This window comes from Triticum urartu, chromosome 3 (assembly GCF_003073215.2).
Source record: "Triticum urartu cultivar G1812 chromosome 3, Tu2.1, whole genome shotgun sequence".
In the NCBI taxonomy this organism is placed as follows: domain Eukaryota; kingdom Viridiplantae; phylum Streptophyta; class Magnoliopsida; order Poales; family Poaceae; genus Triticum; species Triticum urartu.
This window is the reverse complement of record NC_053024.1, coordinates 87,178,894-87,250,982: the sequence shown is the minus strand read 5'-3', so window position 1 is coordinate 87,250,982 and position 72,089 is coordinate 87,178,894. Positions and strand designations below refer to the sequence as shown.

The 72,089-nt window shown below is 43.9% G+C and overlaps 2 protein-coding genes, 2 non-coding genes and 2 pseudogenes across 4 annotated transcripts; 5 read left to right on the top strand and 1 right to left on the bottom strand.

The window, feature by feature from the left end:
• The first annotated feature begins 12,888 nt into the window (after positions 1-12,888).
• Positions 12,889-14,068, top strand: LOC125548033 (annotated as a pseudogene).
• A 17,636-nt stretch (positions 14,069-31,704) lies between these two features.
• LOC125543020 lies at positions 31,705-33,212 on the top strand (annotated as a pseudogene).
• A 712-nt stretch (positions 33,213-33,924) lies between these two features.
• Positions 33,925-33,998, top strand: TRNAP-UGG. Its single transcript has one exon. It is a non-coding gene; the product is annotated as a tRNA-Pro (tRNA).
• Positions 33,999-34,137: 139 nt separating this feature from the next.
• On the top strand, positions 34,138-34,211 carry TRNAW-CCA. The gene has a single exon. It is a non-coding gene; the product is annotated as a tRNA-Trp (tRNA).
• Positions 34,212-42,446: 8,235 nt separating this feature from the next.
• Positions 42,447-44,012, bottom strand: LOC125543018 (ribulose bisphosphate carboxylase large chain). Its single transcript, XM_048706261.1, has one exon. It carries the CDS (start codon positions 43,919-43,921, stop codon positions 42,491-42,493), a length of 1,431 nt encoding a protein of 476 aa, XP_048562218.1. The 5' UTR covers positions 43,922-44,012; the 3' UTR covers positions 42,447-42,490.
• Positions 44,013-44,096: 84 nt separating this feature from the next.
• LOC125543019 (ATP synthase subunit beta, chloroplastic-like) lies at positions 44,097-45,802 on the top strand. Its single transcript, XM_048706262.1, has one exon. The coding sequence runs from the start codon at positions 44,706-44,708 to the stop codon at positions 45,798-45,800; it is 1,095 nt and encodes a 364-aa protein (XP_048562219.1). The 5' UTR covers positions 44,097-44,705; the 3' UTR covers positions 45,801-45,802.
• Positions 45,803-72,089: the final 26,287 nt, after the last annotated feature.

Here is a 72,089-nt window from a genome sequence, read left to right as displayed (position 1 = left end):
TATGTGTTCGCGTATGTCCGATAGATTTACCCGTTGTGGATTGGAGATTTGAAAAGGATATTAAAAGAAAACAATTGCTTAATTATAGTATTGATTTCGGAGTTTGTATATTTTGTGGCAATTGTGTTGAGTACTGTGCCGGTTGATGAATGTAGACGGTGGAAATAATTTGGTTTAATTATGTCTTGGTAATATTTATTTGGATAACTTTCAGTGTAACTGAGCGATGTCCGGGGCTACCAGGGGCAACTCTGGGCTGGCCTACCCGACGTCTGGCTCATCTGAATGTGCCCTGAGAATGAGATATGTGCAGCTCCTATCGGGATTTGTCGGCACATTCGGGTGGCTTTGCTGGTTTAGTTTTACTATTGTCGAGATGTCTTGTAACCGGGATTCCGAGTCTGATCGGATTATCTTGGGAGAAGGAATATCCTTCGTTGACCGTGAGAGCTTGTGATGGGCTAAGTTGGGACACCCCTGCTGGGATTTGATCTTTCGAAAGCCATGCCTGCGGTTATGGGTAGATGGGAATTTGTTAATGTCCGGTTGTAGAAAACTTGAAACTTAACTTAATTAAAATGAATCAACAGAGTGTGTGGCCGTGATGTTCTCTTTTCGGTGGAGTCCGGGAAGAGAACACGGTCTCGTGTTATTCTTGATCGTAGGTTGTTCTAGGATCACTTCTTGATCATAGTTCATCGACCGTGCCTTTGCCTTCTCTTCTCGCTCTCTTTTGCGTATGTTAGCCACCATATATGCCAGTCGCTTACTGCAGCTCCACATCATACTTTTACCCTTCCTATAAGCTTAAATAGTCTTGATCGCGAGGGTGTGAGATTGCTGAGTCCCCGTGACTCACAGATTACTTCCAAAACCAGATGTAGGGACCAATGATACCACTCCAGGTGATTCGACTGAGCTCAAGTGGGAGTTCGATGAGGACTCAAGACGATACTACGTTTTCTTTCCAGACAATTAGTAGTGGGGCCCAGTTGGGGCGATCGGGGACTTTGTCACATTTGGGGTTGTTCTTTATTTTGGTTCCGTAGTCTGGCCTTGATTGTATCTGGATGAATGTAATGATATTTATGCTATTGGTGTGATGTGGCGAGTGTAAGCCAACTATGTATCTTTTCCCTCATTCATTACATGGGTTGTTGTGAAGATTACCTCACTTGCGACATTGCTTACAATGCGGTTATGCCTCTAAGTCGTGCTTCCACACGTGGGAGCTATAGCCGCATCGTGGGTGTTACACATGACTACTACCTGTATAGTGTTTTGTCACTAGTTGCTTTAACACTTCGGTGGCATATATCTTTGAAGAGTCAGTGAAGTGGCTCTTTATCTTTGTAAGCAACTCCCCTGCGAAAGTGCACTCTGCAATGGAGCCCACAATGGTGCTCTTAATTGTATTCTTTATAAATGCCATGCACTTTTTGTTTGCATTGACCCACTTTTGATTTTTTATGGAGAATGACATCTGCAAAGGAGCATAATCCCCCCTCTTTATATCCCATGCAGCATCATCATGAGTTGCCACTCTTACTAGCTCTGTAGGCTTGACCGGCTGTGGGGTGTCCACAACCCAGTCTAGCTCAGCACAAACAAATGCCTGTTCTAGCTACTTTCTTCCTTCACTCAGTGTAATTGTCACCTCTGAGTGTCGGAACATCTTTTAGCAACTCATCAAGTGAAAGCCTCCTAAAATCACAATTTAAGTGAGATCTGTATAACCAATCAGATGCATTAATCTAACGTTGGTCAAATTAAACATACAATTGTCTATGCAATTAAATCTATATTACCGTTGGGTAAAATATTAGAAATAAATGCACCTTTAATTTCAATAATAAAACATGATCATGTTATTAACAACGTTGGTCATAAAAATAACATAATCATTTCATTTCAATAATCACTTTTAACATGCTCTTAAAATATAATTCTATCTAAACTTTTATTTTCTTTGTAAAAAGCACTATTAATTATTTACGCAGCGGAAAAACATGAATAAAAATCATGAACCTTTTTATTCATTTCAGGAACTTCTCTTTCACCGAATAAAAATCCTGAACTTTTCTTTTTCTGAAAATTTTCTATTTTAATTTTCAGTTTACTTTTCTATTTTCTAAACAAAAAAAATTCGATGGAAATTTTTTTTGCATAGAAAAACTATTTATGAAATCTGCCAAAAAAAGCTGGACAAAAACTATTAAAAAACATGTAGCTTCAGCCGGCCTCGGCCTGGCGTGGGAGGCCTGCAGCAGCCCATGGCCTCCTCCTCCGCGCGCTCGTGCGAGCCGGCCTCGCCTCGATCTGGGCCACCGGCCTCAGCCCAGCGCTGCCTCCTCCTCTTTGGCCCAACAGGCCCAGCGCCGCTTTAGGTTTTTGATCTGCACCGCCCGTGGAGATCCGACGGCTAGCCGCGTGTTTCGCTCGAACAAAACAGATCGCCAGCCGCTCGAACAGAAACCCCAGATCCATTGTTTCCCACGCACTCGTGCCGCTCGCCTCCTCTGTTCATTCGAACACGGCGACGGCGGGCCAACGGTGGCGCTCAGCCAGGCCGCCGACGACGGGATCGAAGACCAACGCGACGCGCATGCCTCCGCTTTCTTGCCCTTTCTCTTCATCCTGTTCTCCCCCACCCACCGCATCTTCTGGCAAAGAGGGAGATGTGGCTGAGTAGGTGCGGGTGAGATCCCCGCCGGCCGCCGGCGACAGCGTCGAGCCACCACGCCGAGCGAGCCGCCTTCTCTTTCCCTTCCCTCTTTTTTGTCTCCATCTCTACTTCAACAGAGAGAGAGAGAGAGAGAGACTGGAGAGCCTCCTCTTCCCCTCTGTGCCCGATGGACGACGACGATCTATGGTGTCGTTGCCTCCCCTTAGCCAGTGACGCGTTTCCCTTAGCGGAAGCGCCCCGCCGTCGAACGACGTGGCTGCGGTGCCCCTTTTCCCTTTGCAGGGTGTGTTCTTCTTCCGAACAGCTCGGCTTGCCGATGCCCATTCAGATCGAGAGGAACTGGCGCGGCCTTGCGGCGGCGCACTTTGCCGGCGAGCATGAGGCACTCTCCTGTGAGATCTTTTCCCTATTCTAGGGCTCTTTTGGGAAGGGAAGTTCTTTTGATTTCGTACCAAAAATCCAAAACCCAAACTCTGGTTGATACTATTGTTAGATCACTGGATCGGTTAGGGTTAGGGATCCCTGCGGTCCTACCTTCTCCTTTGGCTGACGAGCTCGAGCCAGAGGCCATCGTGGTGCTATGGTGCACGGTGATGGCGCAGTGTGGGCAAGGTGGTGGCGGCAGAGCTTCACGTCGGCCTAGCGCAAAACCCTAGATTGGATTGGTGTGTTGGTGGTGTTGTGGTGCATGGTCAGCCTCGTAATCTGTGCCCCGGCACCCCACCTCTTTAAATTGCGCTGGCGACAGGGGCCCACCAACCATGGTTTGGTTGGGCGCCCCCGATAAGGGCGCAATGCAAGGGGCCCGTTCAATCTGTTGGCTTCGAACGGGTGAGAGATCAACCTAAGAATACTCACATTTTAATTAGGGTATAATAGGCAAAGACTCTTCAACTAGGAAGAAAAGTCCTCCCTTGAGTATCTTGCATGTCATTGTCATGTTAGGTTATCTTTGGTTTGGAGGAATTTTAACATGTTTTTGGTTGATTCTAATTACTCTATGTGAACCAAGCTCTTTTACAGTACCTCAAAATTGTTGTGAGCCACCCATCCATCCTAATCTAGCTAATAGTCAAACTTATATGGTACTCTCACATAAAATTTAAGGAGTACCACCTCCAAATAGGGGAGAGTACCTTCATTATAGTGGTAAAATTGTACTCAAATGTGATTAAACAAAATAAAATTACTGAAATAGTTAATTATCAACCAGGATTGGACTTTCTCGTACATGTGACTGCAATGTCGAGTCCCAAGATCAGAAGAGGCAATGGGCTTGGGAATAGGCAAAATGGGGTTCATTGTGTGTGCATGTGCCTCGCTCTCATGGGTGTTGCTTAATGGTTTCATCTATGGCAGAGCAAGTTTGGCCCACACATAACATGCAAGTCACTTGTCGCCATGCATCGGCTTGAAAGACTTATTATACCCGAAGAGGGTGAGAAGGGACCAAGCATATAAGGTGTGGCGGGGGACACCACATACGATCTACCGATCGAACCACTTTGTAGACACAAAACGTAGTTCTCATATATGGTTATAGAAATCATTCTAGAAAAGTAGGAAGTAGGGTATTACCTCGAACCGAGGGCCTGAACCTAGGTAAACCTCTTCTCATGTGCACAATGACAATGAGTGTGCCTAGACTATTATTGTTTGGAAAATACAATGACAATGAGTGTTGAACATATGCAAGTGTTGGTTGACATTTTTTATTTTAACCTAAACAAGCTAAATAAAAAGTGGGTGTGCATGGAAAAGATTCAGCTATCCATTTCTCAATTAACTGATTTCTACAAACATGGGCTGTCATGTAAAGTAAAGAGCAACGTTAACACTTAACACATAAGCAACAAGGAGTTAAATTGTTTCGTGAGTTCTCTCTCTCTCTCTTTGTCCTATGCTCTTGATGGTGTTCCCTAACCAGCAAAGATGCTGGCATGTACTACTAATGATAAGCACAAAAGGATCAATCGCATAGCTTTTGTCGCACAACTGTGTTCATCTTTGGGCTTTCACAGATTATGAAAATGAGGGGCCAACCAAGTCCATGCAACCCTATGCCAGTGCAAATACATTAATACATGCAGATCATATAACATCCGAGATTAGAGCATGATGGAGCAATTGATGGACACTCGTACAATGTATTTATAAAGCGTATACCACTCAATGATAGGATGAAGATGTAACTGTCATCCTTGTTCGAACAAATTAAGATATATCCACATTATACCCATAATGGTACTACTTTGATGAAACCACAAAATCATCCTAGGAATAAGAAAATTAGGAGGAAATTGATATATCTATTACTACCACACAACCACCATAGCCTTGATGGACTACTCACACATTATCGAATAACTGTGGAGGTTTCGTGGATTGGATCTATTAACATGGGTACAAACCAATCCTTCGCAATTTATCGTGGATTTCAGTGGAGAAAAGAGTTGGGCAGTATTTTTGCCTCGAAGGATTTTTCTTTGTCCGTGGACCGTCCTTGTTCGTTCCTCTATAAATACACCCATAAATGAGGTCCTCTCTCTCTCTCATATGCTCTTTATGGTGTTGGCTAACCAGCAAAGATTCTGGCGTGTACTACTAGTGATAACCGCAAAAGGAAAGATTGCATAGCTTTTTTCACACAACTGTGTCCATCTTTGGGCTTTCACGGAATACAGAAAATGAGGGGCCAACCAAGTCCACGAAACCCTATGCCAATGCAAATACATTAATACATGCACATAATATAACATCCCAGATTAGGGCACGACGGAGCAATTAATGGACACTTGTCCAATGTATTTGTAAAGTGTATAACAACCAATGATAGGACCAAGATGTAACTATCATCATTACACATCCTCGTTAGAACAAATTAAGATGTCTCTACCGCATACCCATAATGGTACTACTTCAGTGAAATAACAAAACCATCCTAGGTCTAAGAAAATGAGGGAGAAATTGACATATCTACTACTACACAACCTCTATAGCCTTGAGATACTACTCACACATTATGGGATCATCGTGGAGGATATGTGGATTGGATCCATTACCATGGGTACAAACCAATCCTTGGCAATCTATCATGGATTTTTTGGAGACGAGAGTTGGGCAGTATTTTGGTCGTGAATACTTTTTCTTTGTCAGTGGCTCGTCCTCCTCCATTCCTCTATAAATACACTCATAAATTAAATTATTATGACGGATGCGATCTAGGGTCAAAATGGTGGCGATAATGGTTGGATGAGAGGGGTGGAGCGACTGGTGGGCCCAACAAGCCCTATCGTGCCCTCTTGCTACACCCCATGAATCTAATTTTTGTATGAATTTCTTTGTCTTCCTATTCTTTTGTATTTAGGATTTTTCTATTTATTGTCGTCATTCTTTGACATTTCTCAAAAAGGGAGATGATATAAACTGTCATATATGGCAGCAAAATTGGAAACAAAGTAATGTAACTGATAAAAAAGACACATAGTGGCACACATGTGCGGGCACCGACCCCATCTCATGCTTTTTCTTTGGACTTCCAATTTGAATATATTATATCTTTTGAAGCAAAAGTCCAATTTATGTTTCATTTGCATATTGGGTCCTAGTGATGAGGGCATTGAAATAAAATCACTTTTGAATATGTTATACCATGTTTTTACAACTTCACTACGTTTCACATGCTAAAACATGGTAGGAATGAATGATAAATTCACTAAGTTTCAGAAGCTAAAAACCCAAAACCATGAAGGGAACTTTGAGGAGTCAAACGAGTTTGTGTATTGTGAGGAAATTATGTTGAGGCCCGACCGGGCAGGTGTGTGCACCTACGAATTTCCGGTTAAAATGACATGAATAGACATCATAAAGGTAGACGAAGACGTGACTGTTTTTGGACGTATTAACACCTTCATACAATGCAATGCGCCACGATGATGTAACAGCCATGAATAACCCATTTCAATACAAATACCCAATTCACATGAATATATGAATATGAATGCTAATGTGCAGAGACATGTTTCTCGATTTAACTGGTTCATGCAATGATGTAGTGAGTTGCATTAATTATGCCTTCTTGTATGTATTCTTATTATGCCTTCCTGTAAATATTGCAAAATAGAATGCCACAACACGAGGGGGCTAGCTAACAATGGCGATGATAAAGGTGCCGAGATCACGAGAGGAGAGGAAGAAGAATAACACTGTTTTGTGGGCTGCCGACATGAAAACTATGGATTCAACCTGAAAGAAAAGTGTACATTAGCCACAACAAATTGCACATGTTACTGGTGCAATTGGGCTGTAAGATATTTATGGTACTAATACATCTCAAACATATCGATAATTTTTTATTTCATAATATTATAATATCACTTTTGAATAATTTTTATAGCAATTTTTTTCCAGACGAACCTATTAATTAAGTGCACAGAGCCAGTTACCGTTTTCTGCATGTTTTGACTTCTCAGAAAATCAATATCTGTGGAACTCAGAATACCATAGGGTCTTATGGTGATTTTTTGAAGTACTACCTCGTCCTGGTTTATTGGTCCCCATTGTAATCTATGCCAAAATTTGACCATAAATTTAACTAACAAAATGTTCATGCATGTCACAGAAAATTACATCATTAAAAACTATGTTCAAATACGAATACAACGATATAATTTTTGTTAACATGCACTAATATTTTGTCAGTTACTTTTTTTTGAAGGTTAAGACAGTAGGAAAGATCCCTACTGCATATGTATTAAATAAAAAATGGAACTATTACATTGTGGTAATTACAAAGGTGGGTAGTGGTTGAGGGCTAACAATGTACAACAACTAAGAGTCCTGATGCAGGTGTTGTAGGATGGAAGAGACAACATGTCTTTTATGCTCTGGCAATGTATATTGAATGTTGCTAAAGTCACATTTGAACTGATCCCACCAAGAGGTCATGGAAGGCACGATGTGTCTAAAGTAGTGATTGTTGCGCTACTTCCATAGGCTCCAAGTAGCAACCAGGAAAATTTACATGATCATTTTGCGAGGACGCCGTGTCTTCAGTTGTTCCACAAGATCCAGCCTATTCCCAACCATAGCCCAGGTGATGTTTAACCGCCGCCAACAATCCTTGCTAACCAAGAGATGTTCTACTGTTTCGTGAACGTGAAGACCGCAGAGCAGGCAATCAAGGTTGGAACCAATGTTGTAATGCCTCCTTTTTAGCATGTTCTGAGTGTTGAGGCAATCTGACAAAAGGAACCAAGCGAAGACCTTGATTTTTGGGGTGCACTTGGTGCGCAAAAGCCAACGGAATGCCACGTGTGCGACTACATCTCGAAAGAAGAATCGATAGTACGTGCCAGTCTTGAACACAGTCGACCCCCAATAATAAGACCAAACATTGTCCTGCTCATCAAAAGTCACCGCCGCGACGTCGATCTGCAAAAGCTTGAGCTCATCATGGGCTTGTGTGGAGAGCGGCAGCTGAAAGGTTTCATGCAGGGTGGTGGCCGTTAGGAAGTCTCGGACCGACAAATCTTCGTCTTGGACGTAAGAGAAAGCCCTCGGGTATTTATTAGCTTATACATCATTATTCCAGTTGTCTTTCCAAAAAAGTGCAAATGTACCCTATTTGATTTGAACATGAGTGATACCGCGATATATTGGCATTAGGTGAACAAGATCGCGCCACCAGCAGGAGCCGCATATGTCGGTTGCATGGGGGATCGAATCAACATAGTACGTCTCCCAAACCAGCTGCACCCAAGGAATGCCCATTTTGTTGAAAAACTTATGAAGGAATTTGAGAAGCAGGCCGTCATTTTGAACATTCAGATCAAGAATCCCGAGGCCACCACTAGATTTAGGTCGACAGACCATGGGCCAAGCAACTAGTGAGTTATGTTTGTTGCCATCCGCAGTTTTTTTTCTTCTAGAGACAGTATCTGCGTATTTTGTCCAACTGAGCAAGGATTTTCGGCGGCAGACGCAGGGTGCCCATCGGATAGATGGCGATCGAGGTAATGAGCGAGTTGAGCAGAGCCAACCTTCCGGCATGTGACATGACAGACATAGCTGCTGTGATCTTTCTTTCAGCTTTGCACACAAATGGTGTCATATCAAGAATCGAAGGTCGCGTGGTCCCTAAGGGCAAACCCAGGTAAGTAAATGGCATGTTGGCTTGGGTGCAACCAAAAAGGTTGGCCAGAGCATTGCAAGTGTCCGCCGGCGTGTTGATAGGCACGAGTGTGGATTTATGAAAATATCTTAAGGCCAATGAAGGTGGCGTAGTCTTTAAGAATTTGTTTTATCTTGGCTGCTTGGAGAAGACACCCCGGCAACACTATGATAGTGTCACCCGCATACTGGATTACCGGATACTTTGCATCACCTTTGGGAGGGATGGGCTGTCTGATTAGGCCTTGATCAAGTGCTTCGTTAATGGCAGACTACAAGAGATCGGCCGCAATGATAAAAATGAGGTGAGACATGGGATCTCCTTGGCGTACTCCACATTTGCACTGAAATTGCCAACCAGGTACACCGTTCAAAAGCACAGAAGACTTGTCAGTTAAATTTTTGGTAAAAATTTAGCACAAATTACATAGGGGACTAATAAACCAGGACGGAGGTAATATAGAAGATTCCAATAAGTGATGGGAGAGGCCAGGGGGCCACCTCATGGAGTAGACACGTGGGGCCCCCTAGCACCGCCTTGCGCCGATTCCTTTGCCCATAAACCCCATATTTTTCGAAAACATCTATACCATTTTTCCATGCTTTTTTCCGCCGCCACAAGTTTCTGTTCCGGGGAGATCTAATCTGGAGGCCTGTACCAGCATCCCGCTGGAGGGTGAATCCATTACTGGAGCCATCTCATCAACCTTGTTACCATCAAAAACTTGTGTGAGTAGTTTCCTTAGGACGTTATGGTCCATACCCGTAGCTAGATGGCAGCCTCTCTCTCTCAAGTGATTCAATACAAAATTCTCATGAGGTGCCTGACATGATCGGCATCAATAAAATGTAATCATTGTTTATGTTTGTTAGAATATGATGAATTGTCACTTTATTATCAGATTGTTCCTTGAATTATATTTAACCTTATGAAGTTTCTTTGGTCCACAAGTGTATGCTTCTCAATCTATTTGTCATCTCTGACCATGATTGGTAGGTAGTTCTTTATAGATATTTGTGCATGGTAGTGAGTTCAACCTTGCGGTGAGTTTGACCCTATTGACAATAAGGGATTGGACACATATTGTATTGTTGCCACTAAGGATAAAATTGTACTTTCTTAATCACTTACATATGATAGTTCTATTGTGTACACTATGCCATCATACTTATTGCAATGCTTTGTTTATTATAAACTTAATGTTGGATAGTAGGCTTGGGGTGGAGTCTTAGATGAAGATGCAGCTGGATAACGATCTGCATATCACGGACGTAATGCCTATGCAAGATCATGCCATGAATGATCATAGTCATTAATCCTATAAAGGATGCTGGAATACCAGCATCCTTGGGCTCCTCACGGCGAAGAGAGGCTCCTGGTCATCGGTAAGCATTTGGTTTGCGGCGGGAGGCTCTCAAGGCCGATGCAAGCCATCCGATTTGCCCGGATAGCTTGCGCGTGGGCGACCTACCTGGAGGGTACATGACGGATGGACTGCGTGCCAGCCCGAGGCCACTACCCTTGGGTGGTTCTCGATGCGCACCCGCCCCCGCGTGGTGGCACATCCGGACCCTCCTGGCGGTGTGTATACCCCACGTCGGGCCAAAGCCATGGGGCTGAGTCAGGTAGCGTCTAACCCGATTAACTTGGTTGGATGGTCCATGATAGGTGGATCACTTAGTGCGTGAGGGGCCATCGTCATTGGGGTCGGACCACACGAGAGATCCACGGGCTATGAGAGCATATGTGCCATCGGTTGCTTTGTGGCATGCGGCTGTAGCTTCTCAGGGATGATCCGATTCGTCCGATCTTCCCGGACGGCTCGTACCCAGGAGACCCGGCTGGGAGGTCCATGATAGGTGGACCGCCGGGTCCGCCCGGGGCCACTCTCATTGGGCGCCGCCCGTCGATTCTTGCCAGCGCGCGGGAGTCTAAGGCCCGCCGGGCCAAAGCCACATTGCTGGGTCAGATCGTGGCGGGCCCGGGTGAATCGGCTAGTAAGTCCATGACAGGTGGGCATTCCAGTGCATGCAGGGCCATCGTCATTGGAGCCGGGTTGCTTGAGTGACTTGCACATTGACACTGGTGGTGCCACCGGGAAGGGAAATGCGCTAGAAATTGATTAATGAATCATGATCTACGCTTCTCTTTATTGGCGATGGTTGCTGCTCTAGTGTAGTGGTCCTATGAGGCCTTGTCGTGAGGACTCCCGTCTAACTACTACAAAATTTTTTCGCCGACATCAGTGAGAGAGAGGGGCGATGATGGCGGCGCATCTTCAGCTCACTCCAGTGCTTGTTGTTGTCACTGACCTAGATGTAATTTCTATTAGTCCTGGTATTCTTTGTGCTCCCTTAATAGTGGATGAATCAACCGGAAGTTTTTTTTTCGAAAAATAACATACATTGTATGTTGTATTGGTTGAAGAACTCTTTATGTCCATGTATATCATGTTGGTCTACAACATATAATGGATCACAACCACCCGTTTATGTCCATGTATATTATGTATATAGATAATCAGAACCACCCTTTTCCTATTGTTGTAATCATATAATATATTGTTATAAATGTGGAAATATTCACTCCACAAATAGGATTAATGAGTATTAATTATGCCCTATGTATAGGACATGCCACAACTATCAATATCCATGGCATGTGAGCCTTATACTTGGATACAAGTTATTGTTGGTGTTCTTTTCTATTGTGTGCATAGGAAGTTTTTCTTCCAAAAAAACATACTACATATTTATTATTAACTAAAGAAATCGTTATGTCCATGTATATCATTTAGATCTACAAATATATTATCGATCAAAGTCGTTCTTTTCTATTGATTGTATGAAGAAGCAATTTATATTGTTTTAATAGCATAATATATTGTATCGATATGCCAATATTCACTCCACAAATATGCTTAATGAGTATTAAATATGACCTATATATAGGCCAATGCAAAATCCATGATATATATATGAGCCTTATATTTGGATAGAAGTAATTGCTTGCATTAATCATGGGTCATGGCAAAAATTTGCATGCTGCTCATGGCTTTAAATTCGGATGGTCATAGCTACTTTGCTGAATGAGTTTGATATATCAGTAGGAACAAAACAGGTTCGTGTACTTTCTCGCCTATCGAAGTTCTAAGGAGGACGACAACCGAAGCCATCTGTATTTCCTTAAGCCATTCATCTAGTAATGTTTATACCCTTCTACTCTAGTTATCCTTGGATATATAGCTTCTAATGTTGAGCAGGAATACTCCGTGACATCTCTCATCCCTTGTATTCTTGGAAAAAAGGTAGATCCACCATGGAGTGAGTGGATACACAAAGAAAGTAGCATTTCATCACTTTGCTTGGGAGATGGCTAGGATCTTGCTATACGTAGATCTGATTGTATATATTCATAGATCTGATTGTATTATCATGCCTATGATGCTATTATTTATGGCTAATATGATTTCCCTCGCATATTATATTTTAATATCTTGCTTCTACAATTGTAGGAGTAGTTGGTACTTATCTTATTGTATGTAGGGTCTTGTTTATTTATATCACATACGGAGTCCGTAGATAGATACCAATGTATATATAGATAGAGTAAGGATTTTCTGATACATATAAAAGAACACGATGAGATAAGTAAGTAATAGTTTTGCATTACTATGTAGGGCATATACGTTTAGAAATTATTGAAGTAATCAGCGTAGATAATCATGAATATGTGATAGTGAATTCAGGAAATTATGTCAATATACTTTTTGAGAGTAATTTAAGTCTACTTGATTACATCTCGGTCTAGGAAGCTCATACAGATGAATTTTAAGTATTCTTAATGTGGAGTAACATCCAACTATGTTGGAAATTAAAATCTAAATCTAAATGTACTACATTGGCAATTAAAGTCTACTTGATTTCATTTTTCACTACCGCATTCTTTTTTCTTAAGATATTTGTTCATTGCTACCTTTAATAAGTCTACACATGAGAATAAATATTTTGTTTCATGATAACAGATCACCATGGATGGGGAGTTGCCGGAATACGACAGTGATGTGCAAAATATGTTGGACCTCTTCATCACAAGCGAGCAGGGCCACCTACTCCAGCACGAGAATGGTGATGAGATGCATGGCCTGCTGGGAGCCACTACCAACATGGGCAACACTGACGATGCCAACGCTGCTGCTGCAGACAAAGGCAACAATAACGATGGAGAGATCAATAGTGAGCAGAGAATGGTGACAAGGCGTGCAAATTATAACCGTCTCCGTGGAGAACAAATCCAATAACTTGAAGTGTACAATACATACTCAATCAATGTTTCTTACCTATCAAAAAAGATGTGTGCTAATCCATTTTCATTAACGTGATATGTAGTGTGTTCCAAGAAAGCCCTTATCCAGATGCGAAACTCCGGCAAGACCTTAGCGAGAGGCTTGGCATGAGTGCCCTGCAGGTCAAGTTTTGGTTCCAAAACAAACGCTCCTCCAGCAAGGTATATATTCCATTCTTTTCCACAGTGAATTACATAACATTTGGGCACATGGGTCACCTAAGACATGCAGCTATGCAAGTTTTACTGTTAAACAGTACAAACCCCACTAAAAATAGTAGCATTATTGGTCATCTAATATTACAATGTAGTACTATATAATCCCCTCGTGAACATGGTAGCATGCATACTTTGCTAACCCACTAAAATGACGCATACTTGAAATTAATAAATGCAGGGCAAGAGGCAACTACAGGACACCAAAAATCTTCAGGGAGAGAACCAGATGCTAAAAGATGAAAACCAAGCTATCAAGTGGGTTGTTGAACACAAGACATGCCTCAAATGCGCAGGGGTGATACTAAAAACTCAGGATACCTCGGAGCACCAACGCCTGTGTACAGAGAATATGAGTCTCAAGGAAGAACTCCGCCGTGCCACCGCCTATCTTAAAGAGGGTCTCTACCGTAATGGCATGTGGCCCCAATTTACCCGCAACTTAGCACAGCGTCTTCTGTGTTAGTCAACGTCACATGAACCCTAGTTTCCTTTATTCCTCGGCCAGCAAATAACGCGCCATGTCGTGTGTGTATGCACACGACTTGGCTGCTGGTTTATTTCTTTATGTAGACTGTTGTGGTTGCTATATGGGATGGCATGAGACCTAGCGATTGCGGCAGCAATGTTGGGGTTCTGGAGTGAGTGGCTTTGGGATGGCATTGCCATGAAGCTCGGTCCAACTCATGTCTTTCTCCCTTCCTATTTGTACCTGAACGGCTCAAGTAGTGGTCAAATGAATAGACAAGCAAAAAAAAAAATTCTGCTAGTTGAATGCCGCACAAGAATTTTGTGTGTCTTGTAACATTTGATCGTGTGAGTGTGCCATTCATTGAGATAGCTTTTACGTTGATCCTTCTCGGCAACAAAAAGTGGTATGAGATCATTGATCCTGTTCTGGAGCCTTTGCTTGCCATCCACACACACACTTCTCGGTGCGTGCACCTACAGAGTCATGCCCGGATCTGGATGACACGGACCTGCGGCGAGCTACAAGTAGTAGTACAGAATTCGGTGAACCGGATGGTCATGCCCAAGAATTATGCCAAATTGGCTCCTCTGTCCCGTATGAATCGGCAAGTGTTGGGCTACTGCAAGGCCGTGGAGCAGAAAGCAGCAGCCAGCTTCTGGCTCAGCGGTTGGCAGAAAGCAGTCAGAGCGAAATTTTGCCAAATTGACATGGATCGGATCGACTCAGCGGTTGGCAGAAAGCAGTCAGAGCGAGCAGCCAGCTTCTGGCTGCAGTGCGTGCATTCTTAATGTTATATAGGAGTAAAATCACTGCAGCGGCAAAGGAACGACACCAATTACTTGGGGCTTTCCAGAGCTGCAGAGCAGATATGAACAAGAGCCAAAGGTGACCCTCAAGATCATTGGTTAGTTCCCCGACAAATAAAAACGATACAATTGATTCGGGTTTTTATGATCAATTTATGCACGAGCTTGACACATCACTTGACTTGTACGTACGCCCTTTCATGTGTAACTCAACCTTGTTTGTGCAGACTCCACTGGGCCTCTCCTAGATCATGTATTAAACAGAAAAAGGTAGGAGGTCAGTCGACATGCAAGTAGATCAGTTAATGGTGATTGAATGGTCGATCATTAGTGAATTGAGAAAACTAGCTAGCTACCTTCAAACAGTTTTGCTAGAACTCATCTAGATGAGATATAATTTGGTCTCATTCACCTTTTATAGTCATTGGATGTGATGTTATAAGATGCGTGTGTGCTGATGTGGATTATTTTTGTTCTTGATTTCCAAGTGAATGAGACCAAATTATATCTCATTTAGATGAGTTCTAGTTACTCCCACCTTCAAAACCGTTTTGGCAGCGGGCTGGAGATGAATCTTTTCTCATAATCCACTACCATATTGCTTCACGATGATTACCATTCGTACGATAAATGTCCGTGTGAAACACGTTTCGTTAAATTACCCGAAAAGTGTTAAGAATCAGTGGGCGGGTTGCAACCCAACCATTGCACTGCGGTGGAGATGGATCATGGATCATGGGTCTATCTTTTTTGGAAAGGTGCCACCACTGTCAACTGCTAGTGGTGATATGTTTTGTTCGCTCGTTGGTGTAAGATGAAACACACGCTTCTCTCGTTCCTGCCGTTTGCACTGCACTCATTAGATTATCATTCAGCTGTATGCATGCATGCATCCCATGCGCCGCTACAAGGGAAGCACCGATGACCGCATCGCCACTTTCATACTGGTCCACTTATTACAAAGGCGACCGTGGCCGAGCACAAAATGACGGCACTCTCATATATATGTCAAACCTTTTGTGCTACTTTTTGTCCCCCGCTATCTACCCTGCAGCATCCTAAGGTTTTATCTCCGCCCTCGCGTGACAAGCTGAAAGGTACAAGTTTACGGAAAAAGGCTTTCACCCCGTTTTATATATAAAACAAAGATCACCAACATCCCGATACAAACGCACGCCACCATAATAAAAACACACATCCAAGGTATGATATACAGACGCTGAGCGCAGCAACACCACACCTAACTACGAAGAGATGAAGCCGCATACGACGATCCGTGGACTCCAAGACGGCGCCTCCAGCAAGGATACGACACCAGAGCGCCGCCACCGCCCGATCCAAGGATCAGAGTATCCCCAGGAGCACACGATAGGCGATGAGAGCCGCGACGACGCCTTCAAGAAGGAAACGAGTTTCGCCGCCGCCGGTCTGTCCGCAGAAAGAACATGTTTTCACCCCGGCCAACACTCACCGCCACCGAACGCCACATCCCGGCTGCCACGCCGCCCGCACGGCCGTGGTCACCGGGCAGCACCAAGCCGCGGGCTCTGCCCAAAAGCACCACGCTACCACCACTGGGGCCGCCGCCCCGGCATCCCAGACCTAGGCAACACCTGACCCCAGACCCACCGCTAGGCCAACCGAAGAGACGAGCGGAAAGGCGCCGCCTTTCGCACCCCTGGACGACCCCCAGCGCCGAGACTCAATAGGCCGGCCACAACTGGCCTCCATCGCCTGTCCTACAGCCCCGAGCGCGAGACGAGCTCCGTCCCGCCGCCGGGCGCGAGAAGAGCTCCGTCCTGTAGCTCCGGGCCCGAGACGAGCGATGGACCGTTGCTGGGAGAGGGCCAGCCCTTGGACCGAAGTATCGCCCGGACAACGAGGAGATGGAGCGATGGTCGAAGCGGTCTGACCGCAAACGAGCCGACGTTGGAGATAGCCAGCTGATACGTCTCCGACATATCTATAATTTTTGATTGTTTCATACTATTATATTATCAACCTTGGATGTTTTATATGCATTTATATGCTATTTTATATGATTTTTGAGACTAACCTATTAACCTAGAGCCCAGTGCCAGTTCCATTTTTTCCTTGTTTTTGAGTATCGCAGAAAAGAAAAATCAAACGGAGTCCAATTGACCTGAAACTTCACGGAACTTATTTTTGGAATGGAAGCAATCCAGAAGACTTGAGGTGTACATAAGGGAAGCAACGAGGAAGGCACGAGGCAGGGGGCACGCCCACCCCCCTGGGCATGCCCTCCACCCTCGTGGCTCTCCTGACGTATTTCTTCCTCCTATATATATCCATATACCCTAAAAACTTCGAGGAGCAGAATAGATCGGGAGTTCCGCCGCCAGAAGCCTCCGTAGCCACCGAAAACTAATCTAGCCCCGTTCCGGCACCCTGGCGGAGGGGGAATCCCTCTCCAGTGGCCATCTTCATCATCCCGGTGTTCTCCATGACGAGGAGGGAGTAGTTCTCCCTCAGGGCTGAGGGTATGTACCAGTAGCTATGTGTTTGATCTCTCTCTCTCTCTGTGACGCCCCCGATTCAATCGTACACTAATCATACACGCAAACGTGTACGATCAAGATCAGGGACTCACGGGAAGATATCACAACACAACTCTACAAATAAAATAAGTCATACAAGCATCATATTACAAGTCAGGGTCCTCGAAGGCTCGAATACAAGAGCTCGATCATAGACGAGTCAGCGGAAGCAACAATATCTGAGTATAGACATAAGTTAAACAAGTTTGCCTTAAGAAGGCTAACACAAACTGGGATACAGATCAAAAGAGGAGCAGGCCTCCTGCCTGGGATCCTCCTAAACTACTCCTGGTCGCCGTCAGCGGGCTGCACGTAGTAGTAGGCACCTCCCGAATAGTAGTAGTCGTCATCAACGGTGGCGTCTGGCTCTTGGACTCCAGCATCTGGTTGCGACAACCAGAAAGAAAGGAAAGGGGGGAAAAGGGGGAGAAAGCAACCGTGAGTACTCATCCAAAGTACTCGCAAGCAAGGAGCTACACTACATATGCATGGGTATCAAATGGAATAAGGGTATCATATGTGGACTGAACTGCAGAATGCCAGAATAAGAGGGGGATAACTAATCCTGTCGAAGACTACGCTTCTGGCCACATCCATCTTGCAGCATGTAGGAGAGAGTAGATGGTAAGTTCAGCAAGTAGCATCAAGTAGCATCGTATAGCATAATCCTAACCGATGATCCTCCCCTCGTCGCCCTATGAGAGAGCGATCACCGGTTGTATCTGGCACTTGGAAGGGTGTGTTTTATTAAGTATCCGGTTCTAGTTGTCATAAGGTCAAGGTACAACTCCAAGTCGTCCTGTTACCGAAGATCACGGCTATTCGAATAGATTAACTTCCCTGCAGGGGTGCACCACATAACCCAACACGCTCGATCCCATTTGGCCGGACACACTTTCCTGGGACATGCCCGGCCTCGGAAGATCAACACGTCGCAGCCCTACCTAGGCACAACAGAGAGGTCAGCATGGCGGTCTAAATCCTATGGCGCAGGGGTCTGGGCCCATCGCCCATTGCACACCTGCACGTTGCGTACGTGGCCGGAAGGAGAACTAGCCCCCTTAATACAAGAGCAGGCTTACGGTCCAATCCGGCGCGCGCCACTCAGTCGCTGACGTCACGAAGGCTTCGGCTGATACCACGATGTCGAGTGCCCATAACTGTCCCCGCGTAGATGGTTAGTGCGTATAGGCCAGTAGCCAGACTCAGATCAAATACCAAGATCTCGTTAAACGTGTTAAGTATCCGCGAACACCGACCAGGGCCAGGCCCACCTCTCTCCTAGGTGGTCACAACCTGCCCTGTCGCTCCGCCATGAAGTAACAGTCGGGGGCCATCGGGAACCCAGGCCCACCTCTATCGGGATGGAGCCACCTGCCCCTTCAGCCCCCATCTCCAAACAGTATCATAAGTAAAGTAACAGTATAAGTATATATCATATGCCCGTGATCACCCCCGAAGTGATCACGGCCCAGTAGTATAGCATGGCAGACGGACAAGAGTGTAGATGGTTAGGATTGCAGGTAAAGGTAACAATAGTAGTAGCAAGGACAGGCTATGCATCAGGATAGGATTAACGGAAAGCAGTAACATACTACACTACTCTAATGCAAGCAGTATAGAGGAGAGTAGGAGATATCTGGTGATCAAGGGGGGGCTTGCCTGGTTGCTCTGACAAGAGAGAGGGGTCGTCAACTCCGTAGCCGTACTGGGTAGCAGCGGCGTCGGTCTCGGTGTCTAGCGAGAGAAGAAGGGGGAAGAAACAATAAATATTTAAGCAAACAGATGCATAGTGATGCATGACATGACAAGTATCGGTGCTAGGGGTGCCCTAACGCGGTATGAGGTGATACCGGTGAAGGGAGGAATCAACCGGGAAAGTATCCCCGGTGTTTCACGTTTTCGGGCAGAGGAGCCGGAGGGGGAAAGTTGTGAGTTTGATATGTTAGGGGTCTGTGGCGGACGAACGAGCTGCGTATCTGGATTCGTCTCGTCGTTCTGAGCAACTTTCATATATAAAGTTTTCCGATCCGAGCTACGGTTTATTTTCTATGAATTTATAAAGTTTAAAATGTTTTCTAGAATTTCGGAATTTCTACCAAGTCTTAGAATCTGTTTATTGACTAGCCAATTTGTGAGGGCTATAATGGGTTATTCATAGCTCTACTGGGGATGATTCCTATAGATGATTTACTCTACTCCAAGATTACTACCAATACATGCCATCTGATGGCATGAACAGTGCACTTAGCTAGTCCAAATACAGCCCCAAACTAGCCTAGTTAGAATCTGTTTATTGACTAGCCAATTTGTGAGGGCTATAATGGGTTATTCATAGCTCTACTGGGGATGATTCCTATAGATGATTTACTCTACTCCAAGATTACTACCAATACATGCCATCTGATGGCATGAACAGTGCACTTAGCTAGTCCAAATACAGCCCCAAACTAGCCTAGTTAGTAATCTGTTTCTTCAGTTTTCTTTGTTAACAGAAGATTCACTTTTGTCATTTTTGTAGCAATTAATCCATGCACCTAACAGACTTGTTCTAGTGAGATGAAATGGAGTTGGTCAAGAATACACCGAGAGAAAAGTAAGAAAGTACCATGAGAAGTTTCAAGAAGGCGGGTAATCGTTCAGTGCCTGAAATAGGGCGTGAAAGGGGGTTCATAGCAACGGGAATAAGTATTGTGTCTGATACCAGAGTTGATGATCTCATCGGAAGGTGGCTCATGAATTACGTTTGAGGCCACGCGCGAGGAATAACTTTGGGAACAGGGGGTGTACATGAGAGTCAGGTTTCGATCCTGTGGAACTGTGGGTTATGGTCCCACCATGTGGGTTAAAAGTAGAAAGGCAGTTGACATCTTGCACGGTCATGTAAGCAAGGCATGTCAGAGGTTAGTCTGTCGGTTATGTCGACAACAACATCAGTACCAAGGGCGAGGGACGAAGAGAACCATTTTCCTGCTCGTTGAACGAGGCGGACCAATAGGAAAGTTCTCGTCCATCGGTGGTTACCTGAATGTCATCAACCAAAGTAACAGGGTCTTACTGACAGAGTGGTACAACAAGATGTTAACGTAAGCAGGGAAATACTACTGCTTACATAATATAGATCATAAGAAAGGTTAAACCAAACAATGGAGAGAAAAATATGATTATCAGATTAATCAGAACAATGGAAAGGAAAATGTGTTTAAACACATATTTCAAGGGTATATCCTTCCCAAGGACAACCAGAGCACGATATCCATGATAGGATATAATGTAGAAAACTCTTTAGGTAAGGGGAGAGAAATTTCAGGACATTACCCATACAGCGGTGTTTGGATAATTGAGCAGGAAACATTTAACATTAGGCTTTAAATGTTCTTGTTGAAAATTGGAGTACATATAGATAGCATTGACATGGTCTTCAGGAAAAGGTCAGACTTTGGAAACACAAAGAATCCATCAGGAATAACTTGTAGAATAAGTCTTAGAATTTCCTCATGGAAGAATGGATAACCTTGCTGAAAAGGAATCTATAACCATAGGGCCTCCGGCCGGGTGTGCTAAGCACGACGTCCTGGATATAAAAGATGGTAATACTCCAAGGTAAAGAAGAACAAATGTTGGATATCAAGGAACTCAAGGTATAACACAGAACACGAACAAGTTTGTGTTGTAGGGAAGGCAATAAAGTTGTCGATGATAACACAATTCATCGAGGGGCAAGGATGGTATTTCTCATCATGACTTCGATTGATATCCTAGAATAGCTCATAAGATTGATGATGATCATGACACAATTGTTGAGAGATTTCATGAAGATGTAATCCATCAGCGATGACATCAAGTCAAGAGAATGATGAAGCGAAAGGTTATTGGAACCACGGGTACGGCACAAACTCGAAACCAAGTTTGTGGTTTAAGGAGAAATGATATGATGAGGAAACTCGACGTAAGCTTAGCTCATCATCGAAAATTCTGCTCTGGGAAGAAGGACCATGTAGCACAGTTGAGAGCAGCACGATAAGGATATAGCCGATCAAGCAAGGAATGACTTGAAGGATTATTAAACTCATAAGCAACTGGGGATGAGCGGATACTCGGTAGGTGCGAGAATTTATCCATACGGACATTCAGGCGGCAAAGAACTGCAAGGCGGTAGGCACAAAGTATTCTCGGAACAATAGAGAGAATTTCGGGGTATCTTGCAATAACAAGATCAGCTAGGAATAAAAGTAAGGACGACTGGTGTATCTATTTATCCATAGGGATAATTCGGTGGTAGGGAATTGCAAAGGCGGCGGGCACAAAGTCTCAAGAGAACATTGGAGAGTATCTTCGGAATCTTCTGGTGCAGCATGCGATCATCTGTGATAAGGGGCTCTCCGGGAGAAAGTAGTTACGAGAACCTAGAGTCAGGTTTAGTAAAATCATTTAACCCGAGTAGGAGAGAGTCAGAATCCCAGAGTAAGGATCGAGGAGTAAAAGATTCTAATACCACCCAATGGCGACGTGGGCCCATGGGCCGCACAGCCATGTTAGTAAAAGTTTTGTAAAGTCTAGACTCGACTTTGGCCAAGGAGTGTGGAAGGGGGATTCCTACAGGCAGTCGGCTCTGATAACAACTTATGACGCCCCCAATTCAATCGTACACTAATCATACACGCAAACATGTACGATCAAGATCAGGGACTCACAGGAAGATATCACAACACAACTCTACAAATAAAATAAGTCATACAAGCATCATATTACAAGTCAGGGGCCTCGAAGTCTCGAATACAAGAGCTCGATCATAGACGAGTCAGCGGAAGCAACAATATCTGAGTATAGACATAAGTTAAACAAGTTTGCCTTAAGAAGGCTAACACAAACTGGGATACAGATCGAAAGAGGCGCAGGCCTCCTGCCTGGGATCCTCCTAAACTACTCCTGGTCGCCGTCAGCGGGCTGCACGTAGTAGTAGGCACCTCCCGAATAGTAGTAGTCGTCATCAACGGTGGCGTCTGGCTCCTGGACTCCAGCATCTGGTTGCGACAACCAGAAAGAAAGGAAAGGGGGAAAAAGGGGGAGAAAGCAACCGTGAGTACTCATCCAAAGTACTCGCAAGCAAGGAGCTACACTACATATGCATGGGTATCAAATGGAATAAGGGTATCATATGTGGACTGAACTGCAGAATGCCAGAATAAGAGGGGGATAACTAACCCTGTCGAAGACTACACTTCTGGCCACCTCCATCTTGCAGCATGTAGGAGAGAGTAGATGGTAAGTTCAGAAAGTAGCATCAAGTAGCATCGTATAGCATAATCCTAACCGATGATCCTCCCCTCGTCGCCCTGTGAGAGAGCGATCACCGGTTGTATCTAGCACTTGGAAGGGTGTGTTTTATTAAATATCCGGTTCTAGTTGTCATAAGGTTAAGGTACAACTCCAAGTCGTCCTATTACCGAAGATCACGGCTATTCGAATAGATTAACTTCCCTGCAGGGGTGCACCACATAACCCAACACGCTCGATCCCATTTGGCCGGACACACTTTCCTGGGTCATGCCCGGCCTCGGAAGATCAACACGTTGCAGCCCTACCTAGGCACAACAGAGAGGTCAGCATGCCGGTCTAAATCCTATGGCGCAGGGGTCTGGGCCCATCGCCCATTGCACACCTGCACGTTGCGTATGCGGCCGGAAGCAGAACTAGCCCCCTTAATACAAGAGCAGGCTTACGGTCCAATCCGGCGCGCGCCACTCAGTCGCTGACGTCACGAAGGCTTCGGCTGATACCACGACTTCGAGTGCCCATAACTGTCCCCGCGTAGATGGTTAGTGCGTATAGGCCAGTAGCCAGACTCAGATCAAATACCAAGATCTCGTTAAACGTGTTAAGTATCCGCGAACACCGACCAGGGCCAGGCCCACCTCTCTCCTAGGTGGTCACAACCTGCCCTGTCGCTCCGCCATGAAGTAACAGTCGGGGGTCATCGGGAACCCAGGCCCACCTCTACCGGGATGGAGCCACCTGCCCCTTCAGCCCCCATCTCCGAACAGTATCATAAGTAATGTAACAGTATAAGTATATATCATATGCCCGTGATCACCCCCGAAGTGATCACGGCCCAGTAGTATAGCATGGCAGACGGACAAGAGTGTAGGGCCACTGATGATAATCTAGCACCCTATACTAAGCATTAGGATTGCAGGTAAAGGTAACAACAGTAGTAGCAAGGACAGGCTATGCATCAGGATAGGATTAACGGAAAGCAGTAACATACTACACTACTCTAATGCAAGCAGTATAGAGGAGAGTAGGCGATATCTAGTGATCAAGGAGGGGGGGCTTGCCTGGTTGCTCTGGCAAGAGAGAGGGGTCGTCAACTCCGTAGCCGTACTGGGTAGCAGCGGCGTCGGTCTCGGTGTCTAGCAAGAGAAGAAGGCGGAAGAAACAATAAATATTTAAGCAAACAGATGCATAGCGATGCATGACATGACAAGTATCGGTGCTAGGGGTGCCCTAACGCGGTATGAGGTGATACCGGTGAAGGGAGGAAACAACCGGGAAAGTATCCCCGGTGTTTCGCGTTTTCGGGCAGAGGAGCCGGAGGGGGAAAGTTGCGAGTTTGATATGTTAGGGGTCTGTGGCGGACGAACGGGCTGCCTATCCGGATTCGTCTCGTCGTTCTGAGCAACTTTCATATATAAAGTTTTCTGATCCGAGCTACGGTTTATTTTCTATGAATTTCTAAAGTTTAAAATGTTTTCTAGAATTTCGGAATTTCTACCAAGTCTTAGAATCTGTTTATTGACTAGCCAATTTGTGAGGGCTATAATGGGTTATTCATAGCTCTACTGGGGATGATTCCTATAGATGATTTACTCTACTCCAAGATTACTACCAATACATGCCATCTGATGGCATGAACAGTGCACTTAGCTAGTCCAAATACAGCCCCAAACTAGCCTAGTTAGTAATTTGTTTCTTTAGTTTCTTTGTTAACAGAAGATTCACTTTTGTCATTTTTGTAGCAATTAATCCATGCACCTAACAGACTTGTTCCAGTGAGATGAAATGGAGTTGGTCAAGTGTACAAACTATTCCCATCATTTTTATTTATTTTCGAAGTGATTTGCTGTCTATTTTGTTGATGCAAAAAGGGCTAGTCAATAAGCAGCAGCAGTACAAAGCCAGCTACCCCTACAGTAACATTCAGTTACTGTAGCGCAGTAGCAGCAGAAGTGGACGCGGCCACACTGCTGAAGGAAATATGCCCTAGAGGAAATAATAAAGTTATTATTTATTTCCTTATATCATGATAAATGTTTATTATTCATGCTAGAATTGTATTAACCGGAAACATAATACATGTGTGAATACATAGACAAACAGAGTGTCATTAGTATGCCTCTACTTGACTAGCTCGTTAATCGAAGATGGTTATGTTTCCTAACCATAAACAAAGGAGTTGTTATTTGATTAACGGGATCACATCATTAGTAGAATGATGTGATTGACATGACCCGTTCCATTAGCTTAGCACCCGATCGTTTAGTATGTTGCTATTGCTTTCTTCATGACTTATACATGTTCCTATGACTATGAGATTATGCAACTCCCGTTTGCCGGAAGAAAACTTTGTGTGCTACCAAACGTCACAACGTAACTGGGTGATTATAAAGGAGCTCTACAGGTGTCTCCAAAGGTACATGTTGGGTTGGCGTATTTCGAGATTAGGATTTGTCACTCCGATTGTCAGAGAGGTATCTCTGGGCCCTCTCGGTAATGCACATCACTTAAGCCTTGCAAGAATTGCAACTAATGAGTTAGTTGCGGGATGATGTATTACAGAACGAGTAAAGAGACTTGCTGATGACGAGATTGAACTAGGTATTGGATACCGACGATCGAATCTCGGGCAAGTAACATACCGATGACAAAGGGAACAACGTATGTTGTTATGCAGTCTGACCGATAAAGATCTTCGTAGAATATGTAGGAGCCAATATGGGCATCCAGGTCCCGCTATTGGTTATTGACCGGAGACGTGTCTCGGTCATGTCTACATTGTTCTCGAACCCGTAGGGTCCGCACGCTTAAGGTTTCGATGACAGTTATATTATGAGTTTATGAGTTTTGATGTACCGAAGGAGTTCGGAGTCCCGGATGAGATCGGGGACATGACGAGGAGTCTCGAAATGGTCGAGACGTAAAGATCGATATATTGGATGACTATATTCGGACATCGGAAAGGTTCCGAGTGATTCGGGTATTTTTTGGAGTACCGGGTAGTTACGGGAGAATCAATGGGCCTTGATGGGCTTTAGTGGGAAGAGGAGAAAGGGCCAAGGGGCTGCTGCGCCCCCCTCCCCTCTAGTCCGAATTGGACTAGGGAAAAGGGGGCCGGCCACCTCTCCTTCTCCTCCACTTCCTTCTCCCTTCCTCCCCTCTTGGTGGACTCCTACTAGGACTTGGAGTCCTAGTAGGACTCCACATCCTGGCCGCACCAAGTGCCTTGGCCGGCCTCCTCCTCCTCCATCCTTTATATACTGAGGCAAGGGGCACCCCATGAAGACAAGTTGATCCACGTGATCATATTCTTAACCGTGGAGACGTACGACTACATCAACCAAACGCTTCCGTTGTCGATCTACAAGGTACGTAGATCATACTCTCCCCTCTCGTTGCTATGCATCACCATGATCTTGCGTGTGCGTAGGAAATTTTTTGAAATTACTACGTTCCCCAACAACTGCACGCACACACAATGCTAGGGCTAAGAGAATATTGCATTTTGTGATTTTTGTAGGATTTAATCCATGCATCAAATAAATTTGGTCCAGTGGGGTAAACTGAAGTTTGTCAAGTGTACTTCCTACACATATTATTTTTAATCATTTTAGCACTTGATTAGCTATTGTTTATGGGCTGTTCAGATAGCTAAATGGCGTAGCAGCACAAAAGCTAGCTACCGCTACAGTAACTGAATGTTACTATAGCGGAGCAGCAGCAGAGTGTAGCGGCGCGATGCGGGCGCTAGGCAGCGGCGGCGAGCAGCAGAGGAGCTGCAGCAGCGAGCAGCAGCAAAGCAGGGGAGAGGCTGCGGGCGCGCGCGTGCGACAGCGGCAGTGGCCACGGCGCGAAGCAGCAACAGGCGAGCAGGCAGCGCGAGTGGGGAGGCAGAGGAGGAGCGGTCAGGCGCAGGTCAAGCGCCATGGGCGCGACCAGTGCGGCGTGCACGCGCAGCGGCGAGGCGAGTAGGCGAGCCGAGCGGGGAGGTAGGGCGACGGCCACGACACGACGACAGCGTGCGCGCAGGCGTGCTGCGACGGGCAGCAGGTGCAGCAGGCAAAGGCGTGCGTGGGTGGGCACGCACAGACGTGGCCGGGCGCAGCCGATCGCGGCCAGAGGCGTGCGATGCGGGCAGGGCTTGGCCCGGGCGCACGTGTGCGAGGGCACTGCCCGGGGCGGCCAGAGGTGTGGACTACGGCAGCGACTAGCGGCGGCAACTAGCGGCGGCCGACGCGGTGCTTGATGAAAGCTTCACTGCCGAGCACACGCGAGCAAGCCGCGTGGTGCAATCGATTCAACGGAGTGCCTAGAGCACACATGCATCGCGGACGGGTCCAGAGAGGCCCTGCGTGCTTGACCTCATTGGCCATGGCGGACGGTGGTGCGACAACTCATGGGGACGTCGCTACGGAAAGAAATCAAGCATGGGTTGAGAGGGAAAACGACAATGAGCTCACAGCGGAGCTTGGAGAAGGCACGACGAGGCTGGAGCTCGTTGGAGAGGCGCGGATCGAGCGGCGTCGACCGGCGGATGCAGTCGGGGAAGGAGGCGGATGGAGACGGCTCGAGGGTGCTCCGGCTCGACCCGGTGCTTGCAGTTGGTGTAGAAGAGGACGAGGTGCTCCTGGACAGCTTGGAACAGCGCGGGGGAGCCAGTGGCCGCGACGACGGCGATGTGCCAGCGACGAGCCCACTCGGGCGAACGAGACAGAGAGGGAGGCTGCGAGAGGGAGAAGGTGGCGGCTAGGGTTCGACAGCGGGAGAGAGGAGGGGCTCGGGGGGGCTTTATCCTCTCAGGGGGCATCGCCGGATGGTCGCCATGTGGCCATCCGCAGCCATGGACGGGGCGCGCACGTCCACGGCGCTCCTGGTGAGCAGTAGGAAGGAGGAGGTGGCGAGGTGGGCTGGGCTCCCACTGTTGACATAGAGCCCAGTTCACTAGTAGTTTAGGGTTTTTTTATGTTTCTTTTATTCCTTCTCTGATTTGTAAATTGTTAGGCCATCCATTCACTTATGTAAAATATGAGACTTGGCTCAATAAATTACTTGCAATATTTAGCACTGCCAGAAAAAGGTTTCGTGATCAAATGATTTCATTTGAATTTTTAATAAATGATTTGGCACTTTAAATTTCTGCTTTGGTGCTATTTCATGTTGTTTAAGTCACATAATGAATTCAGGTGATGTTTTATTTCTAAAGATAATTAGTTATGAATTATTTCATATTTAATGAACATTTTATTTTCTAATTTGAACAACTTTTATTTTTCACTTTAAATTTGAATTGCAATTTGCATTGGAATTGGAAACGAGATATGATGCAAATGATGATCAAGCATAGTTAATCATGGTGACTTGGCATAATCAGAGGGTGATCACTGTGGTGTGAGGCTGGGGATGTTACACACACTCTCTCTCTCTCTCGTGTTCTTGAGGTGGTACGATCTTGATATATCGCGAGCTTTGCTATTTATAGTTGGATGTTATGATGTTTCTCTAGAAGAGTTACTATGATAGCAAGCATCGTGACTTGGCTTTCGAGATCAGAGACCATGTCTACCTCCGCGTCTCTCCAGTGAAAGGTACTCGTCGCTTCGGTATCAAAGGGAAGCTTGCCCCTAGATACGTGGATCCTTTCAAGATCATCGGCAAAAGAGGCGATCTCGCCTATCAACTTGAGCTTCCATCCAACTCCGCAAGTGTTTCAAGACTCCTGACCGCACCATCAACTTTGAAGAGATTGATCTCTAAGAAGACATGTCTTATCGTGAGCACCCCATTGCTATTATTGAAGAAACTGAGCGCAAGACTCGCAACAAGTCTATCAAATTCCTGAAAGTCAAGTGGTCACATCGTTCCGACCGTGAAGCCACCTGGGAACGCGAGGATCACCTCGTTCTGAATACCCGGAGTTTTTCCAGTCCTAGATCTCGGGACGAGACCCTTTCGTAGTGGTGGAGTGTTGTAACACCCCGTATGTAACATGCCATATTTGTATTCCAACTCTTGCCTTTTCCGGCGATAAGTTATGATATTTCCTCGTTGTCGGGTTTTTGTCTTCGTGTGCTTTTTTCTTCTCATGCATCTCATATCATCTCATCATGTGCATTGCATCTGCATACGTGTTCGTCTCATGCATCCGAGCATTTTCCCCGTTGCCCGTTTTGCATTCCAGCGCTCCTATGTCCTCCGGTGTCCCTTTCTACCTCTTTTCGTGTGTGGGTGTTAAACGTTTTCAGATTGGACCGAGACTTGTCATGCGGCCTTGGTTTACTACTGGTAGACCACATGTCAAGTTTCGTGCCATTTGGACTTCGTTTGATACTCCAACGGTTAACCGAGGGACCGATAAGGCCTCGTGTGTGTTGCATCCCAACACCCCTCCAAAGTGGCCCAAAACCCACCTAAACCCCTTCCATCATCTAGGCCGTTCGATCACGATCACGTGGCCAAAAACCGTGCTCAATTTGGAGACTCCTAGCTCCTCCTACCTATAAAAAGGCATCACCACCCGAAATCCCGTATCTCTTCCCCCCAAACCCTAAAAATTCTGCTCCTCGCACCGCCGGACACGCCCGGAGCGGACCGGACGCGTACGCCCGCTGCCTTAGCCTATCCCCGCTCGACACGTGGCACCACTGGAGCCCCACTTCGCCGCGCCGCCGCCCGGCCCGCTCGGCCCGCGGGAGTCCCCCGCGGCCCGTTGCCACCGCGCCGCCCACGCCCTTCCTCATCCTTCGCCGCTCCGGCGACCGCCGCCTCGGTCCATGCCGACGGGCCCGCCGCCTCGCTCCTCGCCGGCAATCGCCTCGCAGGACGCCCCGGCTTCCGCGCCGCCGATGCCGCGCCACCTCCGAAGCCCGGCCGGCCTCTCCTTCCTCATCCGCGTCCTCCCGGCCGGCCACCGCGTCCCTGTTCCGGCGAGCCACTCCAGTGAGCACCTCGGGTTCCGCGCCACTACAGTGACCTCGATCCAGATCTGGATCTGGAGACCTAATGGTTGACCTAATTTGCCCCATTTCAGTAATTATTTGCATACTTCATCATCTCATAACTCTGCACCTGTGGCTCCGTTTTGCGCGTGTAGCATATCGAAATGTTCGCCTCGACGAGTACTTCATTTCATCTCATTGCATCATGTTTATTTGAGCTCATCTTGATGCCCTAAATGTTGTTGGAAGAGTGCTAGTTTCTGTTAGTTTCAGATCCATATCAGTAATTGGACATTTGTCATTTTTGCCATGATTGATGTGTGCCTCCTATGATGTCGAGCCCTACATGAGTTTTGAAGTATGCCATGCCATCTTTACAGGGGTGTATGCCATATATTTTTGTGATCTCTGTGGTGACTAGCACAAGCATGCAAAGTAGCCCTCTCAATGTTGCTGTTTTCAGGGACTTAGAAATATTCTAAGTCTTTGTTCTGTCTATATTTTTATGCCATGTGTTCATGTTGCTACTGAATGATCTATGCCTCTTTTGAGCATGATCAGTAAGGATGTTTTGTAGATATTGTGTTGCTCTATCCAGCTATGTCTTTGTTTGCATTTATGGAGCACCCTAGCTTGAGTCAATCGAGCTCTACTTTTGCTATAAAATGTTCCTGGCAGAATGTTTACATGTTAAGCATTTTTGCCGAGGTTGTTGTAGTTGATCCGTGCATGCTATGATGTTGTTCTTCCCATGTTTAGCTTCTATGCCATGTCTACTTGCTATGTTCACATGGATGCCATTGTATTTTCTGATCTCTTTTGGCTTATGGTCAGTAAGGGACTTTTGTTGTATGCTTTGAGTAGCTTCATGCCATGCTTTTTGCTTTGCCATGATATGTTCCTGTAGCATGTTGTTATCATGCTCTCTAAACATTGCTTCCGGATGTTAAATTCCTGGCATGTTGTTATTTTCTCTAAGTCTGTAACCTGATATCTTTTGCACTTTTGCCATGCTTGTTCGAAGCTGCTATTGAGTGAATTAGCCGTAGCTCAGTGTTCATCTTTTGTCAAGCATCTTGAGTGGATCCCTGCCATGTATTTTGTTGCTATGTTAGAGTGCTGTAGCTTGTTGTTCTTGATGCATTTAGATGGCCTTGTGCTGTTAATCGCAGATCGGTGCCATATTTGTTTTGCTTGCCATTTGCAAACCGTGCATCCGATTCCGGTGATCTTTATATCGATTTCGACCGAAATCAACTCCTCCTTCAAGTGGCACTCTTGGTTTTCCAAGTTGAGGCCAGGTTCAATCTTTCATTTCCAAAACATGCATATGCATCGCATATCACGTCCCGCATATCATGCCATGTTTTGTATCATGTTGTTTGTGCATTGCACGTGGTTGATTGTGTCTCCCTTTGCTTGTTGTTCTTGCTTTGGGTAGAGCCGGGAGACGAGTACGTGATCGAGGAGCCCATTGAGTATGCTTACGAGGATCAAGCTAACGTCAACTCAGAGACTTTGTAGGCAAGATGACCATACCCTCGAAATCACTTCTATCTTTGCTTGCTAGATGCTCGCCCTTTTGCTATGCCTATGCTACGATACCTACTACTTGCTTATCATGCCTCCCATATTGCCATGTCAAACCTCTAACCCACCTTGTCCTCGCAAACCGTTGTTTGGCTATGTTACCGCTTTGCTCAGCCCCTCTTATAGCGTTTCTAGTTGCAGGTGAAGATTGGAGTTTGTTCCTTGTTGGAACATGTTCTTTGTTAGGATATCATTATATATATCTTATCTATTTTAATGCACCTATATACTTGGTAAAGGGTGGAAGGCTCGGTCTTATGCCTGGTGTTTTGTTCCACTCTTGCCGCCCTAGTTTCCATCATACTGGTGTTATGTTCCTTGATTTTGCGCTCCTTACACAGTTGGTTTATAATGGGAACCCCTTGACAGTTCGCCTTGAATAAAACTCTTCCAGCAATGCCCAACATTGGTTTTACCATTCGCCCCCTAGCCTTTTCCCTTGGGTTTCGCGGACTCAAGGGTCATATTTATTTTAACTCCCTCCCCCCCCGGGCCAGTGCTTCTCTAAGTGTTGGAGCTCCCATATGTAAATAGAATAGGAATAGAAAAATCTAAATTATACAGAAGAATCCATGTAGACTCCGAAACTAAAAGAAAATAAAAGACTATTTCAATTCTTATATAACTCTTATGTATCAGAGTATGAATTTTTTTTTTGTTGTTTCTTCGTAAACAATCTTCTTGCTTACCATTAGCATCTTCTGGAACTTTTCTGGAACGAATCCACTTTTCTAGGAAGATGGAACATTTTGGGATAATGTACCCTGGTTTTTCTCGGAAAACCCTATGGTTCTTTATGGATCCTCTTATGCATTATGTTCGATATCAAGGAAAGGCAATTCTTGCATCAAAAGGCACTTTTTTTGAAGAAGAAGAAATGGAAATGCTACCTTATCAATTTCTGGCAATATTATTTCTGTTTTTGGACTCAGCCGCGAAGAATCCATATAAACCAATTAGCAAACTCTTGCTTTGATTTTATGGGGTACCTTTCAAGTGTACAAAAAAGTTCTTTGTTAGTAAGGAATCAAATGCTGGAGAATTCATTTCTAATAGATACTCGAATGAAAAAAATTCGATACCATAGTCCCCGCTACTCTCCTCATAGGATACTTATCAAAAGCTCAATTTTGTACTGGATCGGGGCATCCTATTAGTAAACCCATTTGGACAGATTTATCAGATTGGGATATTCTTGATCGATTTGGTCGGATATGTAGAAATCTTTTTCATTATCATAGTGGATCTTCGAAAAAACAGACTTTGTATCGACTAAAGTATATACTTCGACTTCCATGTGCTAGAACTTTAGCTCGTAAACATAAAAGCACGGTACGAACTTTTATGCAACGATTGGGTTCGGCATTTTTAGAAGAATTTTTTATGGAAGAAGAGCAAGTTTTTTCTTTGATGTTCACCAAAACAACTCTTTTTTCTTTCTGTGGATCACACACTGAGCGTATTTGGTATTTGGATATTATACGTATCAATGACCTGGTCAACCCTCTTAATTAATCATTAGACGAAATTAAGAAACAGGAAAGGGTTGATAAATGATCAAGAAAAAACTATTCTATTTTTCATTCTGAAATGTTCTTTTTATTATAATAAAGAGTAGGTGAATCAACTTACTAATTAAAAAAATTAGTAGAACTTCCTCTTTGGAATAGAAATTGGCTATTTCTACATAGGGAAAGTCGTGTGCAATGAAAAATGCAAGCACGATTTGGGGAGGGATTTTTCTCTATTGTAACAAGGAAGAATTATCTACTCCATCCGACTAGTTCCGGGTTCGAGTCCCGGGCAACCCATATAGAAAAGACCCATCAAAGTTTTTCACTTTGACTCACTTCATTTACAAATACAAAATTATTGGTTTGGTTAATTTAGTTATATGGATAGCTAATCTTTGGGCTGACTTGGTTGACATTGGTATATAGTCTATGTTATACTGTTAAATAACAAGCCTTCTATTATCTATATTCTAGTTAATACGTGTGCTTGGGAGTCCTTGCAATTTGAATAAACCAAGATCTTACCATGACTGCAATTTTAGAGAGACGCGAAAGTACAAGCCTGTGGGGTCGCTTCTGCAACTGGATAACTAGCACTGAAAATCGTCTTTACATCGGATGGTTCGGTGTTTTGATGATCCCTACCTTATTGACCGCAACTTCTGTATTTATTATCGCCTTCATCGCTGCCCCTCCAGTAGATATTGATGGTATTCGTGAGCCTGTTTCTGGTTCTTTACTTTATGGAAACAATATTATCTCTGGTGCTATTATCCCTACTTCTGCGGCGATCGGATTGCACTTTTACCCAATTTGGGAAGCTGCATCTGTTGATGAGTGGTTATACAATGGTGGTCCTTATGAGCTAATTGTTCTACACTTCTTACTTGGTGTAGCTTGTTATATGGGTCGTGAGTGGGAACTTAGTTTCCGTCTGGGTATGCGTCCTTGGATTGCTGTTGCATATTCAGCTCCTGTTGCAGCTGCTACTGCTGTTTTCTTGATTTACCCTATTGGTCAAGGAAGCTTTTCTTATGGTATGCCTTTAGGAATCTCTGGTACTTTCAACTTTATGATTGTAGCTTAACATCGGATTAATGCCCATTATATAACCACAAGTATTAATGGAAAAGGTAGATCCCGTTATTACCAAGGAAAAGTAAATCCTTCTTTTATAGGAGAAATTATATTGGATTTTATATGTATATAATTCCTTAATTATATGAGACCAAAAAGAAGAAATGACACGAGGGTTCTATATATAGATAGAGAAAGAAAGAAGAAGAAAATTATGATGTGGAAAAGAAGACAGGAATTGTGTACAATGGCATTGTACAACAATTTAATTTGGAAAAGGGATGTAGCGCAGCTTGGTAGCGCGTTTGTTTTGGGTACAAAATGTCACAGGTTCAAATCCTGTCATCCCTACCTATTACTTCTTTCTTCTTTATAGGCAGTAGCGACGAGATCAATTAAAGTAAAGTGGGTATAACTTGAATTTGTGGAGACTTTACGTACGTGAGATACATTAGGAATAGAAAAAGATTTTCTTTTTGAATGAATGAAAGCGCTCTTAGTTCAGTTCGGTAGAACGCGGGTCTCCAAAACCCGATGTCGTAGGTTCAAATCCTACAGAGCGTGATTCCATCTATTTTATGTCGAAGCAGAGTAAAATAACTTAACAAAATTGAATTGTAACTCCAATTTCAATTTGACCTCCTCTCTGGTCTGGAGGAGGTCAATCAAAAAAAAATGACTCAATCAAAGATCCAACTGATCCCCACGCCTGTATTGCAAATACGCAGTCACGAATAATCCCGCTAAAGTAATAGGAATTAGGCCTAAGACGATTCCAAATAGAAAAACTTCAATCATTTCTATTTGTTCGAGGGGATAAAAAAAGAGGTACGATCTATCCCTAAATAGTACTCTAAATTATCCACGAATCTCAATGACCAAGAAAAGAATTCCTAATTAGTCTGGAAAAGAGTCGTAGAATGCCAGGAATCCCAAAGAAAGATTTTTCTTTTCTGAATTATAATTATTCAGTCAATTCAAATAAGGCGTATCTTGTTCAAGCCAATAAATAGAGCTGGGGTTATAGTTAAAGCAGCCAGTAGAAAACCAAAATAACTAGTTAAAGTAAGCATGAAAGAGTTAAATTCCTTTTTTTTACTACACTACATATGTTGGTAAAGCATTTACCTAAGTTATGGAAAATTCATAATTCATCAGTTATTTTAGATAATACTAAAAAACAAGATAGAGTAAGATACAAAAGTGTAAAAGAAAGTGGATTCATCAGATGATACATGAGTCCCTAATTCCGAATCAAGAGATTTGTTGTGGAATTTGTCAATTGAGTAAAGTAATAATATTAAGAACTAGATCATCTAACCCCATTGAATGAAAAAATGAAATTCAATTTTCAGGGAAATTTTTGAATAAGAGATAAATAAACAATTGAATTTGAAAAAAAAACTTCTTTCTATTTTGGATAATTTCTTTTTCAATAGGACCCTCTTTTTGGAGTGAACGATCGAATATTCCCCTATTCCTTCTTATTTTAACTGATTGTATTCCATATGGAATAAGAGGAGAACAAAAGCATTCCATGACCTGCCAAGGGGCTGTTAAAAAAAAGAAAGCTCTTCCTTGAATTTACTTTATTTTTATTCCTTTTTCGAACTCCAACCAAAGTAGATTCGAAGACGAGTCACTTCAATTATCCTTTTAAGTTCTATTCTATCTTCTGTCTTTCCCTATTTCATCTCGTAAAGTTCCGCGCTCGCAGTTTGGTCAAGAAAGTTAGACCTAATCCAACAAACAATACAAGGATGAATTACGAATTATGAAAGGATAGATTTCACATATACTTGTCCTTGTATTGTGTCAGTATGAGAATATCCTTCCTAAATTATTTATCCAAACCTATTGATCATTAACTTAGATTTTCCCAAGATTTTGGCTGCTATTCCGAATTACTCTATTATTCCGAAGCCAATGAAAAGTAAGTAGAACCTACAAAAATGGGGTTTCTATTGATGCCTTGAATAACATATAGCTTACCTATAGACAAAAAAAAATAAAAAAGTAATTATGTTTCGGAACCAGGCAAAACCAGATTGCTGTGCCATAGGAAGGATAGCTATACTAATTCGGTATACTCAAAATACACCTTTGGTACAAAATTGACAATCTCACAAGGATGAAATATCAGTAATTTTCTATTTACTGGTCGATCCCATCTTTTACGGAATCAATTCCTTTTTTGAATGTACAAAAATTTTGGGAGTTCAGCATGTCTGGAAGCACGGGAGAACGTTCTTTTGCTGATATTATTACCAGTATTCGATACTGGGTTATTCATAGCATTACTATACCTTCCCTATTCATTGCGGGTTGGTTATTTGTCAGTACGGGTTTAGCTTATGACGTGTTTGGAAGTCCTAGGCCAAACGAGTATTTCACGGAAAGCCGACAAGGAATTCCGTTAATAACCGACCGTTTTGATTCTTTAGAACAACTCGATGAATTTAGTAGATCCTTTTAGGAGGCCCTCAATGACCATAGATCGAACCTATCCTATTTTTACAGTGCGATGGCTGGCTATTCACGGACTAGCTGTACCTACTGTTTTTTTCTTGGGATCAATATCAGCAATGCAGTTCATCCAACGATAAAACAAATTCCAACTATAGAACTATGACACAATCAAACCCGAATGAACAAAATGTTGAATTGAATCGTACCAGTCTATACTGGGGTTTATTACTCATTTTTGTACTTGCTGTTTTATTTTCCAATTACTTCTTCAATTGAGAGAAAGAAAGAGACTAATAAGAATTCTCTTATCCCATTTGGAAGGATACCATCCTTATAACTACCCATGACTGTTTTTGTCTCTAGCATGACCAATTGATAAAATGTGGAGGAAAGTAGGGGAAATGGCCGATACTACTGGAAGAATTCCTCTTTGGCTGATAGGTACTGTAGCTGGTATTGCTGTGATTGGTTTAGTAGGTGTTTTCTTTTATGGTTCATATTCTGGATTGGGTTCATCTCTATAGTAATCGGAGGGACCAGATTGTAAACATGAAAAAGTAGGAGCTTAGCGGGTCCTTACCCCCCTTTATCTGATTAGAGCGGAAAGGACCCGCGGAATTTTTATTTTACTCTTATAACGCGAATTGAATCTATTCGATTCACTCTTATGAAGCAACAAGAAAAAGAGATCACTCGAGGATCCAATATCTTATTCCACGAAGGAAGTATCCTGAAAATCCTTGATTTAGTTTCGAGTAATAAACTAATAAAACCTTAATCAAAACTATTCAACTAGCCTAAAAATAAAAAAACCTTCAATGGAAGAGTTTACTTTTTTTTTGCAAAATTTCTGTAAATTTGAAGTTGAACTTAATTAAACAAGCCAAGCAATTTGCTCACAATCACAAGAAATTTTTCCCCCGCCATATTTTCTTCCCCTCTGTTTGTCCACTACCTCGGCTAAACCTAAGCAAAAGAAAAAGAGGTCCAAGAGACAGACCCGAATAAAGAAGAAATAGTAATCTTTGACGAATTAGGAAGAAAAAGGATTCTTATTTTGATACAAGAAGAATCGGCACAAGAAAAAGGCTTTTTCTTGTGCCGAATAGACGATTAAGAAGACCTGCAATCCCTCCGAAAAAGAAGAAATTTTAATTTGATTGTTCTCGCCTTTGCCTTGGATTCTCTTCTTTTGCATGGGATATAAATAAGGAATTCCAGACATCTCATAAACAAAAAGCAGTCTAAACAAAAAAAGGATTTCCAAAATAGATCATAGATAATTCTAGCAATTGCCAATAAATCGAGGCTTTTTACCAACTTGATGGTAAGAAATCCCGGGACCTAGAAATTCATTTCGTACAATTGAACCTTTTCAAACTGTTTCTTTTTGAGAACCAAAAAAACTTGTGCCAAAATAACGGATGCGAAGAAGAACAAAAGGCCTTGGACACGTAATGGATCCTGAAGCACGATTTCTGCGTCCCCCTGACCAAAACCTCCCACATTAGGATTGCTTGTTAATGGTTGATCAAGCTTGATGGATTCCCCCTCTGAAACAAGAAGTTCTGGTCCGGGAGGTATAATATCAATCACTTGGCGTCCATCCAATGCATCAACTATGGATATTTCATACCCCCCCTTTTCTTTACGTAGTATTTTTCTTACTATACCTGTTGACGTAGCATTATAGACTGTATTGTTACTCTTGCTACCATCAGGATAGATCTGTCCTCTTCCTCGGTTTCCCCCTACATATATGGGATATTTTAAGAAATGAGCATCTTTCTTCGTAGCAGGATCAGGGGAAAGAATGGGAAAGACAATTTCACTATATTTCTTACCGGGAACAGGGCCTATCACAAGAATGTTTTTTTTATCGGGACGATAACTCTGAAAAGCAAGATTTCCTATCTTTTCTTTTAACTCAGGGGAAATACGATGGGCGGCGCTAATTCGAATCCCTCGGGCAAAATAAGAACAGCACTACATTCAACCCTCCCTTTTTTCCATTAGCAAGAACTTGTTTCAATTGCATATCATAAGGAATTCGAAGAACTGCTTCAAATACAGTATCGGGAGAAGCACAGCTTGGGGAACTTCAATATCGACGGGCTTGCTAGCTAAATGGCAATTGGCACATACAATTCGTCCAGTTGCTTCTCGTGGGTTTTCATAACCCTGCTGCGCAAAAATGGGATATGCATTTGAAATAGATGTCCGAGTTATTACGTATATCATGATCGATACAGAAATCGATCGAGTTATCTGTTCCTTTACCCAAGAAAAAGTATTTCTATTTTCCATGTCCAATCGCAGATCCCAGAATTTCTACAATAAATTAGATAGGTAGCTAAGCTAATCTAGTTCCCTATACACGAATCTGTTGTCATTCTACTGCAACAGTTGTACTGCAATGATGAATACCTTAAAGTAGGTAGAAATAGAAAGAATTTTGCTAAAATGGAAAAGGGCTTTCTTTCTAAAAAAAGATGCTTGCTAATTTGATTAATATTAATATCGGGAGATCAAATGAATTTATGCTTCACTAATTGAATGATAAATGACTACAAGCGAAGGAGATAGACGATTTAAACAAAAAAAGACCCAAAATTTCAAACATGTATCTAGAATTACTGGAAAACTACAAACAAAAATAGTGAAAATAAGCTCGTTAGGAGCCCATCCAAAATCGTTGTAGACCCAACGAATTACTAGTTCCCAACCACGGGTGGAGTGAAATCCAACAAAAAAATCAGTAACTAAAAGAATAAAAAAAGCTTTTATTGAGTCATTTAAATTATAGAAGAAATTCCTGAACCCAAGAATTCAAAATGACAAGTTCCTCTTTACCCAGAAAAAAAGAACCACTTAGAATAGCCAAACAGATTATATTTGTCGAGAAATGCAAAATGGTATGGAGATGATCCTCATTATTTATTTTGACCCATTGTATTATTTCCTTGTGTATTCCTGTAGGAGGTTTTTGTACATGTGTCTTTAGTTTCCCTTTTATCATCTCGTCCAAGAGAGAAAGTTCTTCTAATTCTATGAATCTTTCTAGAATCCTTTTCTCTTGAATATCAGTTAAGAGAGTTTCGGATTGCCTGGTATTCCACCAATTCTTAATCCAAAGTTCCAGACATTTGTTAAATGAGGAAGAGACCCCCCAAGGCAAAAGTACGATAAATATAAGATATAGTAAAGAAGGCAATGCTTACTTTTTTTTCATTTTTGATCTGTAAATGGAGTTGTTAATGAATATGCTTCATTCGCTGACTCTATTCCATTCCCTGACTCTATATGATGATATTTCTATTTCATGATATTTCTATTTCTTTGAAGCAAAAACTCTATAGGTTTGATACCCTGTATCTATTCTTCTTTTTTGTATATTAGTTATTAGTGGAATTTCAGTGCATTGGGTTCTTTCTTAGATCTAGATGGAATGAAATAGTGAAATAGAATAAAAAAAGCCCTTTCGGATGAAAAAGGAAGAATAGTATGCGATATATCTAACTTGGATAAAAAAAATTAAAAGCAAATTTCTCTTATCCTCGTTTGTTCCTTCCTTTAGATAAATACTTAAAAATCCCCTTACAATAACAAATCCAATTTAGAAGGGACTTCCTCCCTGTGTTGAGAAAACTTTTCTTCTTCCAATTCTTCTTTTCTTCATTCATCTCAGTTCAAAAAAGATACCTCAAAATACTTCAATTGGTACGCGCAAGAAATAGGCCAATTCGGCAGCTTTTTGTTCAATTTCTCGTGGAGTAAAAAATTTATCATCAGTACGAGTCAAGGGAATGATCCCCTGGCCCCGGATTTCCATATAAATAATACGACGAGGATAAAGACCCTCTTTAACCTGAATCCTAATTGATTGGATATCCCGCATAAGGAATCGAAGGAAGACGCGACGTTTTATTCCAGGGAATCCCCAACGAAAAATGCACACTATTCCCTCTTTTCTATCGAATCGGTCATAACCACTACCTACATTCCACAAAATAGTACACCACAAGTAGGAGCTAATGAATAGGCCTGTGATTCCGTAGAAAGACATCACGACCCCCTGCGGAAAAAAAAGAATTTCTTGAGATGGAAGTATAGATATAATATTCTTACCAAGATAACTGGAAATCCCAACCGATAAGAATCCTAGTGAACCTAGAAAAAGAATACAGGCCCAGAAAAAATTACCCCTTTTTCGAGAACCTTTTAGAAGTTCTACCCATATGTGTTCTGATCGCCAATTCATATTAGATATACTAAATCCAGCAGCGGTCGATTGAAATTGAGAGAATAAGCTAAATAATTTTGACTTTACTTTTTTTGATTCTGAAATCGCCTTCAGCAACTAGTACTCCTGTGAAATAATAGGTTAGATACATTGACTTTCTATTCAAAAAATATTCGTTGATTCAATTAAAATAAATAAAATAAAACTCGCTATACCTGGCTCTGCATATTCATGCATTTATGCTCGTAGCCTATATCCGCATCCATAACCGTTTTTCATTTGTGTGTAGAAAGTGTGTGTAGAAAAAGCCACATACCCTACCATATTATATTACTTACACTAAAAAATACTAGACAATCTTATTTTTTTGCACATAAAGAAATAAAGAAGTCATTGCAATTGCCGGAAATACTAAGCCTACTAAAGGCACGAAAATAGAAGGTAAGTTTAAATCCGTCATGGAATAGGTGTCTCAATTCAAATTTACTATTTCTATCTAGTCGAAAAATATCTTAAGATTCTTATGATATAATTAAGTATATCTATTATAAGGAATATTGACTATTGTATTGTATTTTTTATTTTTAGTTTGAAAAATATTCTGTAAAAAAAATGAAAGGATAATAAGAAAATTCCAAAAAAGGAGAACTAATTAAAAAGATTTTATTTTGATTTTCCCATCCTCATGGCCTTTCTATCTTTCTAATCTAATTTGAAATTGGATTCAAAAGAAAGCGGTTAGAATTTACTTCCTGCATACATATTTCTCTAGAAGCGCATACAATAATGCGTGGTAAAGGCGGAAAAATAGTATATTCAATCAAAATCAAAGGGCAAATTATCTTACCTACTATAGATCCCCTACTACCCTCTTAGACTTGAAAAGGCGATATACCACCCAAAGAAAGGGTATGAAAATGCCGGGTGGAGTTAGCTTTTCGACGAAGACCGGTCCCGTGCAGCGAAGCCCTGTTAGTAAGACCCCCCGCAATAATGGATTATAGAAGAATATTATTCCAAATACTCCTCTGGACGCATATAGTAGCATTGCGATTCCGAATCTTTTTTATTTATGAATATGAACAGAAAAAATTCATTGTATCATTGGGTCGGAGCGGAGGTTTGGTCCAGAAAAATTAGAAACAAAACGTCTACTCTACCGCATTGCAGTCTATAGCGCTGTATTTCCACGAAAGTATAATTCTTACCATCAGGATACGATCCTTTCTTTTGAACTAAACGTCTCTACGATGGGTCCAGGTTCTATGTCCAATCCCAAATCAAGGATTTCTCGCTCTTGATCGGAGTCGTAAACTAAAAAAAACTACCTTTTTATCCTTTTTCTCAAGGTTATAGAAAACTTCCTTATCTAGTTCTAGCATTTTGAAAAAAAAATGCTTTTTTTTACACACAGTTCGAGTCACTTGTTGACTCATGATTACGCCTGTTAAAAGTTTCAAACGTCCTCTTTTTTGAAATTGAAAGAGAGTCCTATAAAAAGGTCTAACTTCCAAACTATGTCTTTTTTCATTCATTCTCCTTTAGTTTTTTTCTCTATCTAGAAGTGGAATAGAATAACCCGGTTGAAGGGTAATGATCATACGTCTGTAATGCATTGTATGGCCCAGAATAGGTCCTATTCTTCTACCTTTTCCAGGTAGTCGATGGCTATTCACAGCTACCACCTTAACACCAAAGAAGAGTTCGACCCAATGCTTTATTTCTGTCTTAGTGAATCCCGATTCGACATTAAAAGTATATTGATTCTTTCCCAATAAACGAAGACTTTTTTCTGTAAATACTGCGTATTTGATTCCATTATCATTATCATATGATAATACTATATTTTATTATTTTATTATTTTATTTGTATTTCTTTATTGTATTATACCTTAATATATATATTCTAGATATATAGAATAGACGAAACTCAATTTGTCAAGTCTCATGATCATATCATGATCTATTTTTATTCGGCTCAATCTTTTTTACAAAAAAAAAGATTGAGCCGAGTTTAATTGCAATCAATTAGAAGAATAAAGAAGAATTACTGCATTTCATAACTGATTTTTTTCTCTTTTTATTTTGTTTCTTTTTTATTTATACCTTCTTTATCTTTAGTTTTATCTAGTTAATCAATAGTATCTACCGGCTCGAACTCGAATTTGATCGCCTTCCATACTTCACAAGCTGCGGCTAGTTCAGGACTCCATTTGCAAGCTGCTCGGATAATTTCATTACCTTCGCGAGCAAGATCGCGCCCTTCGTTACGAGCTTGTACACAGGCTTCTAAAGCCACTCGATTAGCTGCTGCACCAGGTGCATTTCCCCAAGGATGTCCTAAAGTTCCTCCACCAAATTGTAATACAGAATCGTCCCCAAAGATTTCGGTCAGAGCTGGCATATGCCAAACATGAATACCACCTGAAGCTACCGGTATAACACCTGGCATGGATACCCAGTCCTGAGTGAAAAAGATACCGCGAGCACGATCTTTTTCAATAAAATCATCGCGCAATAAATCAACAAAACCTAAAGTCATTTCGCGTTCCCCTTCTAACTTACCTACTACTGTACCGGAGTGGATATGATCTCCCCCAGACATACGCAATGCTTTAGCTAATACACGGAAATGCATACCATGATTTTTCTGTCTATCAATAACTGCATGCATTGCACGGTGAATGTGAAGAAGTAGGCCATTGTCGCGGCAATAATGAGCCAAAGTAGTATTTGCGGTGAATCCCCCAGTTAAGTAGTCATGCATTACAATAGGAACCCCTAATTCTCTTGCAAATACAGCTCTCTTAATCATTTCTTCACATGTACCCGCAGTCGCATTCAAGTAATGCCCCTTGATTTCACCGGTTTCGGCCTGTGATTTATAAATAGCTTCGGCACAAAAGACAAAACGGTCTCTCCAGCGCATAAATGGTTGTGAGTTTACGTTTTCATCATCTTTGGTAAAATCAAGTCCACCACGTAGACACTCATAACACGCTCTACCATAATTTTTTGCGGATAATCCCAATTTTGGTTTAATAGTACATCCCAATAAAGGACGACCGTACTTGTTCAACTTATCTCTTTCAACTTGGATACCATGAGGCGGGCCTTGGAAAGTTTTTGAATAAGTAGGGGGAATTCGTAGATCCTCCAAACGTAGAGCACGTAGGGCTTTGAAACCAAATACGTTACCTACAATGGAAGTAAACATGTTAGTAACGGAACCCTCTTCAAATAGGTCTAATGGATAAGCTACATAACAGATCCATTGGTTGTCTTCCCCAGCAACAGGCTCGATGCGATAGCATCGTCCTTTGTAACGATCAAGACTGGTAAGTCCATCAGTCCAAACAGTTGTCCATGTACCAGTAGAAGATTCGGCAGCTACTGCAGCCCCTGCTTCTTCGGGAGGAACCCCAGGCTGAGGACTTACTCGGAATGCTGCCAAGATATCAGTATCCTTAGTTTCATACTCTGGGGTGTAGTAAGTCAATTTATAATCTTTAACACCAGCTTGAAATCCAACACCTGCTTTAGTTTCTGTTTGTGGTGACATAAGTCCCTCCCTATAACTCTTGAATTAAGAATTCTCACAATAACAGGGTCTACTCGATGTTAATTAGGCGTAAATGAAACTTTAGCAAAAATCTCATAAAACAAAAAGGATATTCAATTAATATAATAGCAACTCATTAAAGAAAATTGAGGGCATGCTTAGGTTAATGAATATGTTTCCATTCATATATAATGCGTACACCCTGTGTATGTTCTATCCTATAGGAATTCCAATATAGGAATTCGATAGGAATTGAGTTGTTGTTATGGTAAGTTAACACGGTTCGTTATTAAACCATGGATTTGATTTACCAAATCCATAATTATTGTATACTCTTTGATAGATATAGCGCAACCCAAATTAATTCCTAATCCTTATTTTACAAGTTCTTAATAGTTCTCTTTTCTTATTTTGAATGCAAATACCTAACTAAATACTAATAAAATTCTTTGTTGACAGCAATCTATGCTTCACAGTAGTATATATTTTGTATATCGAAGTCCTAGATAGGAAAGTAGAGTAGGCACAGATCCTCCACAAAAGGCAAAATGTATATGAAAAAAAAGATTGATTGAACTTTCCAATGGACTCATTCCATGAGTAAACGATTGAATGGGATTCGCTTGGGCAACGAAATCAAGTCCTGGTCCCCTTTTCTCTCTTATTGAATTAACTAATTCATTTCCTTTTTACTTTTGGATTTTTTTTGATTTGATTTGGCATTATTCAACAATAAAAAAAGAAAAATTTCGACAAATTCCTTTTTTTTAATTATGTGATAATTATGAGAACCAATCCTACTACTTCTCCTCCCGGGGTTTCCACAATTGAAGAAAAAAGTACAGGTCGTATCGATCAAATTATTGGACCCGTGCTGGATGTCACTTTTCCCCCAGGCAAGTTACCTTATATTTATAACGCTTTGGTAGTCCAGAGTAGAGACACTGCCGATAAGCAAATTAATGTGACTTGTGAGGTACAACAATTATTAGGAAATAATCGAGTTAGAGCTGTAGCTATGAGTGCTACGGACGGGTTGATGAGAGGAATGGAAGTGATTGACACGGGAGCTCCTCTCAGTGTTCCGGTCGGTGGAGCTACTCTCGGACGAATTTTCAACGTTCTTGGGGAGCCTGTTGACAATTTGGGTCCTGTAGATAGTAGTGCAACGTTCCCTATTCATAGATCTGCGCCTGCCTTTATCGAGTTAGATACGAAATTATCCATCTTTGAAACAGGTATTAAGGTCGTCGATCTTTTAGCTCCTTATCGACGTGGAGGAAAAATAGGACTATTTGGGGGGGCTGGAGTAGGTAAAACAGTACTGATCATGGAATTAATCAATAACATTGCTAAAGCTCATGGGGGCGTATCCGTATTCGGTGGAGTAGGGGAACGGACTCGTGAAGGAAATGATCTTTATATGGAAATGAAGGAATCCGGAGTAATTAATGAAAAAAATATTGAGGAATCAAAGGTAGCTCTAGTCTATGGCCAAATGAATGAACCACCGGGAGCTCGTATGAGAGTTGGTTTAACTGCCCTAACTATGGCGGAATATTTCCGAGATGTTAATAAGCAAGACGTGCTTTTATTTATCGATAATATCTTTCGTTTTGTTCAAGCAGGATCAGAGGTATCCGCTTTATTAGGGAGAATGCCCTCCGCAGTGGGTTATCAACCTACTCTTAGTACAGAAATGGGTTCTTTGCAAGAAAGAATTGCTTCTACTAAAAAGGGATCTATAACTTCGATTCAAGCAGTTTATGTACCTGCAGACGATTTGACCGACCCTGCCCCTGCCACAACATTTGCACATTTGGATGCTACTACCGTACTTTCCAGAGGATTAGCTTCCAAGGGTATTTATCCGCAGTAGATCCTTTAGGATTGTGTCGTTGTTGGTTGCAATGTTAGCTATTTTACTGTGTTGTTCATTCTTGATATTACTGGGCCGTAAATGTTATTTTTTGGAGCTTTTTGAATATTGAGGGCTGGTGTTTGTATTGATTGACCACTATTGTGTGTCAATGTCATTTTCATGTTATGCAGTGGCACCGTCCACTGTTAAAGTGTGTGTTGTGTCGAGGGCACAACCTCCCAATTCTCAGTTTCACTTTTGGCACATTCTCGTATATTTGGAGGTTTTGAATTTCCTCTACCTACTTTCAAGAAGAAATATGGTATTCTTATTATTGGGGATGTGCATATCCCTGTTGAGGTAACATAGTGTTATTCGAAATTTATCCGATTCCATGTTATTCGGAATAAGTTCGCTAACAAGACTTGATCAACCTTGTTAGTGGATTCCTTTTGATGATCATGAGATGGATGAAACTAGAAGGCACAACCTGCTGTACCCTCCTTTTGCTTCCTGATATTTATATTAAATAAAATAAAAATAGTATTTTTCTGTCTGTTATCTGATTATCCGTGCAATATAAAAATACCCCGAAAATAAAAGTTCTCCAAATGCCCTGAAATTGAAATATGATTTTTTCTGGAATATTTGAGAATATTTGGCACTAAGAACACAACAGGGGGGTCAACCACCTGCCCACGAGGGTGGAGGGCGCGCCCCCTGCCTCGTGGGCCCACGGTGGCCCTCCTCCACTTATTCCTTCACTCACACACTTCTTTTTCCTCCCACAAACATGAATATCCAGCTCAAGCACGAGTTCTAGCTCATCTTGCTGCCATTTTCAATCTCCTTGCTTAGAGCACCTCTCACAAAACTGCTTGGGGAGATTGTTCCTTGGTATGTGACTCCTCCATTGGTCCAATTAGTTTTTGTTATAGTGCTTTATTCATTGCAATTTTTTGCTGCTTAGGTGACCCTGTTCTTGAGCTGCATGTCAAATTTATATGGTCAAAAGTAGTTTTGATGCATGATATAGGCCCTAGGCGCTTGTAGGAGTAGTTGCTATCAATATTATTGAGTTTGGTTTACTTTTATTTTTGAAGTTACTAAAAATTTCAGATTTTTTCAGAAAATGATGAAGAGACTTTTGAGGGGCTCATTGAGCCGAAGCTTGAAGGAAAAGGCACCAAAGCCTAAGTATAATCTGCCTCGCACCGCGGAGGTTCGGGTGTGTGAATGGCCTTCCGATGATTTCTTGAGAGCAGTCGAGATTTATGAAGATTTTTATGAATTGGCTAAGAATGCAGGCCTCACCGCTTTCCTCCACGACCAATGTGATCAGTATCTCTTACTCACAAATATCTTTGTGCAAAACTTTCATTTCCATTCTAGGAGCTCACCACCTACGGTGGAGTTTCATTTATATGACGAGCATAAGGACATGTCACTTTATGATTTTTGTCGGGTCTGTTTAGTCCCTTTAGAGGGCAAGACAGAGGAACCACATCGTGAGGATGTGGATGGGTTCATTGACACTATCACTGTAGGGGAAACAAGGAATGTTTCCGATGCACGAATCACTAGCATACATTTTCCTGTTTTACGCTATTTTGCATTATTTGCTAGTCGTTGTTTAATTGGTCGCGGGAACTGTGGAAACCTTAATGTCCCTGATATTATTATTTTGCTCCACGGTTTATACAGTGATAACTCTGTTAGTATGGGCGGCATTATTGCTAAACGGTTAAGTCTGAACCGTACCAAGGGCCCCATCTTTGGAGGCATCTATGCCTCACGCCTAGTTGTGCATTTTAACACACCTATTAGGCATTATGAGAAGTAAGAAAAGGTGCTGCCGCGTGTTTATTTAGATTATAAAAGTATGGTGGCACATGATTTTATTGTTAAGAACAGGGAAGGAGAGCTTAAATACAAATTGTTCTTTGATAAACATCATCCTGAGACTATTACCCTGCCTACTCCTTCTTTGTTTGATTTATCTGTAGGCCAGTACCTTGTTCCGTTAAAGGCTATTCAAGCCTACCGGAACCCTACACCAGCTATGGAGCCAGAGCCGGAACCACAGTTGATCCTTCACGACAGTCTAATTACCAGTGGGATCCAGAGATGATTGCCAGCCAGTAGAAATCTGAGTCTATTTCTTCATCGCAGTGCGACCCCAACTACTATTATGGATATCCGCCAGGCCAGCCGTGGCCATAGACCAACTTAGGCCAAAAGCCTAAGCTTGGGGGAGTACGTATTTCCCACCAACATTACATTCGTGTTCACACACTCATTGCTAGATGTCGGTGCTCATACTTTTTCATTGTATCATCCATGCTAGTTTATTTTCTTTTTTATGCTTTCTTCTTGTGTGTTTGATAAACCTTAAGAAAAACCAACAAATTAGTTGTAGCTTTTAATTAGTTTACTTTCCATGCTTGTAGTAGTAATTAAAAAGAAAACCCAAAAAGATTTCCTGTTCTTCTTTTACTTGTTGGGAGCTCTCCCGTGTAAATAGTTTTATTTCTTTTCTTTTCTTTGGGGGTCGATAGGAGAAGACCATGATTAAATTGTCGAAGTGGCTCTTATATGCATAAATGTTGATCTGACAAAAGAGCCCATATTTCCTTGTCTTCTCCTGTTTATTGAATGCTTGCAGATTCCAGCTTAGTCCAATGCACGCGCACTATTATTATTATTCACATCATTCGGTCGTGCAAGTGAAAGGCAATTATGATGATATATGATGGACTGACTGAGATGAGAAAAACTGGTATGAACTCGACCTCTTTTGTTTTTGTAAATATGATTAGTTCATCGTTCCTGATTCAGCCTATTATGAATAAACATCTTTGCAATGACTACTAGAGATCATAGTTTCTTGTGCCATGCTTGATTAGCTATGAGTTATAATGGTTTACCTTGCATTCCAACATGCTATTAATGTGGTATGATAGGTTGGTATCCTCCTCTGAATGATTTAAGTGACTTGACTTGGCGCATGTTCACGCATGTAGTTGAAACAAAATCAAGATAGCCTTCATGATATTTATGTTCATGGTGGATTATATCCTACTCATGCTTGCATTCCGTGTTGATTAATTTTAATGCATGTTCATGACTGTTGTCGCTCTCTAGCTGGTCGCTTCACAGTCTTTTCCTAGCCTTCACCTGTACTAAGCGGGAATACTACTTGTGCATCCAATCCCTTAAACCCCAAAGTTATTCCATATAAGTCCACCATACCTACCTATATACGGTATCTACTTGCCGTTCCAAGTAAATTTGTATGTGCCAAACTCCAAACCTTCAAATAAATATCCTGTTTTGTATGCTCGAATAGCTCATGTATCAACTAGGGCTGTCCGTATCTTCCATGTTAGGAGGGTTATTCTCAAGAGGAGTGGACTCCGCTCCTCACTCACGAGATAAATGGCTGGTCACCGGGATGCCCAGTCCCATGCTTTATGCAAACTAAATCAAAATAATTGCAAACAAAACTCCCCCTGGGACTCTTGTTAGTTGGAGGCACTCGTTGTTTTGAGCAAGCCATGGATTGATGCTTGTTGGTGGAAGGGGGAGTATAAACTTTACCATTCTGTTTGGGAACCGCCTATAATGTGTGTAGCATGGAAGATACCGCCATCTCTTGGTTGTTATGTTGACAATGAAAGTATACCGCTCAAAATATTATTCACCTCTATTTCAAAACTGAGCTCTGGCACCTCTACAAAACCCTGCTTCCCTATGCGAAGGGCCTATCTATTTACTTTTATGATGAGTCATCATCCTCTTATTAAAAAGCACCAGTTGGAGAGCACCGTCGTCATTTGCATTCATTACTGTTAATTTACATTGAGTATGACTTGACTGGATCCCTTTTACCATGAATTACAATGTCTATTCAGTCCTTGGTCTTTAAAGGTGATCTGCATTTATGTTTTGCGGTCTCAGAAAGGGCTAGCGAGATACCACCCTGTTATATTATATTATGATTGTTTTGAGAAAGTGTTGTCATCCGAGATTTATTATTATTGCTCGCTTGTTGATTATGCTATTGATATGAGTAAACTTGAGACCTAAGCGTAATTGCGAATCTGGTTAGTTATAATCTTTGCTGAAAACTTGAATGCTGACTTTACATATTTACAACAACAAGAGCAAACAGAGTTTGTAAAACTTTTTCTTTATCACTTTCAGTTTGTCAACTGAATTCCTTGAGGACAAGCAAAGGTTTAAGCTTGGGGGAGTTGATACGTCTCCGTCGTATCTACTTTTCCAAACACTTTTGCCCTTGTTTTGGACTCTAACTTGCATGATTTGAATGGAACTAACCCGGACTGACGCTGTTTTCAGCAGAATTACCATGGTGTTATTTATGTGCAGAAACAAACGTTCTCGGAATGACCTGAAACTTCACGGAGCAACTTTTTGGAAAATATAAAAAATACTTGCAAAAGATGAAGGCCAGGGGGCCACCACCTGTCCACAAGGGTGGGGGCACGCCCCCTACCTCGTGGGCCCCCTGGTGCCTCTCCGACTCCAACTCCAACTCTATATATTGTGTTTTGGGGAGAAAAAATCAGAGAGAAGGATTCATCGCGTTTTACGATACGGAGCCGCCGCCAAGCCCTAAAACCTCTCGGGAGGGCTGATCTGGAGTCCGTCCAGGGCTCCGGAGAGGGAAATCCGTCGCAATCGTCATCATCAACCATCCTGCATCACCAATTTCATGATGCTCACCGCCGTGCATGTGTAATTCCATCGTAGGCTTGTTGGACGGTGATGGGTTGGATGGGATCTATCATGTAATCGAGTTAGTTTTGTTAGGGTTTGATCCCTAGTATCCACTATGTTTTGAGATTGATGTTGCTATGACTTTGCTATGCTTAATGCTTTTCACTAGGGCCCGAGTGCCATGATTTCAGATCTGAACCTATTATGTTTTCATCAGTATACGAGTGTTCTTGATCCTATCTTGCAAGTCTATAGTCACCTATTATGTGTTATGATCCGTTAACCCCGAAGTGACAACAATCGGGATACTTACCGGTGATGACCGTAGTTTGAGGAGTTCATGTATTGACTATGTGTTAATACTTTGTTCCGGTACTCTATTAAAAGGAGGCCTAAATATCCCTTAGTTTCCTTAAGGATCCCGCTGCCACGGGAGTGTAGGACAAAAGATGTCATGCAAGTTCTTTTCCATAAGCACGCATGACTATATTCGGAATACATGCCTACATTAAATTGATGAATTGGAGCTAGTTCTGTGTCACCCTAGGTTATGACTGTTACATGATGAACCGCATCCGGCATAATTCTCCATCACCGATCCATTGCCTACGAGCTTTCCATATATAGTTCTCCGCTTATTTACTTTCCCGTTGTTATTGCTATCATCACTACAAAATACCAAAAACATTACTTTTACTACTGTTACCTTTTGCTACCATTACCACTACTATCATATTACTTTGCTACTAAATACTTTGCTGCAGATACTAAGTTTCCTGGTGTGGTTGAATTGACAACTCAGCTGCTAATACTTGAGAGTATTCTTTGGCTCCCCTTGTGTCGAATCAATAAATTTGGGTTGAATACTTTACCCTCGAAAACTGTTGCGATCCCCTATACTTGTGGGTTATCAAGGAGACCAATCTTCTTAAGGCCAAGAATGAAGTCAACACAAAACCCAATGACATCCTCTATTTGATGGCCCATGGAGATGCTTCCTTTTGTCCTAGCGCGGTTATGGACATATTTCTTTAGGACTCCCATGAATCTCTCAAAGGGTAACATATTGTGTACAAATACGGGGCCTAGAACGACAATCTCGTCGACAAGATGAACTAGGACGTGCGTCATGATATTGAAGAAGGATGGTGGGAACACCAGCTCGAAAGTGACAAGACATTGCGCAACATCACTCCTTAGCCTTGCTATGATTTCTGGATCGATCGCCTTCTGAGAGATTGCATTGAGGAATGCACATAGCTTCACAACGGCTAATCGGACATTTTTCGGTAGAAGCCCCCTCAATGCAACCGGAAGCAGTTGCATCATAATCACGTGGCAGTCATGAGGCTTTAGGTTCTGAAACTTTTTCTCGGCCATATTTATCATTCCCTTTATATTCGACGAGAAGCTAGACGGGACCTTCATACTGAGCAGGCATTCAAAGAAGAATTCCTTCTCTTCTTTTGTAAGAGCGTAGCTAGCAGGACCATCATATTTCTTTAGATGCATGCCGTCATTTTTGTGCAAACGTTGCAGGTCCTCCCGTGCCTCCCGTGTATCTTTTTTCTTCCCATACATGCCCAAGAAGCCTAGCAGGTTCACGCAAAGGTTCTTCGTCACGTGCATCACGTCGATTGAAGAGCGGACCTCTAGGTCTTTCCAGTAGGGCAGGTCCCAAAATATAGATTTCTTCTTCCACATGGGTGCGCGTCCCTCAGCGTCATTCGGAACAGATAGTCTGCCAGGACCCTTTCCAATGATTACGTGTAAATCATTGACCATAGCAAGTACGTGATCACTGTTACGCATGGAGGTCTTCTTCCAGTGATCTGCCTCGCCTTTGAAATGCTTGCCTTTCTTTCGACATTGATGGTTGGTCAGAAGAAATCGAGAATGGCCCAGGTACACATTCTTCCTGCATTTGTGCAGGTATATACTTTTGGTGTCAGCTAAACAGTGCGTGCATGCATGGTATCCCTTGTTTGTCTGTCCTGAAAGGTTACTGAGAGCGGGCCAATCGTTGATGGTTACAAACAGCAACGTGTGCAGGTTAAACTCCTCCTGTTTGTGCTCATCCCACACACGTACACTGTTCCATTCCACCGCTGTAAAAGTTCTTCAACTAATGGCCTTAGGTACAAATCAATGTCGTTGCTGGGTTGCTTAGGGCCTTGGATGAGACCTGACATCATAATGAACTTCCGCTTCATGCACATCCAAGGAGGAAGGTTATACATACATAGAGTCATGGGCTAGGTGCTGTGATTGCTTCTTTGCTCCCCAAAAGGATTAATGCCATCCACGCTTAAACCAACCCATGCGTTCCTTGGGTCACCTGCAAACTCAACCCAGTAATTTCTCTCGATTTTTCTCCACTGCGACTCATCAGCGGGTGCTCTCAACTTCCAGTCTTTCTTACGGTCCTCTCTATGCCATCGCATCAACTTGGCATGCTCTTTTTTCTGAACAGACGTTTCAACCGTGGTATTATAGGGGCATACCACATCACCTTCGCGGGAACCCTCTTCCTGGGGGGCTCAACGTCAACATCACCAGGGTCATTTCGTCTGATCTTATACCGGGCATGCGTTCAAATCCTCGTACGCATTGCGGTAGAGGATGCAGTCATTAGGGCATGCATGTATCTTCAGCACCTGCAATCCTACACTACTAGGGAAAACCTTATACACAGAACTTTAGCAGTAGCGCGGGTCAAAGAAGCACGCTGGTGCTAAGTAGCAGTAGCGCGCCTGTGCAAACCGCGCTGCAGATAAAGTTTTAGCAGTAGCGCGTCTTGTTCTACCCACGTTTGTGACGCCCCCGATTTGACCGCACACTAATCATACATGCAAATGTGTACGATCAAGATCAGGGACTCACGGGAAGATATCACAACACAACTCTACAAATAAAATAAGTCATACAAGCTTCATATTACAAGCCAGGGGCCTCGAGGGCTCGAATACAAGAGCTCGATCATAGACGAGTCAGCGGAAGCAACAATATCTCAGTACAGACATAAGTTAAACAAGTTTGCCTTAAGAAGGCTAGCACAAACTGGGATACAGATCGATAGAGGCGCAGGCCTCCTGCATGGGATCCTCCTAAACTACTCCTGGTCATCGTCAGCAGGCTGCACGTAGTAGTAGGCACCTCCCGAGTAGTAGTAGTCGTCGTCGACGGTGGCGTCTGGCTCCTGGACTCCAACGTCTGGTTGCAGCAATCGGGTATAGAAAGGGGGAAAAGGGTGAGCAAGGCAATCATGAGTACTCATGCAAAGTACTCGCAAGCAAGGAGCTACACTACAAATGTATGCATTGGTATCAAATGTAATAAGGGTATCATATGTGGACTGAACTGCAGAATGCCGGAATAAGAGGGGGATAGCTAGTCCTATCGATGACTACGCTTCTAGCCACCTCCATCTTGCAGCATGTAGAAGAGAGTAGATGGTAAGTTCACCAAGTAGCATCGTGCAGCATAATCCTAACCGATGATCCTCCCCTCGTCGCCCTGTGAGAGAGCGATCACCGGTTGTATCTGGCACTTGGAAGGGTGTGTTTTATTAAGTATCCGGTTCTAGTTGTCATAAGGTCAAGGTACAACTCCAAGTTGTCCTGTTACCGACGATCACGGCTATTCGAATAGATTAACTTTCCTGTAGGGGTGCACCACATAACCCAACACGCTCGATCCCATTTGGCTTAACACACTTTCCTGGGTCATGCTCGGCCTCGGAAGATCAACACGTCACAACCCTACCTAGGCACAACAGAGAGGTCAGCACGCCGGTCTAAATCCTATGGCGCAGGGGTCTGGGCCCATCGCCCATTGCACACCTGCATGTTGCGTACGCGGACGGTGAGCAGACCTAGCCTCCCTTATACAAGAGTAGGCGTTCCAGTCCAACCCGGCGCACGCCGCTCAGTCGCTGACGTCACGAAGGCTTCGGCTGATACCACGACGTCGAGTGCCCATAATTGTCCCCGTGTAGATGGTTAGTGCGTATAGGCCAGTAGCCAGACTCAGATCAAATACCAAGATCTTGTTAAACATGTTATTTTGAAATAACCGCGAACGCCGACCAGGGCCAGGCCCACCTCTCTCCTAGGTGGTCTCAACCTGCCCTGTCGCTTCGCCACAAAGATCCACTCAGAGGGCCGTCGGGACAAACGTCCTTTCGGACCCAATCCGTGAATCACTCGCGGGTACTCCTACGAGCCGACCCGTCTTCAGTCACCACAAGTATCATATATTATGTATATGTATAAACCCGTGATCAACTCCCGAGTGATCACGGCCCGATAGTATAGCATGGCAGACGGGGAAGAATGTATGGCCACTGATGATAAACTAGCATCCTATACTAAGCATTAGGATTGCAGGTAAAGGTAACAACAGTAGTAGCAAGGACAGGCTGTGCATCAGGATAGGATTAACGGAAAATAGTAACATGCTACACTACTCTAATGCAAGGAGTATAGAGAGTAGAGTAGGCGATATCTGGTGATCAAGGGGGGGGCTTGCCTGGTTGCTGCGGCAAGAGAGAGGGGTCGTCAACACCGTAGTCGTACTGGGTAGCAGCGGCGTCGGTCTCGGTGTCTAGCGAGAGAAGAGGGGGAGAAACAATAAATATAATTCAAACAAATGCATGACGATGCATGACATGGCAAAGCGTGATGCTAGGTGTGCCCTAACGCGGTACGAGGTGGTACCGGTGAAGGGGGGAAACATCTGGGAAAGTATCCCCGGTGTTTCGCGTTTTTGGGCAGAGGAGCCGGAGGGGGAAAGTTGTGAGTTTGATAGGTTAGGGATGCGTGGTGGGAGAACGGGCTGCGTATCCGGATTCGTCTCGTTGTTCTGAGCAACTTTCATGTTGAAAATAATTTAATCCGAGTTACGGATTAAAATATATGATTTACTAAAGATTTAAATCATTTTCTGATTTTAATTAGTTATTTAATTCTAACATTATCCAAAACAGTGAATGATGATGCAAGCATGACATCAAAGTGATGTGAGTAGGTCAACTGGTCGGTTGACTAGTCAAACTAGACAGGTGGGTCCAGTGGGACCCACATGTCATTGTCAGGGGCATTAACAGAGTTTTAAAACTAACTAAATGGGTTAATTAGCAGGTGGGGCCTAGTAGTCAGTGAGAGATTAGGTTTTAATTAATTAATTTAGTTAATTAGCAGTTTATCTATTTGTTTTTATTCTTTTTATGGCATGGGGCCCGCATGCCAGTGGCAGTAGCTGCCACGTCAGCGTAGTTGACTTCGGCCAACGTGGCCAGTTGTGGCCCCAAGGCCCACATGCAGTGACCCAGGGTGGGGCCCCGGGGTGCCAGCTCAGCGGAGCCGCCGGAGTAGCTCCGGCGAGCTCGCGCGCAGCGGCCGAACACCGGCGAGCGTTGGATTTCGCCCATGGGGCACCAAATCGAGCGCGGCCGGGCGCGTTAGAACGGCAAGACGACGACACGACGGTTGGTGGTGGTTACGCGGGCAGTGGTGGCCGGAATCGAGCACGACGAGCTCATCGGCGGAAGGCCGGAGTCGGGCGCGGGAGGAAACGACGACACATCATGTTAGCGAATGAAAGGAGAGGCCAGGCGAGTCGTACGCGAGGCGGAGAATGCAACGAGCGCTGGCCCGTGACCATTTGGTCACCGGAGGCACCCCGGCGACGAGTGCCGGCGGCAGCGCGTTCGGGCGCTCAACGGGGACGGCGTTAGGAGGCACGGGAGGGAACTTGCGCAAGCGCGTTGGGCTCCTAGGAACCCCAGGAGTACAACGGTGAGTTCGGGCGAGCGTGTCGGCGGCTGTGGCCACGGCGGCGAGGTACACCGCGGCAACCAGAGCCTGGGCATGACGACAAGCTAGCTAGGGCATGAGCTAGGGGAGCTAGAGGGCAGAGGGGGGAGGCAGCTCACAGAGCGGCACGCACGGTGGCCTTTGGTGGCTTAGAAGCTGCAGAAGGCGTCGCCGAAGTTGGTGAAGAACGGCGGCGACCGGAGATGTGGAAGAAGGGGATCGTCGCAGCAGCGCCTCCGAGCTCCAGCTGCGGCCACCGGTCGACGAGGAAGACGATGGCGGAGACGACAGACATGCTGGCGAGGTGAGGTGGTGGCTGTGGCTGCGCATTTCACGGCGGCGGGTCCATGGCGGCGCTCGGATGCGATGGGAGAGGAGGAGAGCGGGGTGGATCTGGAGGGGAGTGGGAGAGGCGCAGGAACCGAGGCGAGAGTGGGGGCGAGTGGGAGGCGGGATCGAGGAGGCGGGGTGTGGTGGCCTTATCCTCGCCTCGTCGCCGACGAGAGGGTGCGGCGGGGGCGCGCCCCTGTCCCGACCCTGGTCGGGGGAACAGGGAAGGGAGGCGGCAGGGGAAGGCGGGCCGGGCCGGCTGGGCCGGTCGGCTGGGTTAGCTAGGCCATCTGGTCCAAGAGAGGGGGTGTTCGTTTCCTTTTGTTTTATTTTCACTTTTCCTTTTTATTTATTTTCTTTTCTGTTTTATTTCATTTTAAAGTAATTAGGCATTTTCTAAAAATGTGTTTACTTCACCATAATTACCTATGCAATATTTGGCACCCTCGGAACAATTTTATTTTGACCTTTGAAAACTTTGGGTGTTTGTCACTAATTCATTTTTGAATTTTGCAATGTTTTTTGAACTACCACTTAATTAGCAACAGTAACATAGATGACATGGCATCATCAGGAGAGTTTTACCGTAGCCTACTTATCCGGGCGTTACAAATCTCCTCCACTACAAGAAATCTCGTCCCGAGATTTAGGAGGTAAAAGGAAACAGTGCGGGGTATTCATCACGCAGGCGATCCTCGCATTCCCAAGTGGCTTCATCTTCACAGTGATTCGACCACTGGACCTTGAGGAACTTGATCACCTTCTGACGTGTGCGGCGTTCAGGTTGGGCGAGAATGCGGACCGGATGCTCTTTATAGGAGAGGTCCTATTGCAATTCGAGCACTTCATGATCCACTGCTTGGATTGGATCCTTGAAGCAACGGCGGAGTTGTGACACGTGGAACACATCGTGAACCTGGGAAAGGTTCGACGAAAGCTCTAGTTGATATGCCACTTTTCCACGCCTCTCGAGAATAGTGAAGGGACCGATATAGCGGGGAGCTAGCTTTCCCTTGATCCCGAAGCAGTGTGCACCCTTCATTGGGGTAACTCGAAGATAAGCCTTTTCGCCAGGTTGATAGACCATGTCTTTATGATGACGGTCATAATTACCCTTTTAACGTGACTGAGCAGTCTTGAGATTCTCGCGAATAATGCGGACTTACTCTTCGGCCTGTTGGATAATATCCGGACCAAAGAGTGGACGTTCCCTAGTTTCTGACCAGTTCAGAGGGGTTCGACACTTTCGTCCATATAGCACTTGAAAGGGGACATATTTAGACTAGCTTGATAGCTATTATTATAAGAGAACTCAGCATATGGAAGAGATTCCTCCCATTTCTTGCCGAATGAAATTACACAAGCTCGAAGCATGTCTTCGAGAACTTGGTTGACACATTCAACCTGTCCTTGCGACTGAGGATGAAACGCCGTACTGAACGACCAATGAGTTGCCATAGCTTCTTGGAAACTTGCCCAAAATCTTGAAGTGAATAAACTGCCACGGTCTGAACTGATAACCACTAGAATACCGTGAAGTGAAACAATTCTGGACATGTAGGGAGTAGCAAGCTGACTAGGAGTGATTGTCTCTTTGACCGCCAGAAAATGTGCAACTTTAGAAAGCCGGTCAATGACTACAAGAATAGCATCATTACCTTTCTGCGATTTGGGAAATCCAGTGACGAAGTCCATTTCAACATGGTCCCATTTCCATTTAGGAATAGAGATAGGTTGCAGAGTTCCAGCAGGCCTTTGATGCTCTGCTTTGATACGGCGACAAACGTCACACTCAGCAACATAACGAGCAATGTCCTGCTTCATATTAGACCACCAGAATCTTTGGCGGATGTCTTGGTACATCTTTGTACTACCAGGATGAATAGACAAAGGTGTATCATGAGCTTCTTTCATAACCTCTTTAGTCTGATCCAGGTTTTTCCTCGAACGTCGTACAACTAGGCGGCCTTTGAAGTACAAGGCGCCATCATCGGCGATAGAGAAGAAGGAGGGATTTCCTTCTACTAGATGACGTTTAATCTTATGGACTTCAGAGTCATAACCTTGAATAGTCTTTATACCAGCTACGAGATCTGGTACGACAACGAGGGTATTTAGAGAACCCTTAGTAACAACACGAAGATTCATCTTCTGAAACTCTAGGGGAGGGGGGCGAGTGCTCCAGGAGGAACAATATGAAAGTTTAGCTTTCTAAATTCTTCGACAAGCGAGGGCTGAACTTTGTGAACCTGGAGGTGATTGGAGTAAGACTTGCAGCTCAAGGCATCAGCCATTACATTAGCCTTGCCGGGGGTATAGGATATACCCACGTCAAAGTCTGCAACAGTCTCCATCCATCTCTGCTGATGGAGGTTCAGATCTGGCTGAGTAAACATATACTTCAGACTTTGGTTGTCGGTGAAGATTTCGCAATGATTACCGAGAAGGTAATGTCGCCACTGCTTGAGTGCATGAATGACAGCAGCAAGCTCGAGGTCATGAACTGGGTAGTTTTCTTCGTGAGGGCGCAGTTGACGAGAGGCATAAGCAATCACTCTGCGCTCTTGCATTAGGACACAGCCTAATCCTTGACGGGAACCGTCGTAGTAAATGACGAAGTCCTTCTTAGTATCAGGTGGAGCAAGCACTAGGGAGAAGTCAACTTGTCTTTGAGCGCCGAGAAGGTAATGTCTTTAAGAAAGCTCTGATACCAACTTGTGATGCCCCCCATTTGACCGCACATTAATCATACACGCAAATGTGTACGAAAGATCAGGGACTCGCGGGAAGATATCACAACACAACTCTACAAATAAAATAAGTCATACAAGCATCATATTACAAGCCAGGGGCCTCGAGGGCTCGAATACAAGAGCTCCATCATAGACGAGTCAGCCGAAGCAACAATATCTGAGTACAGACATAAGTTAAACAAGTTTGCCTTAAGAAGGCTAGCACAAACTGAGATACAGATCAAAAGAGGCGCAGACCTCCTGCCTGGGATCCTCCTAAACTACTGCTGGTCGTCGTGAGCGGGTTGCACGTAGTATTAGTAGGCACCTCCCGAGTAGTAGTAGTCATCGTCGACGGTGGTGTCTGGCTCCTGGACTCCACCGTCTGGTCGCAGCAATCGGGTATAGAAAGGGGGAAAAGGGGGAGCAAGGCAACCATGAGTACTCATCCAAAGTACTCGCAAGCAAGGAGCTACACTACAAATGTATGCATTGGTATCAAATTGAATAATGGTATCATATGTGGACTGAACTGCAGAATGCCGGAATAAGAGGGGGATAGCTAGTCCTATCGAAGACTACGCTTCTGGCCACCTCCATCTTGCAGCATGTAGAAGAGAGTAGATGGTAAGTTCACCAAGTAGCATCGTGCAGCATAATCCTAACCGATGATCCTCCCCTCGTCGCCCTGTGAGAGAGCGATCACCGGTTGTATCTGGCACTTGGAAGGGTGTGTTTTATTAAGTATCCGGTTCTAGTTGTCATAAGGTCAAGGTACAACTCCAAGTTGTCCTGTTACCAAAGATCACGGCTATTCGAATAGATTAACTTCCCTGTAGGGGTGCACCACATAACCCAACACGCTCGATCCCATTTGGCCGGACACACTTTCCTGCGTCATGCCCAGCCTCAGAAGATCAACACATCGCAGCCTTACCTAGGCACAACAGAGAGGTCATCACGCTGGTCTAAATCCTATGGCGCAGGGGTCTGGGCCCATCGCCCATTGCACACCTGCACGTTGCGTACGCGACCGGTGAGCAGACCTAGCCTCCCTTATACAAGAGTAGGCATTCCAGTCCAACCCGGGGTGCGCCGCTCAGTCGCTGATGTCACGAAGGCTTCAGCTGATACCACGACTCGAGTGCCCATTACTGTCCCCGCGTAGATGGTTAGTGCGTATAGGCCAGTATCCAGACTCAGATCAAATACCAAGATCTCGTGAAACGTGTTATTTTGAAATAACCGCGAACACCGACCAGGGCTAGGCCCACCTCTCTCCTAGGTGGTCTCAACCTGCCCTGTCGCTTTGCCACAAAGATCCACTCAGAGGGCCGCTGGGACAAACGTCCTTTCGGACCCAATACGTGAATCACTCGCGGGTACTCCTACGAGCTGACCCGTCTTTAGTCACCACAAGTATCATATATTGTGTATATGTATAAACCCGTGATCAACTCCCGAGTGATCACGGCCCGATAGTATAGCGTGGCAGACGGACAAGAATGTATGGCCACTGAGGATAAACTAGCATCATATACTATGCATTAGGATTGCAGGTAAAGGTAACAACAGTAGTAGCAAGGACAGGCTATGCATCAGGATAGGATTAACGGAAAACAGTAACATGCTACACTACTCTAATGCAAGGAGTATAGAGAGTAGAGTAGGCGATATCTGGTGATCAAGGGGGGGGCTTGCCTGGTTGCTCTGGCAAGAGAGAGGGGTCATCAACACCGTAGTCGTCCTAGGTAGCAGCGCCGTCGGTCTTGGTGTCTAGCGAGAGAAGAGGGGGGAGAAACAATAAATATAATGCAAACAAATGCATGACGATGCATCACATGGCAAAGCGTGATGCTAGGTGTTCCCTAACGCGGTACGAGGTGCTACCGGTGAAGGGGGGAAACATCCGAGAAAGTATCCTCGGTGTTTCGCGTTTTCGGGCATAGGAGCCGGAGGGGGAAAGTTGCGAGTTTGATAGGTTAGGGATGCATGGTGGGCAAACAGGCTGCGTATCCGGATTCGTCTCGTCATTCTGAGCAACTTTCATGTTGAAAATAATTTAATCCGAGTTACGGATTAAAAGATATGATTTTCTAAAGATTTACATTTTTTGATTTTAATTAGTTATTTAATTCTAACATTATCCAAAATAGTGAATGATGATGCAGGCATGACATCAGAGTGATGTCAGCAGGTCAACTGGTCGGTTGACCAGTCAAACCAGACAGGTGGGTCCAGTGGGACCCACATGTCATTGTCAGGGGCATTAACAGAGTTCTAAAACTAACTAAATGGGTTAATTAGCAGGTGGGGCCTAGTAGTCAGTGAGAGATTAGGTTTTAATTAATTAATTTAGTTAATTAGTAGTTTATATATTTGTTTTTATTCTTTTATGGCATGGGGCCCGCATGTCAGTGGCAGTAGCTGCCACGTGAGCGTAGTTGACTTCGGTCAACGTGGCCAGTTGTGGCCCCAGGCCCACAGGCAGTGACCCAGGGTGGGGCCCCGAGGTGCCAGCTCAGCGGAGCCGCCGGAGTAGCTCCGGCGAGCTCGCGCGCAGCGGCCGAACACCGGCGAGCGTCGGATTTCGCCCATGGGGCACCAAATCGAGCGTGGCCGGGCGCGTTAGAACGGCAAGACGACGACACGACGGTTGGTGGTGGTTACGCGGGCAGTGGTGGCCGGAATCGAGCGCGACGAGCTCATCGGCGGAAGGACGGAGTCGGGCGCGGGAGGAAACGACGACGCATCAAGTTTGCGAATGAAAGGAGAGGCCAGGCGAGTCGTATGCGAGGCGGCGAACGCAACGGGCGCTGGCCCGTGACCGTTTGGTCACCGAAGGCACGCCGGTGACGAGCACAGGCGGCAGCGCGTTCGGGCGCTCAACGGGGACGGTGTTAGGAGGCACGGGAGGGAGCGTGCGCAGGCGCGTTGGGCTCCTAGGAACCCCAGGAGTACAACGGTGAGTTCGGGTGAGCGTGACGGCGGCTGTGGCCACGACGGCGCGGTACACCGCAGCGACCAGAGCCTGGCCACGACGACAAGCTAGCTAGGGCGTGAGCTAGGGGAGCTAGAGGGCAGAGGGGGGAGGCAGCTCACCTAGCAGCACGCACGGTGGCCTTTGGTGGCTTAGTAGCTGCAGAAGGCGTCGCCGGAGTTGGTGAAGAACGGCGGTGACCGGAGATGTGGAAGAAGGGGACCGTCGCAGCAGCGCCTCCGAGCTCCAGCTGCGGCCACCGGTCGACGAGGAAGACGATGGTGGAGACGACGGACACGCTGGCGAGGTGAGGTGGTGGCTGTGGCCACGCGTTTCATGGCGGCGGGTCCATGGCGGTGCTCGGATGCGATTGGAGAGGAGGAGAGCGGGGTGGATCTGGAGGGGAGTGGGAGAGCCACAGGAACCGAGGCGAGAGTGGGGGTGAGTGGGAGGCGGGATCAAGGAGGCGAGGGGTGGCGACCTTATCCTCGCCTCTCGCCGACGAGAGGGTGCGGCGGGGACGCGCCCCTGTCCCGACCCTGGTCGGGGGAACAGGGAAGGGAGGCGGCAGGGGAAGGCGGGCCGGGCCGGCTGGGCCGGTCGGCTCGGTTAGCTGGGCCGTCTGGTCCAAGAGAGGGAGGGGGTTTGTTTCCTTTTGTTTCAATTTCACTTTTTCTTTTTATTTATTTTCTTTTCTGTTTTATTTCATTTTAAAGTAATTAGGCATTTTCTAAAAATATTTTTACTTCACCATAATTACCTATGCAATATTTGGCACCCCCCGAACAATTTTATTTTGACATTTGAAAACTTTGGGTGTTTGTCACTTATTCATTTTTGAATTTTGCAATGTCTTTTGAACTACCACTTAATTAGCAACAGTAACATAGATGACATGGCATCATCAGGAGAGTTTTACTATAGCCTAATTATCCGGGCATTACAACGTTACTTCTAAAATTACCACTGCTTAGCCGATACGCTACACATAGTAGTAGCGACCTATATCGAACTGCGCTACCGCTACTTTCTTTGTAGCAGCTCATTTTAATATAAACTCGCTACTTCTAAAGGATATAAAATTAAATGGAAAGCAAATAGAAAGGTAATTGAAAATGAAAGAAATAGAATAAGGTGAAAGGAAAAAAATAAAATGTGAAGAAAACTAAATGAAAAGGGGGGGAAAGAGAAAGGAGTAGCACTAGCGTGTATCCCAGAATGCGCTATAGCTAATGTAGCAGTAGCGCGCTTTCTGGAACGTGCTACTGCTACTTCTGACGTAACCACGGGGTTCGTCCTTCCCCACGGCCACTTCCCCCCAATCCAGCTCTCCACTCTCGCCGCCGCTGTCGCCCGTCGGCCGCCGCGTGCTCTCCGCACACCCTCTACGCTGCCCCCGACCCCAGATTCAATGCCGCCCCCGCCCCGACCTCAACGCCGCCCCGGACGCCGCCCCCGACCCCGACCTTGACGCCGCCATCCGCCGCACGCCCGAGCCCTGACCCCGACCTCGACGCAGCCTGCCCCTCCTTCATCGCAGGCACCCGAGGTGAGCACGCCTGCTCCTCCCTCTCCCCTACCTCTGCCTAGGGTTTCTTTATATTTTAGTTGCATCAAATTAGTTAGGGTTCATGTAAGGGTGGAAATGCATCGGATGCGGATGCGGCTCAAATTAGTTAGGGTTCATGTAAGGGTGGAAACGAATCAAATTTCTAAGATGAATCATAAAACGAGTAAAATTTGACCACTTATTTCACTTTATAGTAGGATAATTGGAATATCCGCTACCACTTTCCACCCCTAGCTTCATCAAATTAGATGGTAATTAGGGCAGTAGTTCCTAGGTACTAATTAGTTAGTAAGAACTAGGTACTAATTAGGTACTAGTTTATTTTTATTTATAGTAAGTTTACTTTTAATAAGAACTAGTTGAATCAATAGAACTAGTTAGTAAGAATTTGTTGCTATTTTTTTAGTTAAAGCAATTTGTCTCGCATCGACGTGGACGATGCCTATCCCGCATCCTCGTCGTCGAGTCGGCGGAGGACAACACCTGCTTGACCAGATGGGCCATGTTCGGGACTGGGCTCTGCCGGGGTGGTACTGGGAGGCGCTACCTACCGGGGGGCGCAGGTTGGTGAGGAGCCAGCGTGTCGTTGACCCGAACATTCTTTGGTGGCGGTCGCGTGGGCCAGTGACGGTCGAGAGGCTCGAGGACCCCGCGGAGGTGGTGCGTCACCGTGTCAGTGAGGAGGACGCGCACGTCCGTCGCTACTTGTTTGCGTTGTAGCACAGGTTCTCCAATACCTGGTAGGTTCTCCAGGGATCTCACTGGAGCTATGATCCCGTGATGGTTCCTTCTCTGTGGGTGTCCACCTCCCACGCCGATACCCGTAGTGTGATAGGGTTTTAGTTGTATTAGTGATGTTATATGTATGACACTATTCGGGATGTATTAGTGACAATATTCGACGATGTACGGACGCATGAGATGATTTACTTTTGCTTATTGAATGCATACTAATTTGAGTCCTATAAGATATTTTGAAATGTATATCTTGTGTTGCTCAAATAGGATATGTGCTTGCCCAAGTGGCCGGTCATGTTTGCAGGTTACACCTCCGAGTGGCCTATGTTTTGCCAGAGTGTTGATTCATTTCCGTTCCGGCAAATTTCGGGCGCTCGATATGTCCTATTTTAGCAAAGGTCATGCCGGATTTTTCCGTGAAATTTGGCATGACTTGTGCCAGAATATCTAGGAAATATCGAGTGCCCCGGATTTGTGTGTTGAGTAACCTAGTAGTTGTCTTCGATTGATTTTCAATTAATGTTTTAACTATGAACATAGGAAATGTCTGACAACGAAAAGGATTTCGGTATTTTCAAATACTACAAAGACGAGGCAGCCTGTGCGACGGAATCTTCCTAGATGATGATAGGCACTTCAGCATCAAGCTGGACGAGAACTTCGAAGTGGATACAGTAACTCACAACGACAAGTATTTTTCGTAATTAAGCATGGCATTTGCTTCATTTGCTTCAACTTATAATTTAAGCATGACATTAAGCATGACAAGTCTTTTTTTACTATTCTACTAGCGTATCCCCTTCCATGCAAGAGTTTTTGTATTGGATAAGATATGTTTCAGTCATACTATGGAGGAAAAGAAAGTTTACTTGAAGACCGAGCATGGTTATATTTTCGACGCAAAATTATACAATTCAGACAACTACAAAACATGGCGAGCACTATGCAAGACTTATGCATTTGAGCCTGATATGGTTATCATCTTTGATATTCGTCCGGAAGATGATATTGAAGGTAATACCGACATCTGGGTCGATGTGCAGACGCCTCCAGTTATACCATTATGTAAGTTTCTCAACCATATTTATGTCTTTGATATTGTTTATTCAAAAATAGTTGACAACTAATTTGTATTGTCAGCTTATTTCGGTGCAAGCAAACATGTCCAGCGCTTGGTATACAGGACCTACTACTGTCTCGAGGATGAACTAAACTACGAGGAGCTAAGTCATTATGTTTCATGGCTTGAGGATCTTGATACTGTCAAGACAAATTTTCTTCCTGCACTTAGAAATGTTAGTACTGAAAACGTGCAACCAATAGTGTTCGTAATGAACTACGGTCACATCTATTTAGGAAGGACGGTAAGATTTTTACTATTTGTCCTCAGTGCATCTTTTCCATACATTATTTTTGAAGCTAAACTTCATTTCTAAGTATGTTACCATACGATGTTCTTTAGCAGGGACTCCCGATGAATGTTGTGCCTTATGGGATCGAGACTAAAGGTACCATGAGTATTATTAGCTTACGGCCAAGATATCCTACAGATTACTTTAGTGCATTCAAGATTAGCGACGGATGCTTAATAGTGCAAGACTGGACCAAATGTGTGATGGAGAAGTGCAGAGAAGTACTAGGGGGCAGCAAACAGATGCGCTACCCACGATTAGGAGACAGGTTCATCTGCATGCTCCAACTTGATCAAGGAGGAGAGCTACACATGTTTTATGTTATTTTACCTAAGAGAGAGCAGCAGGAGTGATTAGCTAGCTAGAAATGAGTTTGAGGATGATTATGTGCTACGCTATTACTATGATGATAAAATAGCTAGTGTTGGTGGTAATGACTATGATGATTATTATTAGCTAGTGTTAGTGGTGATTAAATAAATACTGTTGGTGGTAATGACTATGATGATGATTAAATAGCTTGTGCTGGCGGATTAGATTCAAGTGGAGGCAACATGTGGTGCACATCGAAAGTACTACTAGTCCAAACTAGATCAAGTTTGGATTAGTATATACTTTTGACATGCACCACATATTGCCTCCACTTGAACCTAATCCACCTTCATTTGACACACTGTTATGGACATAATGATGTAAACCTCATAACTGGTATTGTACCAATATTTGTACGATGGCGCATAAATACACTAAAAATAAAAAAATTAAAAAAGAATACTAGTAGCGATGGAGAGAAAACACGCTGCCAGTAGTTACATTAGCAGTAGCGTGGGAGTGAACAAACGCTGCAGCTATTTGTCCTAGTAGTAGCGCGTGCGGGCATGCGTTACTGCTAAGCAATAGCTGTAGCGCCTTATTAGTAGCGTGCCTACCCGCGCTACTAGTGAGCACAAAACCAGCGCTACTGCTAGGGTTTTCCCTAGTAGTGCTAGAGGGCATGCAACCTTCTTTGCTGCATATCTACTGTCAGGCAATTCGTTATCCTTTGGAAGCTTCTTCTTCAATATTTTCAGTAGCTTCTCAAATCCTTTGTCAGGCACAGCATTCTCTACCTTCCACTGCAGCAATTCCAGTACGGTCCCGAGCTTTGTGTTGCCATCTTCGCAATTGGGGTACAATCCTTTTTTGTGATCCTCTAACATGCGATCAAACTTCAGCTTCTCCTTTTGACTTTCGCACTGTCTCCTTGCATCAACAATTACCCTGCAGAGATCATCATCATCGGGCACATTGTCTGGTTCCTCTTGATCTTCAGCAGCTTCCCCTGTTGCAGCATCACCATATTCAGGGGGCACATAGTTTTCATTGTCCTCTTCTTCTTCGTTGTCTTCCATTAAACCCCTATTTCTCCGTGCTTGGTCGAAACATTATAGTGTAGCATGAAACCCTTATAAAGCAGGTGGGTGTGAAGGATTTTCCGGTCAGAGTAAGACTTCGCGTTCCAACATATAGGGCATGGACAACACATAAAACCATTTTTCTTGTTTGCCTCAGCCACTTCGAGAAAATTATGCACGCCCTTAATGTACTCGGAGGTGTGTATGTCACCGTACATCCATTGTCGGTTCATCTGCGTGCATTATATATAATGATGTGTGTCAAAAACCATTACAGATTCACATGGATAGATAAGTGACCAAATTAATAGAAGTTCATCATCACATTAAAACCAAATTATATACAAAGTTGTCATTGAACAACATATAGCTCCCCAGATCATCTAATTAAACCACACATTGAAACTATGTAAAACCTTTCAATGCAACAACTAATGCGATCATAATCGCAAGCAAGGTAACAATTGATCCAACGGCATAATGATACCAAGCCTCGGTATGAATGGAATATTTTCTAATCTTTCTAATCTTCAACTACATTGCATCCATCTTGATCTTGTGATCATCAATGACATCCGCAACATGCAACTCCAATATCATCTTCTCCTCCTCAATTTTTTTTATTTTTGCTTTCAAGTAATTGTTTTCTTCTTCAACTAAATTTAACCTCTCGACAATAGAGTCGGTTGGAATTTCCGATTCACATACCTCCTAGATAAATAAAATCTATGTCACATTGGTCAGCATAATTGTCATAAACAATAAATGAACCAAATAGTTATAAAAGATAATATATACCACATTCGAATCATAGCCAGGACGAGGGCCGACGGGTGCGAATACCAAAACCATCACACTATATAATAACAAGCAAAAATAAAAGTAAGAAAATTAGACAAGTATCTATCTAAAGTAATAATTTTTTCTTTCAGAAATAAGATAAGAACAAGAGGCTCACCACGGTGGTGAAGACGGGGACGGGACGTGACGGACCGCTAAACCTAGAAAATCTCGAGGAAAATGGAGATTTGAGAGGAGAAATCTTAACTAGTGTGACTCGGGCATTTCATCGAACACCTCATGTGCATAGGAGGTGAGCTAGATCACCACAAAGCTCTCCCCTCGCCGGCCAGAAAAAATAGAGCAGTGTGGAGTGCTCTTCTTGCCGGCGAGGGGGTATATATAGCCACCTCATTGGTCCCGGTTTGTGGCTGGAACCAGGACTAAAGGCCACACTTCTGTCCTAGTTCCATCCACTAACCGAGACCAATGGCTGTGGGCGAGGTGCGAGGACCATTGGTCCCGGTTCGTGCCTTGAATCGGGACAAATGGGTCCACATGAACTGGGACAAATGCCCCACGAGGCCCGGCCGGCCCCCTGGGCGCACGAACCGGGATGTATGCCCCCCATGGGTCCCGGTTCGTGACTGAACCGGGACTAATGGGCTGGCCAGGCCCCAAACAAAGCCATGTTTTCTACTAGTGCGCGATTGGCGAAGTAGTTGGATCACGCATAAGAAAAAACACACACGAGGGACTCAGTGCCCCGCGCCTCCGTGCTGCAAATGCTCTCCCGTTTACTACCTACCATATGGTAACAGGTTGAAAAGTACAAGTTTCACTAGGCTACAGTACATGAAATTAACACAGAATTTCAAAACAGCTATAATTTCATTGCATATTTGCTCATGGCAAAAATAATTTATGTATTTGCAAATGACAATCTTGAAAGAAAATAGAAGACTTGTATTCCTTCATTTTGGCTTGTATAGTCCTATCATAGTCATGTGAAATACTTGTTAGATCATTGGATCGGTTAGGGTTAGGGATCCCGGCAGTCCTACCTTCTCCTTTGGCTGACGAGCTCAAGCCAGAGGCCATCGTGGTGCTGTGGTGCACGGTGATGGCGGAGTGTGGGCGAGGTGGTGGTGGCGGAGCTTCCTGTCGGCCTAGCGCAAAACCCTAGATCGGATTGGTGTGTTGGTGGTGTTGTGGTGCACGGTCAACCTCGTAATCCTTCCCCCGGCACCCCACCTCTTTATATTGCGCTGGCGACAAGGGCCCACCAACCATGGTTTGGTTGGGCGCCCCCGATCAGGGCGCGAGGCAAGGGGCCCATTCGACTCATTGGGTTCGAACGAGAGAGAGATCAACCTAACATTCTCCCCCTTGATCTCAACTTTACTTTTAACCTTATACTTTCTTGTTTATTTGTTTCATCACATATTGGTACATAGAGCATGTTTCATCGTCATAGCTCAATTGCCGATAGAATCATACTGCTACAACATATGTTTTGTTCAGAAACAAATTATGTTCCTTTTGGGCCTATCCAGGAATCATAAGGCTTTCCCTTAAACCCATGCCGGCTAAGTGTTCCTTGAACACATTGGGTGGTAAGCCTTTCGTTAGCGGATCCGCAAGCATATCCTCTGTCCTTATATGCTTGAGACTTATAGTTTGATCCTGTATTTTATCTTTCACAACATAATACCTTATCTCTATTGTTTTGGCAGCATTACTCGACTTGTTGTTGTGAGCATAGAATACTGCGGGCTAGTTGTCACAGTACATCTTTAGTGGTTTGTGAATAAAATCAACCACTTTCAAGTTGGGTACAAATTTCTTTAGCCATATCGCCTACCCCATGGCTTCAAGCATGCTATGAATTTTGCATACATCGTGGATGATGCAACTATCGACTGTTTGGAGATTTTCCACGAAATAGCTCCCCCAGCGAGGGTGAATACGTATCCTGACATAGATTTTCTATCATATTTGTCCCCTGCAAAATCTGCGTCTGAATACCCTTTTATCCCTAGGCAATCACTTCTCCTGTATATTAGCATGTAGTCCTTCGTCACTACTGCAGGATGCTGCTAACATGATACTATGATCAGAGACCCTTTCACGAAACTGTGTGCGATGCATTAATCACAAGCGGGGATCTAAAAAATCATCAAAAAGGTGCAAAACGTTTGCAATGGAGGATGCATTAAACACGGTTCAGATTTTAGTTGTGTGTGCGATCCAGGTCATACGGTTCAGTCCAATGAACCATTTGCTATGAGGTGGAACAAAAGAAACGGACAACCTAATGAAGGCGTGTGTGATGTACATCATACGGTTCACTCGGATGAACTGTTTGTGATTAGGCCACACAAAAGAAACGGTCAGCGACATCAAGGTATGTGCGATGTGCAGCATACAGTTCACTCGGATGAACTGTTTGTGATTAGGCAACACAAATGAAACAGTCAGCCAGATCATGGTGTCTGCGATGTACGACATGCGGTTCACCCAGATGAACTGTTTGCGTTGAGACAAGAGAATAGAAATGGTTCAATATAACAAATACGATAAATATTGTAAGGTTCAAATTCAATGATTACAACTCCTAAATGCAAACATTGCAAACCGGGTAATTTCGGAAAATGGATCAGCCGCTGACAAGTCATGTATGGGTTTGACACAATAACTTCCAATTGCTTTGCCATATGCTCTTCCAATACGAAGTTTGGCATTTTTGGAGGCACTTCCATTCCGCAGTACCAGCCGCCTCTGATAATCATACCATTGACATTTCCTAATTAAATGCGTGTTCAACCTCAATACCCTCAGCACCTTTGCTCTGGCAAGAAAGAACATGGCGAGTGTAATCTCCCGTTGGGTCCCTCGATAGGAGTTCAAAGTAATATTTGAGAGATGCAGGTCTAGGCATTCGATGTGATTGTTGTTATCAACATCTTCCACCAGGCCTAATATGCACTACAAAAGAAGAGAATGTGTTAGTGCCTACATGCAGTTTTGAACACTGCTACACACCCATTTGGTTTGCAGGATTTGTAAAATACACCAACGTGCCATCTTCGATCTGTCATGATTAACATGAGAATTAATTTGATTACAATCTAGAAACATGTAGCCTTCTTCACAAGAGGTTGGATTGGATGAAAAGTTCCCTAAGAACTAGTACAGATGAATCCAAAGGAGAAATGCTTATGGACGATTATAACCATATGAATGAAGCAACCAATATGGGGTGGGGGTGTATGTCCTAAAATCCTCCAAAATTCCTTCAGAAATCATAGTACATAGTCATTGTAAACTTGGGAAAAGATGCAAAAAATTGAACTCCCTTATGGTTAACATTTAACAGGAAAGGAACATCACCTCGATATACAGCTTCTTCAGGCACGGAAAGCATCTTAGGCAACTGAAAACTTGTTCCAGGTTGGGGACGACATATTCTAGTGCCAAGACCTTCACTGTGCCCAGAGTCTAGGTGAAGCTTCGCTAGATGACAGAAGAACATACATCTTCAAAACTAGAAATAACGTTGATATCAAGAAGGAGAGGTATATAAGGCGATTGATGTACCTGAAACTTGTAGTATTTGACAGACGAGTAGCCCACCACTTTCAATTTCGGCACAGAAATGACATTGATTCTTGTTTGACCTTGTTGATCAACTACATGTAATCTCTCAAGTGAAGGTGTATCCTGGATGACCATATTGTGGTCCACCTTTTGTGATCTCTCATTGCAGCACCAGCAAGACATATAAATAGTGCAGAGAAGCCTGGAGGTGA

Excerpts from the sequence above, each read along its gene's own strand:
- LOC125543018 (XM_048706261.1), bottom strand. The coding sequence starts at position 43,921 with ATGTCACCACAAACAGAAACTAAAGCAGGTGTTGGATTTCAAGCTGGT.
- LOC125543019 (XM_048706262.1), top strand. The coding sequence starts at position 44,706 with ATGAGAACCAATCCTACTACTTCTCCTCCCGGGGTTTCCACAATTGAA.